At 39.8% G+C, this 72089-nt stretch overlaps 2 protein-coding genes across 4 annotated transcripts; one reads left to right on the forward strand and one right to left on the reverse strand.

Moving 5' to 3' along the window:
• The first annotated feature begins 1446 nt into the window (after positions 1–1446).
• On the forward strand, positions 1447–19772 carry unm_sa1614 (un-named sa1614). Of its 2 annotated transcripts, none has more exons than XM_085457343.1 (28): positions 1447–1593; positions 5147–5219; positions 5296–5441; positions 6043–6117; positions 6344–6393; positions 6512–6641; positions 6735–6820; positions 6910–6985; positions 7449–7529; positions 7622–7719; positions 8836–8905; positions 9029–9116; positions 9280–9328; positions 9712–9884; positions 11089–11222; positions 11977–12068; positions 12153–12339; positions 12516–12601; positions 12696–12811; positions 13366–13433; positions 14192–14299; positions 14702–14984; positions 15092–15259; positions 15338–15401; positions 16136–16179; positions 16805–16959; positions 17389–17514; positions 18134–19772. In XM_085457343.1, the coding sequence occupies exons 1-28, from the start codon at positions 1468–1470 to the stop codon at positions 18206–18208; spliced, it is 3027 nt and encodes a 1008-aa protein (XP_085313469.1). In that variant the 5' UTR covers positions 1447–1467; the 3' UTR covers positions 18209–19772. The 2 variants fall into 2 exon arrangements, with proteins under 2 accessions (XP_085313469.1, XP_085313470.1); XM_085457344.1 differs by having other exon boundaries at positions 15092–15250.
• A 136-nt stretch (positions 19773–19908) lies between these two features.
• Positions 19909–53674, reverse strand: st3gal8 (ST3 beta-galactoside alpha-2,3-sialyltransferase 8). Of its 2 annotated transcripts, none has more exons than XM_085457341.1 (9): positions 53583–53674; positions 33236–33575; positions 32981–33125; positions 32766–32904; positions 29647–29840; positions 29385–29564; positions 26828–26873; positions 26189–26308; positions 19909–25372 (listed from the first exon to the last, which is right to left on the reverse strand). In XM_085457341.1, the coding sequence occupies exons 2-9, from the start codon at positions 33384–33386 to the stop codon at positions 25142–25144; spliced, it is 1206 nt and encodes a 401-aa protein (XP_085313467.1). In that variant the 5' UTR covers positions 33387–33575; positions 53583–53674; the 3' UTR covers positions 19909–25141. The 2 variants fall into 2 exon arrangements, with proteins under 2 accessions (XP_085313467.1, XP_085313466.1); XM_085457340.1 differs by having other exon boundaries at positions 32981–33128.
• Between the last annotated feature and the right edge of the window lie 18415 nt (positions 53675–72089).

Below are 72089 nucleotides of genomic sequence, written 5' to 3' on the forward strand. Positions count from 1 at the left end.
AAGAGGCTCAGTCGATACGAATAATTGGTAGTTCACGTTAGTGAACTGAGGCGACCGTGTAAAGAGTGCACAACAAGAAAGACCGATAAAGTCAAACAGAAAACTTCAAGTTATTGCTGCTAAATTATGGGTCGTACTTAGTTTTTCACAGAACTGGAGCGACTTTTAACATGCCTGTATATACCCTATGGATCCACTAGTGCAACAGATCCAATATCAGCAGATACCAACATCTGTCTGATAACATTATATCAGCGAATAAGATGACATTTACTTACGTCATTAGACAACAACTGAACCGTGGTGTCGCATCGGTTTTTCACTGGCTAAATGCTCAAAAAACGTGAAGTTCTTCGAATTATTTTTAGAAAGATTTTTGGGTTGGTTTGCTAAAGAAGAAAATAAAAATAAAACTATCAACCCAGAATTAAATTAATATATATATATGCATGAAGTCTTTGGATAGGTATTAGCCGCTTACATGCTGGTCCTAATTAAGCCTGCCGGCTGAAACCAATTTAATTTATTTGTTTTTTTTTTTGAAAACGAGTCGAAAAAAGCATAAACAGGGATTTTCAGATTGTGGGGTCTTTGAGTAGCTAATCCTGTTTTCATGGTTCCTTTTCTTTTGAAACTAACTTTAAAATGGCCGTTTGTGGAAATGTAACTCCGGTTGAGTGATTTAAGCGAACAACGAGAGGACGCAGGTGTAACGAGCTGAGGTTTATTTGGAGGAGCGTGCGTTTCACACTCCTCCCGGTCAGCAGTGCGCGCGGCCGCGACAGAGGGCTCCGCCGCTGTACACCGTGAACGCGCCTCTCCATGCGGTTTAAATAAAGGAGCAAAAGCAGGAAAAGAAATATCTGTGACGAGAAGACATGAAGCTGCGGCTGAAGCCGACAGCAGAAGCCGCTTTTATTGTCTCATCTGAGCCCGGAACCGGTGCCCGGTGGGTCCGGTTCTCCTCTCCTCTCCTCCGCTCTTTGTCAGCGGGTTCACACACTGACCACACACGGGCGGGTTTGCTGGTTTTCTCTCAATGAAGACGCTCTATCGGAGACCGACTCGATCTTAGGACGTCAGTGAACCGGCGGCGTTTTAATCTTTTGGTTGTTTCGTGCAGAGAGGCTGGTGGGCTCTCATCTGCTGCTGGGTTTAACCACCTTTGTTTGGAGAAAAGAAGCTGATGCTGCGGTTCACTCACACTGACGGAGGAGGAATCACCCAGCAGGTCTTTAATTACCCATTTCTTTTTTTAAATCAGCCAGTTGATGCTAGTTTCTCTTACCGGGACTGTGGGAGTCTGGACGTACCACTGATGGGCTCGTTTCAGCTGTATTTTTAATTTTTGTGTGTTGTTGGTGACTCTACGTTGCGCTTGGTGTCCTCGGTCTTTTGTGTGGAACTGGTCTTTCAGCTCCGGACTGTCCTGGTTCTCTCCCGGTCCTTACCGGCCTCAGGAGCACAATGCCGGAGTGTGTGTCGGTATCAGAGTTCGTCCAGGAGGTTCAGGAGGACTGGAACTCTCCCACTACCTCCTCTTTCACCTCCAAGATGATCAGCTGCAGGAACACAGTCTACCTGCTGGAGGAGGTCAGTACTGACAGAGGAGGGGTAGCAGGTAGTGGTAGCAGTCTGAAGATGCTTATCGTGCAGATTCAACAGGACGGGTGTAGGCTACCTGATGAATGAGATTATCCGTACACAGTAAATTGATTATTTGGCTTCTAGCCTACATTCATGGCCGGACCTAAGTGCTCAGGGTCCCCGGGGAAAATGAGCAGCTGTGGCCCCCACTCAATCCTTCATACCAACCCCTCTTTGTGTGAAATGTACAGTTTTTCCTTTTAACCCTGTCTCCTACAAATGACAACATTTTTATATTATTTGCATGTGATTAACAAATCACAAAGGCCTTTGCACATTAATTGTTTATACATACTTACTATAGATGATAAATGCCTGCAAGCATGAAACAGTTTATTCCTTTTAAAATTCTTCTTGGTACAAAAAAAATGTAACCGATTTAAATTTGTCTCCTTGTGAAGCACAGCACAGCCTTTCTGCTGTGTTTAGATGGTTCCCTTTTAGTCCTGCTTTGACTAATGCATTTTAAAACCTCAAACTTGCAAAGAGAGCAAGTATCAACTTGTGTGTCAAAGTGTAACAGCCTTTATATCGACGATCATCGCTGTGAAGAGAGTTGGGTCAAAGAACTACGACACAGAGTGTGCGACCAGGAGTGTGCAGGTCAATTTCTTTGTGATTCATGAGGTTATGCACTATGAATTTATTGCCATTGACGGTTTCCATTAACTAACGATGACCCCTGGCGCTTAGCGTTGTTGGCTTTTCAGCTTGCTATTCACAATTTCATTTAAATGTCTGTGCTACTTATCCCAACCTTTTGACACAAACATAGACTCACCACACTCTTGTTAAACAGACTAATCCACATTATAACACACAGTTCTGATGGTTGGACTGTTTTACCTTGATATGTCTTTTAACATTTGTTTAGTCACAGGTCTGACGACATTATGGTTTATAAATATTATCCATTGAGCGGCTCCAGAACTCTCGCTGCTGTGTGGATGTTTCATTATTTTCACTAAATTTCAGAGCCATTTATGAAAGAAGTTGCAGAAAATGTTACCTCTATATAATGCTATTGCAAGAAGCTTTTGACTGTCATGACTGGGTTTCATGACATTGACTACCAGCTCAACACTTGGTTCTATAGGAGTACAATGCAGGCCTCATACAGTTTGTATGCCCACACCTCCTTCACCACCACCACTGCCTCCAGCTGTTTTCAAGGATCACACTGAAGCATTCCCAAACCAAATGAGATGCACAAATCTCCAGGAAGGCATCCTGGTCAAATTGCCCAAACCCCTTCAGCTGTTTTATTTTAACAGCAGTGTTTGAGCTTGTCGCCATTATATCGAGATCAAAGCCGCTGTAGACAAAAGCTGTGTAAACTGGGCAGTGTTTTGACAGGTGACAATCATTTTTACTAGTTCAGATATATTCTTAGTTACTGCGTACAGAAAAAGTAATGCATTCGTGTATTACTGTACTTTGAGGAAAGTATCAGATTCCTTATCAAAAAGCAATTCACTCAACTGTTTGCTAAATTCGTGCATTGTTTTTAATGACTATACTAGAGCTACATCTTCCATGTTTTACTTATTAATCAAAAACATGAATCTTCTTATTTACTGTCAATCGCCCTTCGAGCTATCATGCTTATTGGTGAAGAAATGTGATCATTTCTGTTAGACAAATGCTTCAGTCACTGAAGTCCAGCTTTTGTACTTCATTCACAATCAAAGTGTTGCTGTCACTTTGAGTTTTTGGAGGAAGACACAGAATCATGCTATGCAAAATTTGTCAAAACACAAGGGGTGCAAATGGTTCTTTAAATCAGCAGATTGGTAGCATGGCTAATTAGCACAAAGCTGTTCCTTAACTACTACTCATCTTATATTTGCAGACATGTTGTTTACAGCCTTTCAGAACACCCTTGAATTGAAACAAAAAGCAGACTGTATCTCACTACGAAGTTTGACTAAAATAACATTCTGCAGTAACAGCAGTTTCTTTTCCATTTGTCTGCCACGACTTTCATATCACCCTTATAGTTTGCAGTGTGCTTGCAGGATTTCAGAAGGAAACGCGGAACAAAATCATGAAATGTTTACATCCGAGTTTTGTCTAAACCTTCCTTTGCATGCAAATTTGCAAACATTTTGGACCCTTCATCCGAAGACTCAATGGACTGAAGCCCTTTAAATATTTACATATACAGAAGTAATTTCTTAATGTTAAAGTGATTAGGTCTAAAGTTAGAACATTTTATAATCTACTAAAGGTCTTAAACAGTTTGTAAATTTGCTCTGCTACTGTGTGAGGTCTGAGAGCTTGAATGGGGATGCCCCTCAAGCCAGCAGGCAGCGCAATTCCCTCAACAGTGGAGCTACTGACCCCGAGCCTGGCCTCAAAAACACTGCCCTTCTGCCCCAAACATGTACCCCCAACAGTGTTGGCATATGTTACCATGGCAACAGATTAATCATTCACAGCTATGGTTATTTGATGATAAGAGAAGGGGCCAGAGGGATAATTACGTAAAGGATGTTCTAGCTTGCACACTGGTACTGCATTCAAAGGAGGCTGAAAAACTGTAAATTACAGATTTAATTTTATAATTTCTAATTATTTATAAAAATTTTTTAGAATAAACACCCATATGGTGGCATACCACCTGTTTATAGTGACATTTATTTCATGTGTGCAAAGTTTTAAAGCCACGAATAATAAGCAACATATAGACAGTCCAAGCTTGTCCAAAGATAAATTCCCAACAGGCAAAGATAAATGTTATTTCACTGTTTGACAATAAAGTAGAGCATATTAATAATGCTATGAATACCCCAAAATCTGCTGCAGATAGGGTCATTTGTTTAGTTCCTGTCATATTTTTTTGCATAATTATCACTTTTCTTTAATTTTAATGGCATTTATGTCAACATCTAGGTCATAAGGACACCTTTGAAAGTTGAATGTGAAAAAATCAAGCAAACCCTGAAGCTGTTTAAATGTAATTAAATGATAAAATTTGAAATTTGTGGTGGTTTATTGACGTAACACAGTATTTTCAACCCTAACATTTCCAACTGCAATAATAACAACCATCAATCATCATTTCCACACTCAAGTTGTAGTGTCCAAAAAAAAAAGTACTTAATAATCAATAAGAAGCAGCAGCACATGAAAACTGGCAGCCTCCATTAGATATGTGGTCTGACACATTCAGAAATAATCATGTAGAAATAGTTATACAAACTATTAACCTGTTAATAACTGCTGAAGGTAAAAAATTAACATCTTCTCAGAATGGGGAGAAGAGCTTCACTGTGGAGTTTCATGTGGAGATTTTTAGTGATCAGACGATGGTTCTCACACAGGAACGTTGCTGCCATCAAGCGATGTCATCAAGTTTGTCCTCTGTGTGTATGTTGAGTCAGCAGGTGAATTACTACCACCTCCCCTTCATGCACATGTACACACACATGCACACACTGCAGGTCCACACACTCTTTATTAATGTGTGTATGGTTTGTTTTTTTGTTTTTTTCAGGTTCTGGACAGCGACAGGTTGGTGCTACAGAAGATGAAGAAAGCTGCAAAAGCCAAATACACATCAGGTCAAGGTACACACCCCAAAATATACACGCACACATGCACATCCCCGTATTGTTCCCTTTACTAACAGCATTTCTGTGTCAGAACACGTGTCTCATTTGGAGCAGTACATTAACGCGATGGAGAAGCTGTCGGTCAACTGTCACTCAAACGGAGAGACGGAGGTTGGCTCCGCCTTCTGCCGCCTGGCGGACTTTTCCAAAGAGCTCCTCTCTCCCATGAAAAACCTGGTGAGTGATAGCAACAAAACACCTCCTCCAGCTGATGAGTTTCTACTTAAAAATCTGTAACTTCAGTTTGAAAAAACCCTTAAAATGAGTCTTTGCTCTAGTTTGAAAATATCTGCCTCCTTCCTTTACAGAAAGCCCCATGTCGAGGAGCGCATAATGAGTTCATTTGCAAAATGACTGACTGACCAGCATCAGCTACATGATTAAATACAGACTTTTTGGTTCTATGTTATGACGAGTGCATTTTATTATCATTTATTGTCCAGTTATTCTGGGGTTTGAAAATGAGGTACTCATATTTTGATTGCTTTATTTAAATCCGCTGTGTTGGTGTACAGAAGCAACATTACTGTCACTGTCCGATTAAGGACCTAACTTAAGACCAAACTGTAGTTCTAATTACTATACATCTGGACGGCAGTAGACCGTAGTGAGCTCGTGACACAATCCTTGTGTCATATGGTTTTGTGCTCTCTGTCAAAGTCATAATCACCTAAACTGTCTTAATGTTTTTCATGTTAAGCAGTTCATAGTGTTACCCATGATGGCTTTGAGCAGTATGTGTTTTCCCTTTAGATAATTTATGTTTCTCTGTGTTCAGCTAAAGAGCATGCTCCACAACATCAACTTCTTCTTGGACTCTCTGGTTAAAGGAGACCTGAGGGAGGTGAAGGGGGTGAGGACATTCATCTTTGCTTAGTGCATTCATACCACCTAAATAACTCGTATGAACTATAACAGTCACGAGCCTCTGGCCAGTGTTTCTGTCAACATTTCACCAGAGTTCAGTCAAAAAAAATGAATCTTTGTAGTCTTTTTTTTACTGTTTAGCCTCAGGATGCTGCTGCTTGTGTTCAGTAAGGTAAATAATTCTAATTCCAGTTTCCTTCTGTGTCTCCTAGGATCTGAAAAAGCCTTTTGAAAGAGCGTGGAGGGATTATGAGAGCAGATTGTGAGTGACACTGAATTAACTTATGTTTATTTGCTAATATCTAAGACTGGAAACTTTAATACGTTTGTATTAGGGGCAGGAAGATTTTTAAATTAAAGTCTTGAAACTGTGTGTGCAGTAAACAGGTGGAGAAGGAGAAGAGGGAGTTAGCTCGGCAGTATGGGATGGTGAGGAGTGAGGTGAGCGGAGGAGAGATCGCGGAGGAGCTGGAGAAGGAGAGACGCTCCTTCCAACTGAGCATGTGTGAGGTCAGTGACTCTTCCCCTTCATTTCCATTCTTATTTATTTTATTTTTTAAATGTGCAGCTTTCCTTCAATCGCTTCTTGTCTTTTTCCCTCAGTATCTAATTAGGGTCAATGAGATAAAGACGAAGCGAGGAGTCGACCTTCTGCAGAACCTCATCAAACACTACCATAGCCACAACAAGTAGGAGCTCACACAAACACAGCTTTGGCAAAGCTACATACAGTAAACTGGAATGGTTCGATTTACTACATCTTTATGTTTGTGTTCAGTTTCCTGCAGGAGTGTGTTTCCACCACTCAGAGGCTGAAGCAGTACATGGATGAGCTCAACGGAGTCCTGACCACGGTACAGGAAGCGCTAACAGCAGCAACACTAGCAGCAGCCTTTAAGTGCGGCTGGCAGATTGTTAATGATTTGCACAGAGATTAAAATCAAGTCATTTACTTTAAAAAAAATTATTATTATGAAGAATACAACATACAGAATAGAGACATTACATGAAGTAAGAAATTAAGTGATTTACTCTCTTTTTGACTTTCCTTTTGGAGCCAGCCTTGAGGAACTATACTTTGCCGCTTGGTTGTGCCCTGTCTCTGCAGTCACATGATCAAAACTCATCCATTCATACAGTAACTGATCAGCTCCAGCTCTCTACATATGTAATATACCATGAGAAGTAAACTCGTGATGATTTACTCCAAAACTAAAAATGGAAATTTGCTGAGTGAGATTTGGACGGTGTAAGCGCGGCAGCAGCATGTGATCCTGGATTAGCTGAGCTCTGCAGGTGAGCTGTTTGTGTGTGCAGGTGAAGCAACGTCAGGATGAGGAGAAGAGACAGCTGTGCACACTCAGAGATCAGCTGAGGCCGGTCGTCCACACGGAGCAGGTCAGAGACACAGACACATGTGCGCTATTTTGCTGTTTGGGCATGCAAAATAATGAATGTGTGTCTGCACATGTGTGTGTGTGCGCGTGTAGGACTCTTTGCCTAAGCAGGTGTACAATATGCATCAGCTGCTGGGAGACAAACAGTACGGGACGGAGAGAACAGGATTCCTCTACAAGAAGAGTGACGGGTAAACACACAACATAAAATAACCTGCACGCCTTTTTAAACATTCACAAAGCAGTGCAATTAAGTTAAATGCCTCAATTACTCTTAATGTGCAAACTGCATTGGTAGTACTGATTTTTTTTCAATTGCAGTATTTTAAAGAAATCATTTAAATTTTAAAAACAAACGGTACCAAAGCGTTGATAAAATAGGGCAACTCATATAAACAATGTTAAATAGTTAAAAGTATCTTCACCTTGACCGACATTTGTTCCTCGACATTAATAACGCATTTAGAAAAATGTATCTGACTTGTGCTCTTAATGGAGTGTCCTTAAGCTTTTTGGTGCTACTGACTGTTTGAATTTGAATAGTTCTTGGACCACTTAACCAACATCAGCCTGCAGCCGTTGGTTTAATGTTGTTATATAATCATGGTCATTGCATCATCTCCTTTTAAAGGCTTGTGTCTCATAGCTTAAGGCACTCTTTTATTCTCACTGTTCTTTCTAATATTGTGGTGTCTTTACCCTACAAAATGAAGTGCCTTGAGGCAGCTGTTGTGAACTGGCGATATAGATATTGAACTGACAAGGAGCGACATTGCACATGTGCTGGATTCGTACTTATATTTGTGTGTGTGGATTATGGAATGGCAAGAAACCGGCCTTTGTAATTTGTTCCCTCCAGACTGGTCGATGTTTTCCAAAATATTTATGTTGGATGGGGGAAGATGCTGCATTTATTGTGAAAATCAGGGAACAGATCTCTCTGTGTGCACCTACAGACTGTATATAAAACATGGCTGTAGATTTCGGGTTTGAAAGGAGGTTTAAAGGGAGAGTACCTGAAACTTATGCTTTTCTAAGGCCTCAGTTACACATGTGACTGGTTGGCAACCCACTGGAGACCAAAGTATGCTAGGGAAAATGTGTATTCCCTGACAGTTACTAATTTGCTGTAGACAAGTATGTGTTTCAAGCAAATGAAGGGCTACTCTGGCAATCTGCTAATCACCAAAACTATAGGGTGGTCTTCCTTATTGATAAGTTGCTACAGAGCGAGGGCACTAAGACACTTGGTGATAGTCAGCGCTATTAGGATCACTAAAAGGACTAAAACTGTGTTTGTGTTACAGGTTGAGGAAAATGTGGCAGAAGAGGAAATGTTCAGTTCACAACTGTTACCTGACCATCGCGCATGCTACTGTGAGTGCATGTGTATAAATGTATAAAGAGATAAAAACATCAGGAAAAATCTGTTTGGCTTAGTTCTCTTTGCTGTCTATGTTTTAACTGAATCTTATCAGCAGCGTTCTTTCTGCTTTTCAGCCGAACAAACCTCCCACCAGACTCAACCTGCTCACATGTCAGGTTAAACCCAGCGTGGAGGATAAGAAATGCTTTGACCTTATCTCTCGTAAGTGTCACTAAATGCTATTCTACATGTACACTGAAGTCGTACATAATTTAACACAAGATAAAAACTGCATGCATCCAAATATAAATTTAAATGCATGTAATCAGTATTATGTACTGTATAAATACGTCTCTGTAAGCATAAGATACACCTTTTCCTGCAGATAATCGGACCTACCACTTCCTGGCTGAAGATGAAGCTGAGTGTGTGGCGTAAGTAAAACTTTCTTCGGGCAGGTTGTTAACGGGCCACTCTGCTAAGTTTACACGTACAGTATGAGTTATGTTTCTGCAGGTCTTGGGCAGTATGATTGCACATGTGACACTAGACACTAAACATTACAAGTCTGAAAATGTTTAGTTAGACAGAAGGGGAGTTTCCTTTGCTGCTCCACAAACTTTGCACCTAAAGAAGTGAGATGCATGTCTCTTGAAACGCTGTCTGAGAGAGGTTGGACTGAGATGTCAGCGGCCGTGTGTGTGTTTTTAATATAGTAATGGTGGTAAATTGTCGGACTACTCTTTTCTTGTGGTGCTCACATCATCTTGGGTCTAAAAATGAGAACACATTATTAAGAAGTGTTGTTTGTTTTCAGCTGGATGTCAGTGCTCACTAACAGCAAGCAGGAGGCTCTGAGTATGGCTCTGGACGGGGGGAGAAAAGGAGGAGGAGGGAGTGAGAGCAGCGTGGAGGATCTGACCCGAGCCATCACCGATGACATCAAACGGATGCCGGGAAACAACAGCTGCTGTGACTGTGGCGCACCAGGTAATCAAACCAATAAAGTACACTAGATGTTATGCCGAAGAGATTACTGATTTAATTGTGTCATATTTAATCAAGCAAATAATTGAAAGATTATTTTGTGGCAAATAAGACAGTTGAATGAATAGCTTAGTTTAATTCCAAGCGTGTATTTAATATTTATCTGCTAAATGTTATATAATTTCTTATTAGCAGTCTGTATTTCTACAATCAGGTGGTTTGTGCCAAGGTAGGCTTTTAATGTGGAAAAAATCTCTCTCGCTAAATGAAAATAAAACTGAAGTTGTCATTTTTGGCAGCTTTGTCAATAATCACATCGATGGCACTCTGGGCCCCCTTTCCTCCTCCTGTAAAACACATGTAAAAAACCTCGGTGTCTACATTGATGATTGTTTTAAATTGAATAAGCAGGTGAGTGCAGTAGTCCAGTCCTGCTTCTTTTTTTTTTTTTCCTGCTTCTTTCAGTTTAGACAGCTAGCCAAGGTAACACCATACCTCCCGGCTAATGTCTTTGAACGTGCCATTCACCGTTTCCTTGCTTGCAGATTGGACTACTGCAATTCATAGTATTTTGGTCTCGACCAGGCCTCCATTCATTGTCTTCAGATGGTCAAAAATGCAGCTGCTCGCCTGCTAACTGGTACCAACCGGAGAGAGCATATAACCCCAGTTTTAGCTTCTCTACACTGGCTTCCTGTCTCCTACAGGATCCAATTTAAACTTTTACTTTTTGTTTTTAAGTCACCTAATGCCCGAGCCCCTCCTTCTCTGTCTGAGCTCCTCTCTGCTTATGCTCCATGAAAAACCATGAGGTCAAGCTCAAAATTAATGCTGTCCATCCCACGGACTTATCTCAAATCTCATGGCGATAGAGCCTTCTCTGTGGCAGGTCCCAGACTCTGGAATAGTCTCCCCCTAAATATTAGATCTGCACAAACACTTGATCGATTTAAATCACTACTAAAGACACGTTTCTATGCCCTGGCTTTTAACACACTATGGCCCAAGCATTTTGGTCTTATTTCAAATAGTTTTAGTTATTATTTTAATTCTTTTATTGTCCTATTATTGTTATTATTGTATTACATTGTTGCTTTTTAATGCCATTTTTACATTGTTAAGCACTTTGTGCAGCATCTTCTATCTGGAAATGTGCTATATAAATAAATTTGACCTTGACCTTTGACCTTGACCTCTCTTACTGTAGATCCTGGGTGGCTGTCTACAAACCTGGGTATCCTGACCTGTATTGAGTGTTCAGGCATCCACAGGGAAATGGGGGTCCACGTCTCCAGGATCCAGTCTCTGAGCCTGGACAGTTTGGGAACCTCAGACCTGCTGGTAGGTCAGACCTGTTAGCTAATGAGCTTATCAGTCATGCTTTCCAGGTGTAACTGGGTTCACGTCTGAAATGCTACTGTGCAGGGCATTTACATGTGCTCAGCTGAGAACTGTCATTAGCATGTGTCATAGTTTCAGTTAGCTTTGTGAACAGTTATCAAAGACATTTGTAGAGATAAACTCTCAGGTAGTTTCAACGTTTAGAGTCTTTTTTTTCCTGCTGTGCATTTCCATTGCTTTGCAGCTGGATCTTTACTATTTCAGTGCAGTGTGGTTTATTCTGACATATGTAATGTTAGAAAATATTTAACTAAATGTCAAACTTGGTTATTTAATGTTAATTCAGAGAAGAGATTTATATCCATGCAAGACATAATAAGTTCCAATTCTCAGTCAGCAGTGACCTCTGACAAACTGAAAAAGATTGTAACGTTACATCTCGATGCATTCTCAATCATCCAGGTAAGTAAATCCCCAAAAGTTGATTCTGTTCATCTGGGCGTAGCGTTTTCAGTGGGAGAAACGTTTCGTCACTCATCCAAATTACTACTTCAGTCATGACTGAAACTAGCCATGAGTACCGTTCACACAGAGTTGGGAGAGAGTCCCCCAACTAATCCAATCTAGCTTATTCTGAGGTTAAAAATCATGATGATTCTTATTCTTGATACAATACCCACTGAATGGGTATTACATGGCCCTCATGTTGTTTGCCCTTGACTGTGAGCTCTCTCTCTCTCTCTGTATCTCCCAGTTGGCCAGGAATGTCGGTAATTCTGGTTTTAACGAAATACTGGAAGCCAACCTGCTGAGTCCGTCACTGAAGCCCTCTCAACACAGCCACATGTAAGAGACGAACACAGGTGCACACACTCAAAGGAAATATTTCACACTCTAACAAATCTGATGTTGTATATTTTTGACGTGCAGGCCGGAGCGTAAAGACTTCATCCTGTCAAAGTATCAAGATGTTAACTTTGTGAGGCGGAGTCATAGCTCTACTTCGGCGCTGCGACTTCGTCTGCAGGAGGCAACCAAGAGCTGCGATATCTACACTCTGATCCAGCTGTACGCTCAGAGGGCAGAGCTGAGCCAGCCACTGCACGCACACATACAGGTAGCTAAACATACTTGATACAGGCACACTGATGTGCATGTTGGATTGCACGCACACACATACAGATATAAAAAAACCCAGGTATAATCAGCTACACACGCACAGCTACATTAAGATGCATGGTATTAATAATCTGGGAACAACATAATCTCAAGAGATTGTTTTCTTGCCATCAGGAGAAAGGAGAGACAGCGCTCCATTTAGCTGTCCTACTGGCTGACAGGACATCACTGCACATCCTGGACTTCCTGGCTCAGAACTGGTCAGTCTGCTATGGAAACCTTTGTTACACCTCAGTGTGTGTGTGTGTGTACCTTTGTGTTTACCTGCATGTTTTTCTTTTTCTTTTTTGTCAGCTCTAATGTTGATACACAGACATCAGCGGGAAACACGGCGTTGCACTACAGCTGTCTACACAACAAGACCGACTGTGTGAAGCTGTTGCTGAGAGCCAGAGCCAACACACACATCAGTAATACACACACACACACACACACACACACACACACACACACACACACACACACTTGTATAATGTATCTGTCAGAGCTCTCATTTATCAGTTGAGCATCAACTGTGTGTAGAGGTTATTTAATGTCATTCTGATAAAGCATATGAGAAAAATGTCAGACTCTTCACATCCAAAATAATCCGAGTTCACCAGGATTACTGTCCCAAAGATAAAACACTCTTTATTTCAAACAACCACATCATCCAGAGGTTCACAGTAAGGATCGCAAAGACAAACTAAAGATAACCTGAAACAGAAGATCAGTGTCTGTAGAGTTGTAGGTCTTCAGCCTCACTCTCCATGTAGAGTCACCTGCCTTCTGCGCCCATGCCCATCGACTCCAGCCAATAGATGAGGCCCAATAAAAAAACAACAACACAGGAGGACTGTCAGACAATAAGTAAAACGCACAGTTTTTAGGTTTTTACATGTAGAATATTTTTGGTGACTTGGATAAACTGATGATATTTGGTAATTATTTCATTATTAATTAATATCTTAACCGTTTATTTCAGAGAACGAGTTAGGAGAAACCGCTCTGGATGTGAGCCGCAGGTTGAAGCACACCCATTGTGAGGCACTGGTGAGGTCATCGCTCTGATTACAGATTCACATCAGACTGTCTGATAAATCAGTAACCACCTGTTATACTGTGTTATCACCATATTTGACCAAGATGCCAGAGGACTAAATTACTAGTTTTTTAATTTTTAAAAAATGTATTTAGCAAGATAAATGATGGTCTGTTACTATAATTAACTGCACAGCAATGGATCTTATATCTTTAAAAAGGCATCAAACATGGTGAAAGCCCCAGTTTAGTGAGTCATATAAGTGGAGGTCAAAGCTAGCAGACTATCTTGTCTATAGTGAGCTTAAGTCACCTACCTGTTAATTTTAGTCTGTGTTTTAACTTGATTTTGTATTGCTGTTGTAGCACTTAATATTTTTACTCTGTTGCAGTGGTTTGTGACTGTTTGCCTGTGAAACGGTACTTACTTGCTTACCTGTTAACCAAAAGGCGTTGATAAAGTTTCACATTGAACACCTGTGTAGTTTTTATAAAAGAGCAAAACAGATACAGAGCTGAAACTAATTATTTTAGCAGGTTGTAAACAAGTGAATTTCTGTTGTAAAATCTGGCATTTTAAAGGCAGTCTATAGAGAGGCACCTAGTTTTTGGACCTATCCTCAACTGACCATCTTTTACTCTCAGCATAGATTGTTAAGCAGCATGCAGTCAAATACTGCTCAAACCTGATAGGTCAGTAGCTCCTAAAGCCTTGTCCCTTGTCTTTGAAGGTGATCCTCATTTACAAATATTTTACTGTGTGTGTGCAGTTGCAGAAAGCCCAGTCCAACCAGTTTGACCATCACGTCCATGTGGAGTACGAGTGGAGGATTCGTCATGACGACCTGTACGACAGTGATGATGACTTTGATGACAAGGTAACCATGGCAACTGACAGGCTGCTGAGTTGAGATTTTTACAAAAAAATGTCCTCAGAGTAATTTAAATGATGTCACTGCCTTTTCTTCATGTTCTGCTTTCATATATAAGGGGGATATGTTACTTGTATTTATGATTTACTCTACTCTGCTATCGGAGTTTTGCACAGTTCACAATTTGAAATAATCCTTATTTTATTGGGTTATGGTGCAGCCCATTGGTTTGTACTCTGTTTGAAATAAACATGTTTGGCTCCCTTCCTCGTTAGAGTAAAAGTCTTTGTGCATAAAATCTGCAGTTTAGTCATGATGCTCATAATGAGTTTTAAGCTATCGATCTTTATAAATTGTTCACTGCTTTCTCTCTGCTAACGTCTTCATGTGCTTCACCCTCTGTTTCAGAATGGTCCGTTGAAAAAGGAGCGCTCCACTTCCTCCTCATCCTCTTCTTTCACCCCCTCCTTCTCCTTCTCCTCCCGTCCCTTCAGCTTCAGTCAGTCCAACTCCTCCTGTGTCACGTTGTCCTCCTCTGGAACACCCGGAGGACCAGCTGGAGGCCTTCTCAGTGTGGGGAGGAGACTCGCCATGGCTATGGAGCTTCACAGCCATCCCGCTGGCTCCGTCCCCAGCCCACCACCTCCTCCTCCATCCTCTCCTGCGCCCCCGCTGCCTCCCAGGGTCAAAGGTCAGCTTATATAAACATTTTTTAAATGTTTTATCTGGTTCAACGTCTTTCTCTGGCTTTACCTGCTGCCTGAATGAAAAACCTCAATGCTCTCTTTTGGCTTTCAGCTCCCAATGTTCCTCCTCCTCCACCTCCGTCTGGAGGAGATGGTATGGGGGAGGAAGAAGAGGGAGAGGGTGAGGTATTCTTTCCCCTGACAGGAAATAGAAGGATTACCCCTCCCTCTCCGATCGCCGTCCGACACAAGCGGAGCTGCTCTGAGTCCAGTAAGCACGGTAATATCTGAGAAACACACTGTAATTAATCAGTCAGAAGGATACTGTGTTATTAACTGTGTGTGTGTGTGTGTGTAGATTATGGGTTGCCAGCCAGTCCCAGGATATACAGTGGTCCAGACTCCTCCTTCAGGAAGTGTGTGTGAGTATCCACAGCACTGCATCGAGCACATCCAGGAAAAATCTGGCTCATGACCAGTGTTGTGATCATCATTGGTGCAATAGCTGCTGCATTGATGATCACAACACCGGTTGTGTCTCTTTATTATTTTGTAAAAGTGTGTTGTTGTTTTTTTTGTTTTTTGTATGAATACAAACTCCAGGAGCACTACAGGAGTTTGTATGTACAGTCCAGTGTTCTAAAATGGTCCACTGAATTTTGTGTTTTTGTATCCTAGCTTTAAAAAAAAAAAAAAGAAGCTAAAATTTAACCTTTGCTGATGAAGCTTATAATTGGATGTGCGATGAAGGGATGTCTCACAGACCGAGGTGCTATTCTGCTCATGTTGTTGTTCAGAATTCAAACCCGTAGAACAAAGTTTTAAGCAAAATAGAAACAAATTAATTTTAGGAGAGATCCTAAAATTTGAATTTGTTCAAAATCTGTCAGAGTAAATTTATTGGGACAGACAGCAGATATGAATATTGTTGGTTTATTATTTCATACATTATTGTAAAAGAATTAAAGAGGACATAAAAGGTTAAAGCTGGAACTTTGTTCTTAAACAAAGTGAAGCAGTTTCTACCTAGATAAATTGAGGTTGTACTGACCTCTGGTGGATAGGAGGTGAAATACAGGTCAGTGTGATGAGCTTCAAAACACCACAGACAATAACACGGACTCCTTCTCTTCCCTGTCTGTCTCTGTTTTTCCAGTCCAGCTTCTCCTCTCAGCTCACTGACTGAACGATCTGACAGAGGTACTTCCTGTCCCAAAACGTCTTCTGAGACCTGAATCTGTTTTACGTATCAAGAGTCTGTTAAATCCATTATGCCTATCTGTGATAAATGTTTACAGACAGCGTGCACCTACAGTCTTTAACCAGAGAGCAGAAGAGCAGACAAAATCTGAGGATACATTTTGGCTTCTATGAGTTTACACTGACTTCTATGATGGTTTTTTTTTTTATTTATTTATTTATTTTTATTAAAACAAAATTTATCTGCAGTTTTAGTGAAAATTCCAAAATCTTATCTGAGGATTTGCTGCTTTTTCTTATTTACAGCACATGTGTTGCTTGTGACTGTTCCAAAAAAAATGGTTATTTTATCTGACAAAGAAGTGAATTGAATTTAGAGATTAATATTCACATTATTTAATATATGCAAACATGTATTACTTTACATGCACAAAAACGCATTATTTTTTTTAAAAATAATTTAATTTAGTCATTTCAGGTCATTTAAAACTTAATTATGACTAATTAATAATGCATTTTAATGATTATTTTTTCTCTATTATGAAATTGTAAAATATATATTTAATGTAATTATTGTCCCTGTATGAACGAGAATGTACTTAAAACCTGAATCTTTCTGTCTGAGGTTTTCGGAGGGCGGACAGTGAAAGTGGCTCCTCCCATTTCCAGATCCTCAACAGTAAGGCACCAATAAATGGCTCTCCATCCAATCAGCGCTCTCAGAGCTTTGAAAGTGAAAGCAGAGGCTCCGCCCCTCAACCACTTCCTCGTAGATCACTGGTGAGATTTTTGAAAATATTTAACGTCCCATCAACCTTGCAGTGTTTTAATGTGAGGAAGAAAACAAAATCACAATCCAGTTGCTTCCGCAACACGTTTGCCATCATCTTTCAATGCTGTGATTACAGCCATTGCCCAACTCTCTGTGAATAGTACTCATGGTCTTTGATCAGTGGTCATGACAATTTGCATAGTAATGATCAAGAAATCCTTAATAGTAAAGGGGTATAATTCAAATAATTTGTGTGCAGGTACAGTAGTTATGCAAGCAAAAGGTACAAAGAATGAGCATAAAATGAAAGAAGTGAATCGATATCATATTTGGACAACAGAGGAACAAATTCCAATTGGCAGTACAATGAAATTATAATTGCTACACTGTGATACATGAGCAATAATGTTACACCTGATTTGGTATGTATCAATTAGCCTCGAGGAGCATCCAGTCGTCGGGTTCAGGCGCTGTATGACTGCCAGGCCGACCACCATGACGAGCTGAGCTTTTCTGAGGGCCAGGTGCTGGTGGTCCTGGGACAGGAGGACAATGATTGGTGGGTAGGTATCAGTATCACCAACCCGACCTCTCATTAGAGCCTCGGCCGGCGGGTTGGAGAAAGTCTCACAGTGTGACCTCATCTGTCCTCTGAACTTAAGTCTGTACTTCAGCTGAAACATATGCCCAGAGGCCTGTTCTGGTAAGGAGAATTTAAAGCTTATAGGATAAACTTTGGGTTTAGCTGGATTTTCACTGCTAACAAAGGTGGTTCAGTTCTTGCTAGGATACTCTAACCTGTGCCAGAGCAGCTTATATTAGTCATCAGCATGTATGAAATCAAACTGCTATTAACTAATTCTCTGGAAAAAATGGCATCACCATTTGTGAAAGTGCTCTTGAACCTCAGTAGCTTTTATAGATCATCTTTCTATGATGAGCATTAAAAAGAAATATAGATTTTTTTAAAGTATACGTTTTACTGTTGATATTACCTTTGCTTAAAAAGTTACCAGGGCTCAAAATCAAATCTTTACCCCTCCTTTAGAATAAAAAAAAAAAGTACATAATACGAAGGCAAAATTTTGCAGTGATCCACTCAAGTGGCTCTCACTCTTCAAACCTCTGTTTGACTACATGTCCAGTGAACATTAAGGTAAACATCTCTCTCTCTCTGTGTAGCATGGTTACATAGAGGAAGAACCAGACCAGAGAGGGTTGTTTCCGTCCTCATTCGTCCAGCCGCTGTCTGACTGATGTGAAACCAGAACTGGGCTGACCTCAGACCAGCACAAATCCAGATCACCGCAGAGCTCTGGAGAACCAAACCACATCAGAACACCTGATCTGCAGATGGACCAGGTCAGATGTTCAGAGGCTTCAAATGTTCATGGTCCTGACACGGTTGTCACAGCAACCGGTGTTCCTCATGCCTTCAGTTACCATGGAAACATTATGGATGACCTTCAGTAAAGACAACACATTATTTTTATGTGGCTCCAGTTAGGTCAGGAAAAAAACAATGAGACAGCCTCGGACAGACCAAACAGCCAGCACTCGAGGCTGCTGTAGCCCGGACTTTATTTATTTACTCAAAAAGCAAAAAAATATTTAAGCACAAAGGGCAAATCACAAGAAACAGCAATCCCCTGGATTTTTATTCTGAAGGTAATCTGGGCCTCATTTTCTTTTGATTTTATTATAATTTATTTATGTTTTCTGAATTTGTGGCTAGCCAAAACACACAAGCTACTGCTGCCACATTTTAGGTTTCGATAGACCCGGACTCCGGCCATATTATTGATCAGATCTGTTGGTTACAGCTGCTTACCCGGATAGCACAAAACACTCTGCGATGCCAAGGACCAAAGCTCTAAAGTGAGATATGAAAGGTGGACTTCATGGGAGACTCGCATTTCCTTCCAGTTGCCTTCGATGTCCCAAGATATCACATCGCCTCAGTGAACACAGCAGTGTGTTGCTGCCACGTTTGCAAAATGAATTTACTCAGTGCTCAAGTCTCAAAACTTCTCATTATAATGAGTTACTTCTGTCGTGATTAAATAATTCTGTTTTAAGAAGAACCGTTGTATTAACATTATAACCAGGGATGGAAAGTTTTATAATTATTATTTTATTTGGCTATTTGAGAAAAATAAGACCTAAAATTCAATCTCAGTAAAAGTACTGAGTTATTTTAGACATAGTTAAACTTAAGCAACAATTAAAAAAAAAAAAAAAAGAAGCTTATGTAATATACATATATACTCAAGTAATGGCATCAAGCACAAAAGTAAAGCACAAAAATAGACAAACTTGGTACTTTAAGACAGTAGAATTTAATCATTGTGCATAACCTGCATGTGTTGGATATGACTTTAAGAGAAAACACAAATCTTCTTAATGTATGTTCAATAATAATAATAATAATAATAATAATAATTGGATAAGAGTTTTTAATGTTACATGTTTTATTTTCCCATTAATCATTTGTGTAATTCTTTTATTAGGTCCGTAATAGTGAGCTAAGCACCGGAACTTCATATAGCACATTTTGTATGATTTGTGTAAAACTTTTAGTAAAATATAGAATAAGTTCTACTGAGGCACCATGTTATGTGGTACATTTAATGAGGCAAAAACACAAAACAAAAAGGGAATTGTGTACTGGACATCCTAGCATAATGTAACTAACACCCATTCAGACTGAATTTAGAACAGCATTTTGCTTTTTAAGGCATTGTTTGTACTTTAGTGACCTGTGGCCACTCAACTTGACTACTTCCATTCCTGGTTACAACAACATATCAGCTTATAATAACCCCTGGAAAAAAGTTTGGAATTATTAAAAAGAGTTTAAAAAAAAAGTCTTCTGTCTAGCAAATGAACAAATTGTTTAATTGCTCTGGCTTTATGAAACATGCCTCAACCAAATGTAATACTTTTTTGATAAAGAAGATCAAAGTACCTCCCCTCAGGCTTATGCAATGGCCTGAGCACATGTACTGGAAGGGAAACTAGTTTTGACAAGGAGGCATTTTGCTCAACTCATTTTGCTATGTTATTAAAAAGAAACATCTAAAAAAAAAAAAAAAAAGTGTGTGTGTGTACACAAAACTTTAAAGAAAAACAAGCAACCGTATCCATAATTCTGGATGAATGACCTCTCCTTAGTTTCAAAGAAACACTAAGGAGAGTACTTCCACAAGTCCAACCTACACAGGCACATGTGCTCCTCCAAATGTCAAACTAGTTACTGCAGTTGTTACAGAGTCAATGAGCCGCTGTTAACTAAATAATTAACTTGAGCTGCAGTAAGTCGAGCATGATTCAAATTAAACACTGTTGAAAAATGTCAGAATTCAGCTGACCTTCGTGAATAGACCCCCAAAGCTCCCCCATGACATCAACACTGGGTTTCATCCATGGAAAAAAAAAAAAAAAAACATTCTCCATCAAGCTGATTCCAGCTTTCTTGTGTAACAGCTGACAGATGAGCTTTGCAGGTTGGAGAACTTTTTTTTTTTTTCTTCCCTAAAATAATTTTGTCAGGGGTTGTAAAAAGACCTTTCCTTATAGCATCTCTGTATAAACTTCTTGATTCTTTTTTCTAAAACATTTTCATGAAAGAAAACAGTTCTTGTTAAAACATCTTCATTTAAAGAAAAAGAAAAAAAGAATTTGGCATAGTGGCAGAAATTCATTGGCGTACGAATCAGCTTTTATAGACAAACTCCACAGACGATCAGTTCAGCTCTTACCTCCAGAGTACGGACAATTTTTCAAATAGAAAAACAAAAACCCATGAATTGTTTTTTAAAAAAAATGTTTTATTTCATTCAAAGTGACAGCGGTGGATTCAGGATTTTTATCTGTTGTTTCAATGCTTCTGTCAGTTTGGCCTCTATAAACGGACTGATAATCAGCAGGTTTGTTAAATGAAACTTGCATGACGAGCCGAATTAAAGCTATGGTACCACAGGCCGAACACGTTTGGTCACTTGTTGTCACTTTGTACTAAATCTACAGCTCATGTACAGATGTTTATAATGGAATTACGAGCAGCTGACTAAGTGGATTTATCTGCACCTAGCAATGGAAATAAAACTCTACATTTGAAGACTGCAGAGAGTCATTGAGCACAACTTTGGATTTAAAGTCACAACAAACTCCTTTGTTAAAGGTGAGAAAGTAAACTTGTTTACAACAATCCAGCTCAGGACTCAGAAGGGCTGCTGCTCTGTCGTTTTCTGGCATATTAAAGCATTCCTCATCTGTGTGTAAACTGGATAATTTCCCAGGTAATTTGGCAGGAAGTTTCCTTCCCTTCCTGGACAAGGCAACAAAGGTTTAGATCTCAGCAGTGAATGGAAAAAGTTTAGAGCAAGCAGCAGATGTTTCATATTAACATTAAGGCTTCTGGCGATGCAGCAGTTGGATTTACAAGACACTGACTTGTTCCAGACAGATAAGGGTAAACGCTTCACTCAAGCTAACACCAATGACAGAGCAACATCCTCCAAATGAAAATTCAGCATTTGAATTTTTTGAGAAGTCCTCAGCCTGCTTGTGATTCTCAAAGGGTTGTTTTTTTTTTATTCCTCCATTAATGGTATCTGACTTTTGTTTTCCTTTCAGACAATAAAATAAATAAATTTAAAAAAATATCCTACCAACCTTGTACAGTTATACTTGGTAAAGAGGAGTGTTGGACAACACATTGTATGAACATTTTTCTTTGGAGCAGATTGATCTTTTCACTGACCATCAGTCTCAGGGTGGTTTCACACTGGCTTATTTGTATATATATGTCTACATTGTCACCACAAATATGCACATTTTTGTTGCATTAAAACAACACGCCAACCTCATTACTACAGCAGGCTGTTTGTTTCTTATAACAGCCATTTTTTAAAGTACACATATGCACAGAATTACAAAGCAAACAGTTGCATTCATCAACTTGTGGTTTAAAAAGTACATCCAGTAGGGGGCAGATCAGAGACAAATTACAGACTCTTCATGACAACCTTAAAAAGTCCACTAAAAAAAATAAAAACAAGATAAAAATGTTTTTTTTAGTATTAAGATTTTTAGATAAAAATCTAATACTATATTTACCTCCTGCCCACATCGACGATGGCACATGTGACCCAACTGTGTGAAGCCCAAAAGTTATGATTCCTCAGACTTTATATAAAAGACATAATAGTTTCTGTGACATCACCCACTGGTTTCTGGACAGTGCATCACACTGCATCCATTAGTCACCATTTTGTCTTGGTTAAGAATCTGCCTTTGTCAACATACTTCAAAGCTGCCATGCTCCTTTCCCCCCCCCAATCTTTACAAAACCCACATGTTCTCAAGGAGAAACTACTCCTACTACTGTGATGACTGCTACTAATATAGAATTTCTTACTTAATGTCAAGAAGGAAACCCAAAGTAGAAATGCTTTTCTCTAAAGGCCACTTGAGGCTAGCTTCGAAATGAAATAAAATCACATGTAGGCAGCTGTAAGTGCCAAATTTGAATAACATGGCCTGATGTGCCTGATTGTACTATCAGGCAACCAAAAACGTCTGTGGTCCAATTTTGGTGAGCAAAAGTTTGAGAAACAAAAACCAAAAGCATGCAGTCTGTTGCTTAACACGAATCTAAAGTCTAGTTAGTAACCAGGCTTGCAAACATCAGCTGGTAACTGTCATGTAATTAATATATCCTTAGTATCCTTATTTTCTTATTATATTGTTTTATGTACTTTAATAATGAAGGTTTGTAGAGAAAAGGCCACTTTTGACTCAAACTAAGTGCTCAGCCAGACTGAAAACAGGAAGTGTAGAGCTGTACAGCGTATTAATAAATGCAGGAAGCCAGACAGAAAAGAGAAACTTTGCCATATAAGCAATGGTTGTATTGAAACTGTGACGTGTAAAGTACCAAAATAATACCTATATGAGACAAAGTTTATGATTCTAATGTTAATGATCCTGCAACTGGCGTTTTGGGCTGTGCAGGGGTCTCTCTCTCCAGGAAGATGATTTAATAAAAAGAAATATAAATGTTTTAACACACTCTGAGTCGGTTTGCTCTGTTTTATCATGGGGACAAAAGAATCGGGGTTAATATTTGGTGTTTCCGCCCGGTTCGTTTGTGTCCCAATTTGAATTTCTTCTTAACATCAGGAGAGTTGACATTGAGACCAGATCAGCGGCTGCCGCTCAGAGATGAATTCTTCTCAGGCAGCGGCCCCAGTGTGGACATGGACTATGAGATGTTACGCTGCAAGTTTTGATTTTCGGGAAAAGAGGTGCAAGCTGCTTCTTCATTGCATGTGTATTTTTATAGTCAGGTTTAATTCATGCATCCTTGCACTGAGCTGTGGATTCAAACTGTCTCACTTCTGATTCTTTCCAAAAATAATTTCACATGTAACAATTTGTGTATGTGTGTTTTCTATTCATTCACGTAATTGTTAGTTCATGTATTTATCTTTCTCTGTGGTGGACAATCCTAAACCTCCATGAGTTCAGCCTCCATTTTCAATCCAATTATATCCTGTACTCTCTCACTCGAACTCGTCCGGGCTTGACCTCTCACTGGTCCCTGTCCCTCTTCTCACAGTGTCCTGTGTGGCCTTCAAATCTCCAGCAAACACAGGCCCAACAGCTGTTTCTTCTTCTCTGTTAATCTTTCAGTCTTTTCTTGTAGGTTAACTCCCAGCATGGCAAATATCACGTCCAGTGCCTTCAAACAGTCATGTCACTTGTCAAGTTTGTGATTCAAAGCTCCATCAGTGGCATTCATACATGCTGCTGCTTGACCCTTCAGTGTTATAGGTCAGTTGCACTGACTTTTGCCTGCTGTTAACTCTTCAAGTTCACGGTGCTCAAACCCCAAAAAGAAGCACAGAGAACCATTGTTCCAGAAAATGTGTTTAGGAGATTAAAAGCTCGTAAGACATAGGTTAAATGTGAACATAAAAGATATGCACTACCTGTTAAAGGGGGCGAAGAAACCAGGCCTAAAGTTTAAAGATGAAACGGGTTAACTCTATAGAGGATGTTACCGAAGGTTGACAAAATAATCTAGGACCTTTTACCAGAAAAGCTAAATGTATCTGTTTGGAGTTTACAGTGTACACTGAGGGACGTCAGGAGTGGTTTTAAACTGGGATTGAAAGAACAATACAGTATCCACATCTGACCTGATATTACCTGTGATGTGCCAATATCAGCCCTTATATTTTCAATAACTAAGTTTAGGTTTCAAGTATCACCACATTTTGAGTATTTTTGTATTGACGTGCAACAGAAGGACTGGTTCTCCTGACTTTACTACTCCAATGAAGGTTGGATACAACAGGGGGTTATGTGCGTTGATTAGAAAACTAAAATCTCCCTATTTTGGATGAAATCAGCTGCAAACCTTGAGACTGCAGCAGACTGCTGAATCACACAGGCTGAGAACCAAGACAGGACAGGAAGTTCCAAGTATCATTGGCTTACATTCTGAAAATGCAGAAGTAACAAGGCTTAAAAAGTTTGTCATGATCTTCTAGGTCAGGACGGTTTGTGTTAAAATTAGGATCAAATAAAATGGAGGGATTATAAATGATATACAATGCAAGAAATCTTATGTGGCCAAGTGAACACTTCCTTCACTCGGCCTCTTTCCACCATTTCTTCTTAAGGAAAAAGTGCTTTTATTTAAAAAAAAAAAAAGACAGAAAAAAGGTTATCCCTGTGTACCTATAAAATCCAATAAAAACAAAGATAGGATAAAATAAAGTTTGTGGTTGTTTCCAGCTCACAGCAAAGGTCTTTGTGGTCTATCCCAGCAGTTGCACACGTCAGGAAAGTTGGTTTTAGGTCTAGAAAAACAGACTGATTTTTTTGAGTTGAGCTTTAACTTCTTTCAGCCAGCAAACGTTGAAAGAGGCAGGGGATCTCTAAATTAGATAAGCCTCACAGATGTGTCCACAGGTAATTCAGCTGTCTGAAAAAGCTTAACAACATTCATTCCAGCATTCCTGGATGTCTGACTCAAGGCAGTTGTGGTGACTGACAGAAAAAGTGCAGGAGTCTAATTTCTACCCAAAACAACAAATGTATGGTCTAAAAACTGGCTCAGATTTGGTTTGAGTGCCAGAGGACAGCCAGGTGTTTTGACGATCAGCCAGGTAGAGGTCAATTGAGTTTATGTGCCAGTCTGTCGTTGGTGCCTAGTTCTGTCTGCACGGATGTGGTTGTGTTGAGGTGTAGAGTGATCTTGCCTTCGTTGGCAAGGTGTTGGATGATCTGATTCTCAAAATCAGCGCTGTGGACGCCAGTCTTCTTGAAGGCTCCGGCAAACTGATTCTTCTCCCAGTAATGATGCCAGTTTCCTTGCTTGTCTGCACCATAACCAAACACTGACACCTGGACAGAGAGAAGGAAGCTATTTCATCAACCATGCATGACACACTGCTGACAGGTCATACTGATACTAAATACATCCCGCTTTTATACGCTTCATTTCATGTGTGACTTCTACCCTCACATATTAATTTTTGTGTGAATGCTGTAAGGCCCGGGTTCGAATCCCGCTTATGGCAACATTATATTCAGGTAACAGTTCAACTTTTTTAACTCTTTTCAACACAAACTTCAGCTTCTTCACCCATTTTCAGCAGAATTTTCAGCTTCTTCACCTCTTTTCACAACAAACTTCTGCTTCTTCACCTTTTTTCAGCACAATTCAGCTTCTTCTGCACAGTACACATTTTTTCTCTCATCACATCTTTGTTTGGGACCGGAACTGGTTTGGCTCAGTGGGATGAGCAGCCGCCGTGAGACCTGGTAGCAAAGGTTCGAATCCTACCTGTGGCGGTTGCCGCACATCTTCTCCCGTTTGCGTGCACTCTGCTTTCTTGACATTCTTCAGTCTACCCTTTCAAATACAACTGTCTTCAGCAGTTCAGCTTCTACACCTCTTTTCAGCAGATAATTCTGCTTCTTCAGCTGTTTTTTAGCAGATTCCACTACACGGCATTCAAACTGCATTTTCGCAGGAAATGCAACTTTTTCTAGTCTTGGTTGTATTGCCATGACTTGCTAGTCTGGACATGCTACAATATTGTTTGGACTAGTCTGTTTTTGGTTAGTAACACCATATTTTGTGAATATACAAAAAAAAAAAAAAGAAAGAACAAATGTGGTTTTTCTCTCTACACCCAGTCTTTACTTTCCTCTTACCTGGTCACAGACATGCAGAGCAAAGACGATGGCCAGCATGCCGGTGGACGGGTAGCGACCATGATGCTCGTTCCAACGTTCATGAACATACTTAAAGAACACTGGGTTCACCACAACAACCTACACACACACACACACACACACACACAGTTTGTTTAAAATGGATGTGTTTTACACAAGAGTAGGCTTGCATTGCCCACAGTTCCAAAATAAGCCCCGTGTACTTACAAAAAGACTCTTGTTGCAACCCCTGAGTTTATCAGGGTAGATATGACAGAAAATAAGGAAATGTATAACAGGTCATGTTTGAACATCAAATGTAGTGGGGCATCTGTGTCCAGATCAGACCAGAAGTGTGGATTTCATCATGTGTGGTTTCTGGTATAGACACTTCCTTCACTCTCACTTGTCTTAAAAAATAAAAATACTACAAAGATTTATTTGCTCATCTTTGTTCCCTTATTCTTTAGCAAATGCAATTTTTAAAATCTTGTAAATACTGGTAGATAAAACTAAGAACTAAAAATAGGAGCAGCAGCAGCAAAAAAAAAAAGAAAAAAAAAAGGGTGAAGCTGAAAGTAAAAATAGCAACAGAAAGCGCTGTAGAGAAAACTGAGATCAGTCGAGATCATAATTTACCTTGTCTTTATCAGCGTGCACTCTTGCTTTCACCCTCATGTAGGTCCTGAAAAAAAGACACACACAAAAAAAGGGGGGGGCGTTCGTTTTAGAGTAGCCTTATCACTTTAGGCGCTATGTCGGCTGCGTTTTGTTTACAGCACTTTATAGATGCCCCATCTATTGAGCTTTTAAATAGCTGTCACAAAAACGATTTGCTGCAAATTGGATCACTTTCAGATGCAGGTCTCAAAAAATCTCCGTAAGATGTGATTTGAAAGCTTTAGTAGTGGACAAGTTGGTGGAAGCTGGTGTGATTCAAGCGCCTGTTTTGCCTGTGGTCTCTGGTGTGCCAAGCCAAGCTGCCGTAGTTGAGGAGGGCCATAAGAATGGTTCTTGTGGGGATGGCGAGGGGGATGAGCGGGGAAAAACGCCACGCACGCTTCCTCGCTATGATCCATTCTCCTCTGGGAGTTCAGATGGCAGAGAAGGAGCTCGGCTGAAGGTGCGGCTGGCACGTCTCAAATTGGAGGCTGAGGAGAAGGCTCAGAACAGGCGGCCTCAGCTAGAGCTTGAAATAAGAAGGCTGGAGATAGAGGCAGACAAAGCCATTAGGCTGCGAAAGCTTGAGCTGGAGTCTCAGCCTCAAGCCTCATCTGTCTCTGCTGAAAATTCCGGCTCCACCTCCTCGTCCGCTTCTGCTTTTGATATCAGCAAGTGCATTTCTTTAGTGCCCACTTTTAGAGAAACTGAGGTTGATACATACTTTGCAGCATTTGAGAGTATCGCTGGCGCATTGCAGTGGCCTAGTGATATTTGGCCTCTTTTGTTGCAGTGCAAACTGTCCGGCAAAGCCCAAGACGTGGTGGCTGCGCTTTCTTTAAAGGACAGTTTAGACTACGCGTGTGTTAAAACAGCTGTTTTGCAGTCATATGAGTTAGTCCCTGAAGCCTATAGGCAGAGGTTTCGCCAAAGAAAATGCCGACCCAAACTTATGTGGAGTTTTCTAGAGAAAAGGGGATTCTCTTTGATAAGTGGTGCGTTGCTTCAAAAGTAGGTGACTATGACGCTCTGCGTGAGTTACTATTGTTGGAGGAGTTTAAGAAATATTTTCCTGAGCGTATTGTGCTATATTTAAATGTACAGAAAGCGACTTCTCTCGCATCTGCTGCTTCTTGCTGATAAGTTTGTGCTCCTTGCTGATGAGTTTGTGCTCACTCATAAAGCCTCGTTTACTGGCAGTGAGAAGCCACGGGTTAGCGCTGTGCAACAGCCCCACACGGCTAAAGTGTCTGGGTCCAGGGAAAACCGCGAATGTTTTTACTGTCATAAAACTGGACATGTGATTGCTGACTGTTTAGCCTTAAAACACAAAACATCAAATGCTCAGCAACCCAAAGGGGTGGGTTTTGTGAAAGCTGAGGCCTGTAATGAGGTGCCGGACCCCTGTTTTGAACCATTCATTTTTGATGGCTCAGTATCGCTAACCGACAATCCCTCCGATTTAAAACCTGTGCGTGTTTTAGGGACACTGGAGGTTCTCAGACTGTCATCCTCTCGAGTGTTTTACCTTTTTCTGCTGAAAGTGAATGTGGTTTTAATTCTGTTCTACGGGGGACTTGTTGATTTGACTAGACTGTGCAGACTGTCCCTCCTGCCTTTGCACCTTCGTTTTGAGTAGCTGCCGGTGAGATGTTTAGATGATTAGTGTTCTACTATTGCTATTAGCGTTATTTGAATATATGAGTTGTTTGTTATGTTTGTTTACATCACCCCATTGCGTAGTGAGTTGTTTGACTAACGGTTTTCAGTTGTGGTAACAAACCTTCTGTTTTTCTTTTTATCTAACCCTCTGGGCTCATATTTATATATAGCCAAACAGCCCCCTAGTTCTTGTTCTCTTGAAATTCTTTGTAGTCTATCACTCTTTTAACTCTCTCTCCCCATCAACCCTCTGCTTACTCTGCTCCACCACCACAACCATCTAGACCAGCGGTCTCCAACCCCCGGGCCGGTACCGGACTGTGAGTTGTTTGGTACCGGGCCACGAGAGTTGAGGCTCAGGTTTGAAATTGATGGTTTTCAGGGTTTTTATTGTTAACTCTGTTTCCCTGGGTATTTTTCCCATGTTGTAGTTGTGTGTCTTATTTTGAAAGAAATATTTATGCGTTACCATAGCAACCAGAGAGCATTAAGGGGCAGAGAGGAGGATGTTACTCTCAATGTTGTTGGCGCATTTCAGAAGGACGCTGCTAATAAAGTTACACAATTACACAGTGAATTTGCATTTATTATTATATTTACCAAATGCCACCGTTTTTTCTTGGTCATTTTATTTTGTTGTATATATCAGCGACACCTTAAAGGCCGGTCTGTGAAAATACTGACATTAAATCCGTGGCGCAAAAAAAAGTTGGGGACTGCTGGTCTAGACTCCAGGAGTTTAATTTTAGATTTTTTTTAAAATAAACTTTTCCCTCTTACATCAAATAATCTCTCCTGTCTGATATGTTTTTTGATGTCTTTTTGATGGATGCATGAGATAATGAGCATACTTGTTTTTTTATATATATCGTACATTTTGACTGTTCCGGTGGACAGCGCACTGGTCAGCCACTCCAGGTCTCTCAGTTTGAATGGCAGCAGGATGAGGCTGGTACCATTACTGATGTCCACTGCACTCTCTGGGTACAGGAAGTGATGCGTCGTCCGACGACCGACGTCTTCCTCAAACCCTTTAGTCACCGCCTTGTTCATCCTGAAGAAAAAAAAACATAAGGAGGGTGAGGGCTGTGTGCGCGCGATTGTGTGTGTGTGTGTGTGTGTGTGCGCGCATGTACCGGAACACGAAGCCATGAGAATCAATGAGTGCACCATGTCCAGAATGCCGTAAGTTGCCAGAGTTGCCAACCACTGCACAACTACGGCAACGTGAGGGCACGGGCTCCAAGTCTATAGAGGGTGGGGATATGACCTGGAACATCTTTGAGATCACTTCCTCCAAGGACTGATCGTTACCGGCCCGTTGAAGACTCTGTGGAAGAGCAGACAAACATTTTTTTTTTCTGTTTAACACACTTATACTCAAGTAAAACATTTGCATAATGAGTCACGTTAAAAATTCTTAAACTTCCAGTGTCAAAAGGCTTGTTATTGGTGCTTATCTCTGTCTTTCATGACAGTAAAATAATTTTTAGTTAAATAATTTCTTAATTTAAAAAAAAGAAGCAGGCGAAAGAGTACTGACACCCCTACCCCCACCCGCACACACACACAATCGCGCGCGCACGCACACACACACACACACACACACACACACACACAATCGCGCGCGCGCGCACACACACACACACACACACACACACACACACACACACACACACACACACACACACACACACACACACACTTTACTGCCTTCTGTGGCCCAGACTAATTATGTTAGCAGCATTACTGGCCTCCTCTTTTTAATCTACTAATGGTTTCTGCAGCAGGAGTTCACCTCTCTAAATGCAGGAAAAAGACTCAGACATTTGTCTTCTCATGCAAACTGCAGCCAGTCTCCACAAGGACAAATTCAGGCTTCTGAAAATACAAAACTTCATAACTGTTCTTGACTATTTACTGCAACATCATCCAGTATGTTACAAAATATCTGTTGGTCTTTCAATTTAAGACAATGCCCAGAGATTAAGCTTATTTGCTGTTGAGTCATTTCCCCTTTGAAGTAGGGCTGCTCGATTATGGCAAAAATGATAATCACGATTATTTTCACTGAAATTGAGATCACGATTATTTGACGATACTTATATTATTTTTTTTACATGTTGTAGTGCCATTTGTGGGAGCATTTCAAGTTGCTATACATCAATACAACTGTTATAGCCCATATTTTAATGATATGTATGTATTAAGTCCATAGTAACTACATTAATTGCAAAAAAGTGCAATAAACTACAAAAAAATTGGAAATCGTTTTTGTTTTTTATACATATATTTCTACTTGGAGAAATTTAAGAGGTTTATCCCTCAAAACTTTAAATACAAAAAAAGTTGCAAAAAATAGTTTACAACAACAGGAAATTTATTTTGAGTGTCTTCATAGTTTTATTTTGGAGATACAGCAATTTTTATATACTGCAGGAAAAACAAAAAAACAATCCTATGATGCAAATTTGCAAAGAAAACAGCATGTGCATCAAAATAAAATATTTCCAGCAGTGCAATTTGAGTTCTAAGCATCCCAGAAACTATTCAGAAAAGTCAAACATGACTTATAAAAACACCAGTATAGGCTTTTAAGGCCTACAAGTAAAAAACTACATTTTCCGCGAAAATGACGTCACTTCCGGTTTCGGGCAGGAAATGCGATAGTTCTCGTTGACGTCTTTTTCAATGTGGGAAGTGTTACGAACAGCTGATCGGATCGGCAAAGCGTGTTTCTGGAATATTATGTTTTTGTTCCTGCAAGCGCTTTTTATGCAATTTTTGCAAAGCTTTATGTGGAAGGAAACTGTGACCTAGGACAAGCTGATGGCATAAGATGTAAGTACAACTCCTCTGGTTTCATATGGAAAAAAATTTATTGCGCTAGCTTAGCGGTTCAGGTTCTACAGGAATTTAAAAATAGTTACACAAAACAGAGCATGCTGCTCTGACCGGCTTTAAAGGGTTAAGAATAACAATGTATTGAATAATGACTTTAAAAAATAATATAAAATAGTGTGCAAATACTGATAACAGTGCAAATGTTTGCAATAAGATAAGATAAGATAACCTTTATTAGTCCCACACGTGGGAAATTTGTTTATATAAATTTGTTTATATAAATATAAGAAATAAATGAAAAATGTAAACATCTATGTTTAGTGAACTTTGCAGTGTTGCTCTGTGGTGCAGCTACTACACTGTAGCAAAGTTTACACACTGTGTCTACTTGATCCACGTCTGACTCCGCAAACCCATAATGTTTCCACACCACTGAAGTTTTTTTTTTTACCTCTCTTTTCAACCAACGGCAGTCACTCTCCTCTCCAAATAACTTCTGCTTAGCTTTCCGAGCTTCCCTCAGGTCCTCTTAATCGCGTGTTCGAAATGCAGAGCAGTGCGCTCGATTTGCCACACGGAGCAGCGCGAGAGTAAAGCATGAGGGAGGGGCTAATAATCGGCTCAGTCATTTTTAATGATCGTTGAAAGCCCAGATCGTAATCGTGATTAAAATTCGATTAATTGAGCAGCCCTACTTTGAAGGCTGCAATGATTTCCTGTGAATCTTCTTTGTCCATAAACTAAAGCAAAGGAAATAAAGGGAAAACCTGTAAATGACTTGGTAATTATTTACTTACTTGCAATAAAAGCCATTTACTGTAAAAAAAACAAAAAAATCGCCTTGTTTATTTATTTATGTAGTTTAAAAAAAAAAAGCTTTACAAAAGTTGAATTAACAAATGATGCATTACTTTGAAGACAGTACAGTGGCTTAAGTAGACATTACTAATACTGCTGTACTATTTTAATAAAAAAACATTGATAATTCACGGTAAGTTTATAATTTGGACATTACATTACCATTTGCAAAAAACTCTTGTTTTATTCACTATTCACAGAAAGTGTTTTGGATTTAGAGTTTAAGTAAACAAAGCAGTCACTGCCACTGGAGTTAGTGACCCTGCTGGCCATTAAAAAGCCACAGTTCTGCTTTTCACATTTCCTGGTTAAAAAGGAACAATCATTCAAAAGAAAGGAAACTTAAAGGGAAAGGAGCTTAAACAGCTTGTTTCAGACCGACCTTCAGACCTTTGGGGGCTACACTAAGGTGGAGTATTGGATAAATAAGGATCATTTTTTAAAAGTGAATCTTGCAAAACTATCTAGTCCAAGAATAAAAATGTAGAGTTGGAAATAATGACAATAGGTCCCCTTTAATAAAATCTGAACTATCACTACATTTTGTCCTTACCAGCCACCATTGAAGTGCATCAGAGTCAAAATTATTGCCGGTCTCTTTGATGATGGGCTGCTGTTTAGCGTCGTAGCGCTGGCTGAACCATTTCGACCCATTGTTGTCTGAAATACAGGCATCAGAGCAGCCACACAGCCTGTAAGAGTACAAAACACAGGTGTAAGACCAGGGTATTAGTGGATATGCAGGGTTACAAGTGTTACATGTCATACTTAGCGTTTTTCATAAGCTGCTCCTGAATCACCATCTCTTCCTCCTCCTCGTCAATTTCTTCCTCAACCATCTCTTCCTCGGTGAGAATTTGTTCAGGTTTCAGGTAAGGAGGTGCCTGACCTGAAATTGGGCCTGTGAATTCAGCTGCTGGAAACAGAAAAAAGTTCAGGCCGTGTGGATCAATACTTAAAAAACAACAACAACAACAACAACAAAAAACAAACAAACATTCATTTCTCACACCCGCTCTTCACCTGTCATCCTGCCACTGGACGTGCTGTGGCCTCTGGGCGGAGCTGCAGGCTGCAACAGGAAATACCTCCTCTGAATGCTCTGGCTGGCAATCATGAGGAAGAGGATGGCAGCGATCACCAAGGCAACACAAGCCTTCCTCCTAACAATCATTGCTGCACTATCGGTGTTCAGCAGGAAGGGCGTGTTCTTGAGCTGTCAATTGACCAGCTATGTCAGCATAGTGGGAATGTGTCACCTGCTGTCATCTGGACTTTTTCCTTTGTTCCGTCACGACACCACTCAGCTTTTCCTCCATTAAGGCTGAGACCGGTGTTGCTTTCTGATTGGTAGATACAAGATCTATTGTTGGAGACACAGTGAATATTGCATCATTAATAATAAACTAAATATGTGAAACATGTATTTTCTTTTTTGCATTCTTTGCATTGCAACTCAGCAGTGTTTAAATACCTTAAAAACCACTGCAGAACTGATTAAAGATTACATAAAAATCTGATACTGACAAATCAGCCACTGGCAATCACACTCTCTGGGGCCCAGTATCAATCTATATTCAGATCATTTGAAAAACCTTAAGCAAACAAATCGCAGTGCATTTCTGTTTATTCATAAAAAGCCAAATATAGATTAAAAAAATATCATAAAACCAGGGGAATATCTGGAAACTGATCATCTGTGACATATTATAAAATTATTATTAGTTCATTCAAACCTTGGAAAAAAAGAAAGCATTCTGCTGCTCTCCCTCACTCTGATAACAGAGTCATGCTAATTCTTGTTTTGCTCTGCTGCCATGGTGAACTCGGCGTAAGCAGCACTTAAAACAAATTTTCCACCTGCCTCACCTTGCAATTCACTAAGGTGAAAGCTGCTGCCAAGAGGGAGGACCCTCTAGCGTTACAGCCCAAAAGAGCTGAGTACATCACCGATAGGAGAAGTTCCTCCCAGACCCCCCCAAAATGTAGTTTTGATGTCATCACTGATGCTGATAAAGGGGAAGGCGCAGCGCCACTCTCTTAAAAAAATACAGAAAGATTTTTACCGAATGGAGTCATCCTCTTACTCCCGCTCACCTCCACACCGCCCCTCTCCCCCTGAAGGAATGTATCCGTGCACACAGAACTCAGCCTGTGAATCCCAATCAGATCTGGATTCAGTACAGCTTCTCCTGTTTCAGCTCTCAATGTAAATCTCCCTCTCACTGTGTGTGTGTGTCTCTATGCACGAACACACTCAGTCTGACCTGTCAGCTAACCTGTGTCAGTGTGTGATTCTTCACTACTATTTATGTAAATCGGCTATCACACAGTTTTCTACACAGTATCCGTTTGATCTGGTTTAACACACATGTGCACTTTACAATCTTTGCTTCCATTTTTCTCATTTGATTTGTAAATTTTTTCCAACTGACATTCGTCAGTCCAATAAATGATGATAGGCGGTATATTGTCTCAGGTACTTTTTGATGGGCGAAGCAATGTAATCATGCACGGACTGACTTGCTTGTTTAGAATCTACAAGTTTTTTGGAGGGAATGTTTTACATTCTTTAGTTGTTTGTTTTAGAACAGCCTTTTTCCCGCAGCACGCCATGTTATAAATACCCACGAAGAAAACAGCGGCCGTTACAACCTATTTATAAAAATGTACAATTTCATGCATCGGTTAAAACACTGGACTCCAGGTACATGACGCCCAGCTGAAAACACTTCACGCCAGTCGAGCTGCCCGAGATTCACAGAATTTACAGAAAATGTTAAATTTTTGTGATTTATATCGTTGTCAGGACAATAAATGTCTTATATCGGGATATGAGATTTTGGTCATAGCGCCCTATATCCATATGATATATTCTGTATTTATACAGTGGCTTACAAAAGTAGTCGGCCCCCTTGAACTTTCCCACACTTTGTCACATTACAGCAACAAACATGAATCAATTTTATTGCAATTCCACGTGAAAGACCAATACAAAGTGGTGTACACATGAGAAGTGGAACGAAAATCATACATGATTCCAAACATTTTTTACAAATAAATAACTGCAAAGTGGGGTGTGCGTAATTATTCAGCCCCCTTTGGTCTGCGTGCAGTCAGTTGCCCTTAGAAATTTACTTGATGAGTTCTAATGACTAAATAGAGTGCACCTGTGTGTAATCTAATGTCAGTACAAATACAGCTGCTCTGTGACTGTCTAAGAGAATATTGGGAGCAACAACGCCATGAAGTCCAAAGAACACACCAGACAGGTCAGGGATAAAGTTATTGAGAAATTTAAAGCAGGCTTAGGCTACAAAAAGATTTCCCAAGCCTTGAACATCCCACGGAGCACTGTTCAAGCGATCATTCAGAAATGGAAGGAGTATGGCACAACTGTAAACCTACCAAGACAAGGCCGTCCACCTAAACTCACAGGCCGAACAAGGAGAGCGCTGATCAGAAATGCAGCCAAGAGGCGCATGGTGACTCTGGACGAGCTGCAGAGATCTACAGCTCAGGTGGGGGAATCTGTCCATAGGACAACTATTAGTCATGCACTGTACAAAGTTGGCCTTTATGGAAGAGTGGCAAGAAGAAAGCCATTGTTAACAGAAAACCATAAGAAGTTTGCAGTTTGCCACAAGCCATGTGGGGGACACAGCAAACATGTGGAGGAAGCTGCTCTGGTCAGATGAGACCAAAGTGGAACTTTTTGGCCAAAATGCAAAACGCTATGTGTGGCGGAAAACTAACACTGCACATCACTCTGAACACACCATCCCCACTGTCAAATATGGTGGTGGCAGCATCATGCTCTGGGGGTGCTTCTCTTCAGCGGGGACAGGGAAGCTGGTCAGAGTTGATGGGAAGATGGATGGAGCCAAATACAGGGCAACCTTGGAAGAAAACCTCTTGGAGTCTGCAAAAGACTTGAGACTGGGGCGGAGGTTCACCTTCCAGCAGGACAACGACCCTAAACATGAAGCCAGGGCAACAATGGAATGGTTTAAAACAAAACATATCTATGTGTTAGAATGGCCCAGTCAAAGTCCAGATCTAAATCCAATCGAGAATCTGTGGCAAGATCTGAAAACTGCTGTTCACAAACGCTGTCCATCTAATCTGACTGAGCTGGAGCTGTTTTGCAAAGATTTCAGTCTCTAGATGTGCAAAGCTGGTAGAGACAGACCCTAAAAGACTGGCAGCTGTAATTGCAGCAAAAGGTGGTTCTACAAAGTATTGACTCAAGGGGCTGAATAATTACGCACACCCAATTTGTAAAAAATGTTTGGAATCATGTATGATTTTCGTTCCACTTCTCACGTGTACACCACTTTGTATTGGTCTTTCACGTGGAATTCAATAAAATTGATTCATGTTTGTGGCTGTGATGTGACAAAATGTGGAAGTTCAAGGGCGCCGAATACTTTTGTAAGCCACTGTATATGTGTATGTGTGGTATATTTATGCGTATATCCTTACTCTCATTCCCTTTTATTGTATCTGGAATATGCAACTTCTGTCGGTGCTGTGCTACTGGAAACTGTGTTTCCTGGAGGAACCCACCCGAGGAATTAATAAAGTTTCATCTAATCTAAATCGCACAAAAGACTTAACATTAAAATCTAAGATTTTCACTGGAAAAAATTGCTTAGGAGTTTCTTCCCGTGTAGGATGAGAGGAAGCAGCTACTGTCAGTGGCTGTCTTATTCACAAGGGGTCACCACAGTGTGTAGTACCACTTGTTTGATTTGGTAAGTTTTTATGCTGGATGCCTTTCCTCATGTAAACCCAAATTGATGGTAAGTGAAACTGAAAAAAAAAAAAAAAAAGTTACACCTGTTACAACCTTTTCAGAACAAGACCAAAGAAGTCAGCCCCATGACGACTGATTATCAACATTGATACCTTTCTCTTAAAGTCATCCACTCCAGATGAGAAGAGTGGCACTCAAAGGACAAAGATTCTGACGCAAAGGCAACTTCCTGGATAAACATAACTGCACAGAGTTTAGGGCGAAGGCGAAGAAGAAGAAGAAGAAAAAGAAAAAAAAACTGGAATCAAAGAAAGTGATTTTCCACCACAAAGTATTTTCAAACTCTTGCAACATATTCCCCTAATATATGAATCTCTGAGCTTCTGTACTGATGTATCATTAAATGGTTGTAAAAAGCAACACAGTTGAACACTTGTGTCCTCAACCCAGTGGCTGCAGTACAAAGACCAAGGTTACAAAAATCAAGAGGTGATGAATGGTGCGGTTTGCCAGGCAGTGCACAGCGAGTATAATGGGGCCGTAACTGTATGCCAAGTTGGAATGTCCAAACTTGCTCCAGTACAAAGAGCTTTTAACACAGAGGCAGCTCAGAGCGGATATTATGATTGGCCCTGTAATTCCACACAGGAGGCAGCACACGGACCAACGTGTCTGCTAAAAATCCACCCTGAGAATTAGGAAATGCTTCAAACATCCTTGGGAACAAAAGGGGGGAAAGTTAATTCCAGCATAGTGGTCACAGTAGTAAAAAGTCTGGTGTATATTATTATATTTTTACAATATGCACTGCCCATATATTGGCTTCTCTTTGATGGCCTCCTGTTAAATCTGTTGAATTTAAAATATTTCCTCACACATACAAAGTCTTGAATAATCAGTCCCCATCTTACCCTAATGCTTTAAAGTAAAGTGCAGCAGCCAGTCTGAGACTCTGTGTTTTGTAGAAACTGCACAATAAATTTTTAAGTAAAAAAAAAAGAAAAGAAAGAAGAAGTGTGATGTAGCAAATTTGATACAAAATACAACTCGTACATGCAAATATTTTATATTCTTTTATTATTTTTGAATTTATTTTTTCCCCCATTTGATCAGGAGGTTTACTAAACACTCCATTTTCAATTCCATGTTATTAGCTTAACCTGCAAGTGCCTGGTTTTTCCAACAGAGCACTTGCCTCACAGATTAGGAACCACAAGCAAGTCTCCCGAGTCTGTAAAGGTAGAATGTGAGGCAGAGCCTTCAGCCATCACCTCCATCCCCTGTGAACCAGCTAGTTGAAAAGATCAGATATCTCTCAAAAACATCCTCCTGTTTTCTCTCCTGATGAGTCCATGTGTCCACGCAAGCCAAAAACCACATCTGTTACAACTGCCAGTTATATGTGGAGATGCGGGACGCAATTAAAGCAATGCAGATTTAATTAATTATGGTGCTCATAACAATATTAACTTGTGTGTATAGCTGGGGAAGAGACCTAAAAGTCACCTAGACTGGCAAGCGATCACTGATTGCTTTGACCACAGTCAATCTCCAAAATCATCATCTACTTCTACAGACCTATGGAGAGGTGATACATTGTTGTTATTGTTGGACAGCACTGAGCAGCTCTTTCTGTGGCGGGCTGCAGCACCCACAATGTGGGCAGAGGTCTTTCCTTCGAACTGCTGTCAGACTCCACAACAAAGACTGGAAATGACCACACACGCACAGACAGAAACACACATAACCAATAAACCATGGTAGCCTTCGCTAGTCTCGCTTATGTGCAGTGTAATCTTTCTGACAATTATTTTACATATTATTTTACTCTATTTCAGTCTTTCTCAAACTGTGTTACTTGGGCTCTCTCTGGTGATACACGGGAAATCTCTATGCAAAGATGACACAAGAGTTCCCGAAGCTCTTCTGGGAGCTGGAGTCAACCAGAAAACATTTCCTGGAGCATGAGTCCTCTATAAAGAGCAGCCTTTCCTTATCGCCAGCTACACAGCGCTGGCAGGCTCGTTTCCCTGGCCTTAAAACTGCAAAGGCGGCACGGCGCTGTCACGCTGATGGTACCACCTCATAAAATATATGGCTCTTGAAGTACCACCCTTATGAGCGACGTTAAAGTACAGTAGTATACGCTTAATTAACACCACAGAGTTTAGACAAGACAATTTTATTTTTTATATGAATGTTATGTATTGTAACTGTCATAAACAGGATGTGGTAATTGATAATAATAACAACCGTACTGCATTAAAACATTCACAGCGGGTGAGATATCTGGTCCCACCTGATGATCTACAAACCCTGCTTCTGGGTCAAAACTATTCCGCGTTTATCAAGGCAGTTGTGTTTGTAACATGTTTTAATGCTTTGTACTTTGTTCTATTTAATCTGAACAAGCCCCTAAAAAAGCAGTGATCACTGTCGGCCTCTCTCGGTTTTTATTACCACTGTTTATTTTAAAGCTCAGTTTTTAAAACCTTATGATGCAACTACAGCCCAGCCCATGTAGCAGTATATTAATTGCTAACCTTGTATTGTGGATGGATTGTCTCAGTATTTCTCCTGACTGAAGTTTGGTCTGTTTACATCAACCCGACATGTGATTGGATTTGTCCCTAAACATCGGGAACCCTCGCCTTAGCGTTCATACTCCAGACATTCCTGCAGTGTAACTAATGATGTGTGTTAACTGGCTTCATGTGTATAGGAATTTATTTTACTTATGTATTAATCACATTATTATATTGTATACTGCCTGGGTGCCACTGGATTTTAACAAGTCTCACACTCATACAGTAAGACAAATGGTGGGGGTCTAGTTAGGAAGTTGGGGGAAGCAGACAGCTCCACAGGAAGAATCTTTTGTCTCTTTGAGGACTCTGGGAGGTAGCAAGGGAGTGTGAATCTTAAGGTGTGAAACCGCTGTCTGCTGCCTTTTGTTCCTGGAGAAGGTATTTAACTGAGAGCCATGCTAGGCTCAGAGAGACTCTGCTGACCTGCCCCGCGGTCATGTAGGCTCTCCACAAGCTTGGTTGTCTGTTCTTTGTGTGTTTTGATTAAAGAATGTTAGCTACCGCTCACCGCTCGTCTGCAGGCTTTATTTAAATGGAAAACTTCCACAACACATGGATCGATAGATCTGGGTGTCATCTGCTTAGCAGTGAAAATCTATGCCATGACTTCTGATGATACTGCCTATACTGAAAACCTATACTGATGATACTGCCTATACTGAAAACACTGCATGTATAATGTGAACAGAATTGGTCCTAACACTGAACCCTGTTGAAGTCCATAATTAACCTTCCCAGTGCGGGTATATGTGTGTGTGCGTGTCTCACCCTGCCATAAATGGTATCAGCAATTGTCAGTTTTACAGAAGGAAGTGTAGACTATGGAGATGTTTGCCAACCCTAAAGTCATAAAAGTTAAGAAAAGCTCTGTGTGCAAGTTATGGTCATGCAAATGTGTCTGCCCGCCTTTCCATTTCGACAGCAAGCACGTCACTGGAAGCAGATGACATATGCAGCTGCTGAATGCCTATCGGTTGACAAATGGGACAAAATAGAGAAAAGAGCAACAGCGGAGTTCGTCCAGGAATGGGAGAAGAAAACAAACTTTAACCTCCTAAGACCCGAACTCTTTCATGGCATGCATTTTTAATTTCTCTTTATATTTGGGCAGATTGGGACCTGATGAATGTAAAAACAAAGAATTACGTGATTTTTTTTTTTTACCTGATTTTTGTTTAAGAAAAATAGGATCCAGTCTGTCTGTTGCAGGGCTAACGCACAGAGACAGGCAACCATTCGCACTCACATTCACTCCCGCATTCACACCTATGGGCAATTTAGATTGATAAATTAACCTAACCCCACAAACTGCATGTCTTTGGACTGTGGGATGGACAGTCATTCATTTCCTCTTCTGCTGGCTTCATGCCTGAAGTCTTTCATACATTCGTAAACCTGTTCAGAAAACCTGTTTCCCTTATTAACGAAGTAGGAAACATCCACTTAAGGCAGGGGTGTTAAACTCCAGGCCTCCAGGGCCGGTGTCCTGCAGGTTTTTGATGTGTCCTTGATCCAACACAGCTGACTTGAATGGCTAAAAGAGCTCCTCAAAATGTCTTGAAGTTCTCCAGAGGCCTGGTAATGAACTAATCATTAGATTTAGGTGTGTTGACCCAGGGTGAGATCTAAAACCTGCAGGACGCCGGCCCTCGAGGCCTGGGATTCGACCCCCCTGATTTAAGGCAATGTAAATATCCCAGAGAGTTGAGAGTTGAAAAGACAGTGGAGGGTCTTGATGTTGTTTTAGGGTTTTCAGGATGGGGAAAAGGGACATAATTTCCTGTCCCAAGAACACATTGCAACAACAGGGCTTCCTGTCTTGCTTCCTCCCCTTTTCTGTGAACTCTGACACCTCTTTTGAGAAGTCCCTTTTGCGTTTATTAATCCCAATATGCAGCACCAAAGGTCTCTTCAGCTGATGTGTAAAAACGTCCAGGCAACTGCGGACGTTCACTTTAACTGGGTTATAGTGGAGTCTAAAGCTCCCTGTTGATAAAGCAAATTAGTCAGCTGACAAAGCAACAACTGCTTGCTTTCTCAAATTTCTGTAAAAGGAACAAGGCCTCGTCGAGACCCATGGAAAGTAAGTACAGTCTACTTGATGCGATCAGACCGGGTCCTCTGATAGGGATGGGTATTGATAAGATTTTCACGATTCCAATTCCATTTTCGATTCTGTTTAACGATTCGATTCTTTATCGATTCTCTTATAGATTCTTTTTTTTTTTTTTTTTTTTTTAAAGGAGAACACTAAGGTCTAGGGCTGCACGATTTTGCATGAAATGAGAATCACGATTTTTTGGCTTAGAATTGAGATCACAATTCTCTCACGATTTTCTTTTCCAGTATAAATATTTATTGCACTTATTAACTGCACATCAACTTCGCAACAGTTAAGACTGAACATAAAAACAATAAATAAACATAAAAACAACAAATGTCTCGCGTTTTGCTGTTGCCGCAAAATGTACTGCTTGAAATTCCGTCTCCACCGTTGCTCGACACTGCGTGTATAGAGCAGGTAGTGCAACAATAGAAAAATAGTTGCGGGACGGCACTGTGTAGCGTTTGTCTAGGGTGTTGATCATTTTCCTAAATCCCTCGTTTTGCACAGTGTTGATGGGAGCCATACAGTGGGGCAAAAAAGTATTTAGTCAGCCACCGATTGTGCAAGTTCCCCCACCTAAAATGATGACAGAGGTCAGTAATTTGCACCAGAGGTACACTTCAACTGTGAGAGACAGAATGTGAATAAAAAATCCATGAATTCACATGGTAGGATTTGTAAAGAATTTATTCGTAAATCAGGGTGGAAAATAAGTATTTGGTCACCTCAAACAAGGAAAATCTCTGGCTCTCACAGACCTGTAACGTCTTCTGTAAGAAGCTTTTCTGTCCCCCACTCGTTACCTGTATGAATGGCACCTGTTTGAACTCATCATCTGTATAAAAGACACCTGTCCACAGCCTCAAACAGTCAGACTCCAAACGCTGCCATGGCCAAGACCAAAGAGCTTTCGAAGGACACCAGGAAAAGTATTGTAGACCTGCACCAGACTGGGAAGAGTGAATCTACAATAGGCAAGCAGCTTGGTGTGAAAAAATCAACTGTGGGAGCAATCATCAGAAAATGGAAGACATACAAGACCACTGATAATCTCCCTCGATCTGGGGCTCCACGCAAGATCTCATCCCGTGGGGTCAAAATGATCATGAGAACGGTGAGCTGGGCGATATGAGATTTTTTCATATCACGATATGTTTTTTTCATTTCAGGCGATAACGATATCTATCACGATATAAGCCAAATAACTATATTTGTAAGATTTAAATGTGCCGTTGCTCACAAGTAAAATGTGAAATAATCAGCAGCTTGTTTTGATTTAAATATTTATTTCTCATAATAAGTTCAACAGGGTAGATGTACTTAAGGAACATGAGACTTTTTCAGATAAATAAAGGCAAATATTGCAAACTACACAAAAGGCAGCCGCTAAAGCGTTTAAGTTTCAAAATAGAACAAACGAAACAGACTAAATTGTCAATTCCACTTAGAAACAAAATATTAATTCTAAAAATAAATCTTAGTTTGTTTTACAGAAGAACAGACAAAACTGACTAACTTTTGTCAGTATCAAATAAACTGAGAACTAAAAGGAAATTCTCAATCTCTCCTTGTTGTATAGCTTAGCTTTTCAAACAGTTTTAACAGTTACTTTAGTCTGACAAAAGCCGAATGACGAATTAGCGCTTCCAGTCAGAGACTGAGGCTACGTCCACACGTACACGGGTATTTTTGAAAACGGAGATTTTCCGTTTTCGTTTTAAAAAATAATCCCGTCCACACATAAAGGCAGAAATGAAGGAAAACGCTGCTATGAACATGCCAAAGCAGCAGGTGGCGCTAGATTCCTAACCGTGCAGAAATGTTGGCCAATCAGAAGTCTAGAAGCCTCGGTGGGAAAAAGTAAACAAAGCTGGGGCATAGAAGCAGAACCGAGTCGTATGTGTGGAGGGACAGTAACTGTGTGTATATGTAAGCATTTAAACACTGCAGAGAGTAGAATTAACAGTAACAGTATTGTAGAAATTCATTTCACCGAAACAATAACGTGGCGCACAGTGTGACGCATGCACCAGTTTATTGTATTTCCAGACTTGCTTTCGGCACAATTTACAGTGCACGCTACTCTGTTTTTTGTCAGACTTGAAATAGCCGAAATACCTTCACACTACGGAACTTCTTTGGCTCTTCTGTTTGACAATCTCTCCGGCATTGGAACCATCATCTGTTTTCTCTTCGGTCACGCTCGGTTGATTTTTCTAGTCGGCACACTCATTTCCTCCATTACCCGCTGGCTGCTTCCCAAACAAACACACGTGCGGCTTGGCACTTGTGCTGTATGTAACAAGTCACGCGATGTGACGCTGCGGCTGTGATTGGTTCGGCTCTGCGCTACTTAATTTGGAATGGCTGACCTTTTTTTTTTTTTTTTTTAAGAGGACAAGAGCGGCAAGGTCTATCGCGATAGCTTAATTTCTCTATTGAGTATAAGTTATATCGCGATACATATCGTTATCGTTCTATCGCCCAGCTCTATGAGAACGGTGGAAAGATCCCAGAACCACACGGGGGGACCTGGTGAATGACCTGCAGAGAGCTGGGACCAAAGTAACAAAGGTGTAGTGGCAATTCCTTTACTTTTGAATGATCAAACGTCCCACAACTTAAAGTCCACAAGCCACTGCTGCACTGAGGTAATATTTCGTACGCAGGCAAAAGAAGTCCATTGTCCAAACCTTTTAGTTGAGAGTTTTGGTTTTGGTTTATTTATCCATTTGGCAAGCAATAACAAGATCCTTCCTACTGCTTCTCCTGCTCTGGTAAAAAAAACCATAGGCCCACCCCAATGCATGCTGGTCCTATACCAGTCTCTTTATTTATAGAAACAAAATGGCCCTACAGCTCTTACTGACTAATTTAACAAAATAACAACAAACAAATCATTTAAAACAAAATATTAACCGACAAATAAACCCCAAAATATAAATAAACTAACAAACTTTAACTAATTTCAAAATAATAAAAAATAAAGAACAAATAGCTCCAACACTCCGGCCCCTAATTGTGCATACTATCACAATTACTTTAAAGTCCCAAAAGGAGGAGCTATTCCCTTAAACAAATCCTTAATTTTCATTGATGATTTTCTTCACGATGAGGCTTCCAGTAGCAAAATAAGTTTTGTCACTGGCCTTTCCAAAACACTGGTCCTTGTTTGTAGTCTCACAGAACGCACCAAGCCTTTTGCATCCTGGTTTACATTTAAGACTTTCGCCATCATCCATGATCCTCTTGGAGCTGTAGCGTCTGCAATTAAAACAACATCTCCAGGTATAAGACATCTTTTAGTCCTCATCCATTTTTGTCTTTCTTGCATCAGAGGTAGGTACTCAGAAAGCCATCTCTTCCAGAACAACTCTGCCATGTACTGTACCTGTTTCCACCTTTTCCTGACATGCAAATCACTTGGATGAAACAGTCCTGGTGGAAAAACTGGTTTATTTTTCAGCAACAACAAGTGATTGGGTGTCAGTGCTTCAAGATCATTTGAGTCATCTGAAACTTTAGTAATGGGTCTGTCGTTCATTATAGCTTCAACCTCACAGAAGACTGTGTGGAGTCCTTCATCATCCAGAACTTGCTCCTTAAGAACTGAGGCTAAAATATTCTTTATTGAACGAATGAGACGCTCCCACACACCACCTTGGTGAGAGGCTGCTGGAATGTTGAAGTTCCATTTCATGCCATCCTGAACAAAAGCCTTTTGAATTTTGGCATGGTCCAGCTCAGTCAAACTTTCTTTCAACTCTCGATTCGCCCCAACAAAATTTGTAGCATTATCAGATCTGATGGTCGAAACTGGGCCTCGTCTACAGATGAACCTCCTCACAGCATTTATACAAGAGTCTGTATCAAGTGTACATGCAATCTCCAGATGTACTGCACGACTGGTGAAACAAGTAAAAAGAACTCCATACCTTTTAAGGAGACTTCGTCCTCTTTTAACACTTATAGGTCCAAAATAGTCCACTCCAACCTTTGTGAATGGAGCTATGTCTGGCAGGACTCTCTCTTCAGGCAGATCCGCCATCTTTTGTTCAACAAACTTTCCTCTGTTGCGTCTACACGTGATACAACGAGAGATAATTTTCCTGGCAGCAGAATTTGCATTTAATATCCAGTAATTTTGTCTTAGTTTTGACAACATGTGTGCTCTTCCTGCATGTCCCAACCTTTGATGGATATGGCGTAAAATCAGTGTTGACACATGCATATCTTTTGTCAAAATTACAGGATGCTTTAATTCCATAGGCATGGCTGCTTTATTCAATCGGCCACCCACTCTGAGGATTCCTGCATCCAACACTGGATCAAGTTTGTAGAGACAATTTCCCTTAGAGACTCCTTTGAGGCCATTGCAGATTAAAGCCATTTCAGTCGTAAATTTTTATTGTCCTCTTGGATTATTTCAAACTTTATAAAGATGCACAGCACACTGAGAGTCCATAGCCTAAAGTACAAACATGACATCCATTTACCTGCCTTTTGCAGCGAACAAACATTTCCACAGAGGGCGTTGGCATGTTTCAATTAGCGATCCAATTTTGCACCAATTTAGTACGTCAAAACTCAGTTCATCAGTCTTTGTAGTGATATAATGTCTTTAAACTCCAATAGCTTCACCGTTTTCCTTTACGGCTTAAACAATATTATCACTCACCAGCTTTGATGAACGAGTGACATGTTGATCCAGGCCTCAACATCAAATCCGTCTGGATTACTCACCAGACGATCCAATAACTTTTATTCGAGTTCGACGGTGATCCTTGAAATCCTTATATCCATTAATGAAGGATTATTCCTTTGTCCACGGGAAGGTTTTTTACTTTGTGTAGTGGCAATTCCTTTACTTTTGAATGATCAAACGTCCCACAACTTAAAGTCCACAAGCCACTGCTGCACTGAGGTAATATTTCGTACGCAGGCAAAAGAAGTCCATTGTCCAAACCTTTTAGTTGAGAGTTTTGGTTTTGGTTTATTTATCCATTTGGCAAGCAATAACAAGATCCTTCCTACTGCTTCTCCTGCTCTGGTAAAAAACCATAGGCCCACCCCAATGCATGCTGGTCCTATACCAGTCTCTTTATTTATAGAAACAAAATGGCCCTACAGCTCTTACTGACTAATTTAACAAAATAACAACAAACAAAACAAATCATTTAAAACAAAATATTAACCGACAAATAAACCCCAAAATATAAATAAACTAACAAACTTTAACTAATTTCAAAATAATAAAAAATAAAGAACAAATAGCTCCAACAAAAGGTCACCATCAGTAACACACTACAACGGCAGGGAATCAAATCCCGCAGTGCCAGACGTGTTCCGCTGCTGAAGCCAGTGCATGTCCAGGCCCATCTGAAGTTTGCCAGAGAGCACATGGATGATACAGCAGAGGATTGGGAGAATGTCATGTGGTCAGATGAAACCAAAGTAGAACTTTTTGGTATAAACTCAACTCGTCGTGTTTGGAGGAAGAAGAATACTGAGTTGCATCCCAAGAACACCATACCTACTGTGAAGCATGGGGGTGGAAACATCATGCTATGGGGCTGTTTTTCTGCCAAGGGGACAGGACGACTGATCCGTGTTAAGGACAGAATGAATGGGGCCATGTATCGTGAGATTTTGAGCCAAAACCTCCTTCCATCAGTGAGAACTTTGAAGATGAAACGAGGCTGGGTCTTCCAACATGACAATGATCCAAAACACACCGCCCGGGCAACAAAGTCCTGGAGTGGCCTAGCCAGTCTCCAGACCTCAACCCCATAGAAAATCTGTGGCGGGAGTTGAAAGTCCGTGTTGCTCGGCGACAGCCCCAAAACATCACTGCTCTCGAGAAGATCTGCATGGAGGAATGGGCCAAAATACCAGCTACTGTGTGTGCAAACCTGGTAAAGACCTATAGTAAACGTTTGACCTCTGTTATTGCCAACAAAGGTTATGTTACAAAGTATTGAGTTGTATTTTTGTTATTGACCAAATACTTATTTTCCACCCTGATTTACGAATAAATTCTTTACAAATCCTACCATGTGGATTCATGGATTTTTTTTTTTTTTCACATTCTGTCTCTCACAGTTGAAGTGTACCTCTGGTGCAAATTACTGACCTCTGTCATTATTTTAGGTGGGGGAACTTGCACAATCGGTGGCTGACTAAATACTTTTTTGCCCCACTGTATCTTTGGTCAGGTGATAAGTAATAGCCTCCGTAATTTCTTTGTGCCTGCGGGAGTTCGACGTGAAGCGCTATATAAGGTTCCCGTTATTGATGTTTGGGTGGTTGACCGGGACGGATTTTCTCCTGTCACTTTCTCGTCATCCCTGACGTGCTCTCCGTTGTTTTTTCCCCTGCTAATTTTAGCAGCCAGCTTCTGTATCACGTGGTATAAGGCTCCACCCTTGTCATTTGTTGAGCAGGAAGAGTGAGCGCTTGTTTTCATGCAGATTACGTCCCGGATCAAAATGAGGTACAATCGTCATCTTTTTTTCTTTTTAAATCGTTGTCATTCGGAAATGAGATCGCACATAAGTATGAATCGAGATCGCGATTTTCTAACGATTAATCGTGCAGCCCTAGCGCACAGTAATGGCAGGTTTTGTAATAAGGCAGATCGCGCTAACATAATATGCACTGTTAGTTGATTATTTACCTGCCGCATTAACGGGAGAGGACGTGCAAATGTTACCGCTGCTGCTTGGTTGAGATTCACGAGTCAGGAGCGGAATTAAAAACACGACATTCATTTAAGGTTATCGTGTGTTTTGTGAGCAAATGCTTTTGCATATTCCTAGTGTTTCCTCCCTTAAATGAAATATCTACTTTGCAAGTATTGCAAGTTGCCCTGTTGTCTTCCGTTCTCGTAAAGTATAATCAAACTTTTTAGTGTTTGAGCCGCTTAGGCGCTGTGTTTCCTGCCAGGTAAATGACGCTCCGCAACGTGGTGACGTCATTCGGGGTGACTGGAATCGATAAGGGAATCGTTTGCAAAAATGGCAAACAATTCCAAGGAATTGAAACAGTGGGAACCGGTTCTCAACAAGAACCGGTTTTCGATACCCATCCCCATCCTCTGATGTAATAAACTCTTTGGCTCACAAAGGTTTCATTACACTTGCAGTAATGAGCTCAGCTGTTACAGACTCTGGGAAAGTTTCACTTTGTATATAATAAAGAACAGCTCTAATGACTGTTATACCATCAATATTACATTTTAGTTAGAGGGGAAAAAGCAAAACTACAAACACTTGTTTGTAGTTGCAAATTTAAGTTAAATTCTTGCACTCTTGAGCCCTGCACACAGCAGCTGTTGCCTTCCCCACCGTCTTTCATATCACTAACAATTCCCCCTCTCTTTTAGATTCTTGTTAAAACTGCAGAGCCTCATATGCTTCCTCTAATGTAAAAAAACAAGGTGAAAATACTAAGAAGAAAAATAAGTCAAATTAAGGTATTATTGATCATATCTGCTTTTCTTTATAAACTGTTTTATTTTTGGATGATTTCTTGTATTGTCAGTTTCTTCCTGTGATATAGCTAAATAAACTGCTTCACTTCAATACAAAACTGTTGACCAATAGTCTACTTATCCCAACAGATAAGATATTCAACAGTCCAAAGTTTTGTTTAACCTTCCTGTGTTCCTATATTTACACGCAAATTTACATGTTTCAGGAGAGACATCCGCCACGTCCAAATCTGGATCCACATACCGGTTTACTGCAGCAGTAATAATATGCTTACCATGAATTTACATTGATAAGGTTAGAATGACTTTTAATGCCATTATTGATTCATTTTAAAGGCCTAATTCTTTCTTGTTGAACTCACTGACTCCTGATCAATGTGTGAACTCCCATCTAAAATGAATATCGAGCACCTTGTTGATGCACAATGTTCATTCACAAAGGAACAAAGTAAACACTAAGCACAATCCTTTCTTAGATACCAGGACTGTAGGAGTATTTAAGTTGCCTTAAGTATAACAGAGACAGGACTTTATTTCTGCCATTTTCAGAAGTATTGCTGAACTGAAATAGGAAAGAAAGTGTGTCAAGCTCTTAAAAGTTTATGAAGGTAAAAGCCACATGTGCGTTTCTGAGCCTTTGAGAGGACAGTGACTGATATAAAATTCCTTGGGTCCAAGTCTGAACCCTTAAACATCTCTTTGAAGAAGGAAGGATCAGCCACGTTGTCCTAAAATTGCACTTTGTACAATCCTCGTGAATTACACACTACACCAACAGTCAGAAACGCATTCCCTAGTCTTTCATAAAACACGCCAACTCCAAATTCAAAACCTTGTATTTATCTTCAAACAGTCCCTACTGAGTAAAAAACATTCTGACTTTCAGAAATGTAACTTACAGCGTTCCTCACAAAGATAGACGATCGACTATACACACAGAACATTTTAACAGCAATACAGCACAGGAAGAAGAGGGGCTAAAAAAAAGCTTGCTCTCATATCCGGTACAGGAAGGCTTGACTCACAGGCATGATTTTTTTTGGGGTGGGATCTTTATTACATATTTTTACTGAACCTAAACGTGTCATTGTCCTGTTTCTCTACATAATGGCTGTCCTTGTAGTCTGACAGTCCATTTTATAAAAAGACAACATCTATTCAGCATTAAGTATTGCCACACAAAAATCCTCTGACTCTGAATGTTTGGTGAAGAAATGAAAATGGATTCAGGAAAATGAGCAGACAGTCTGTAAAAATCGACTTAGTCAGATTTAGTCAGGCCTCTATAATTACTTTAGCCCCAACCCAGTCTAAAAAAAACAAACAAAAAAAAACAAAACACTAAATGACCACACAACCTGCTCCACTGACCATCATTATATTACATTCAAGTGTACCATTTCAGTTGTCACATAAACATAAATATCACAGACAGTCCCAAACATAATTACAGAGTGAGTTTTACTGGTCTGGCACACCTATGATCAAAGTGGGCTGTAGCGGGTCCTCGATATAAAATGAACCACAATTCTGTCACTTCTTTGAAGTTTTGAACATAAATCACTGATTTTTTTTGTTCTACCATTTGACTATAAACAAGACAAAGCAGGGGAGCAATAATAACTGGGACTGTAAAATTAAATACAAGACAGTCAGTATCATAGACATGGCTATCTGTCCGTGCCCCTTCTTCTGGAAATCAACAGCTAGTTTACAAGAAATACATAATCGGTTATGGTAAAATGTTATGACTGTATGGAACACAGTGACCTTGAAAGTAATATATTCTGAGCCCTGTCAGTTCAAAATAATTTGTAGAAGTCTTGATGTGTTTGTCTCTTCACCCTCTGATTGCTTTCTTCTTCTTCTTTTAAATTCTCTCACCAGGTGGCAAATGGTCTCTCTCCCGTCAGCACTGGCCTTTCCCTTCAGTTACTTTTTGTAGTGTTGTTTAATTATTATTTAATTTAGAATTTATTGCAATACCTTTTTTCTGCTTACTGACATTAACTTAGAGGATAAGCCTGAATGACGGTTGGTTCCAGGCCTTTTCCCTCTTTTGTTTGATTTTGCCATTGTGCCATCTCCCTTATTTGTGTTTAAGTGTCTTGGGTTCCTTTAATCCATGAATTTAGAGACCACAACAAAAGGTACACGATGAAGCCACAAATACTACTTGCCAAAGACCTGCAGAGCAACCGAAAATAGGGACGCATCAGGTATCATACAGACTCCAGTAGCACAACTGGTATCTCTGACACTCTGCTGATCTAATTTAATTAAATGGAATTTAGGGTTATTATATGCACATCCATCTTGCATAGGCGGCGCCCGCTGCATTTCAAGAATTAGAGCCAACACAAAAACAACAAATAGTCAGCAGTCCAGGAGCATTTTACACTACCACGCCAAGGTCTGTTTATTTGTTTGCCATAGTTCATGACCTGATTGTGATGAGGCAAACAAACACTGGTCTAGTGAGCTGATGAGGAGGCACATCGCCCTAAAACTGACTGGAAAACTTCTATTGATCCTACAGTTTCATGATGAGATGTCAACAACAACTAAGTGATTAACTGCTATTACAGCGATACTGCAATACATAATATTGACAGCCAGGGGAAGATGACAAAAAATTATATTTAGCACAGTTGCTCTGTTGTGTGTGTTTTGCTGTAATGCTAAATGTCCTGAGGATTAATAATTAGATTTATGTTGATAAGGTGTCAGGGATAAAACTGCTGATTGTTTCCAGGATGTCAACAGGAAACGCTGTAATGAAGAAGTGCTACGCACAGACAATCGCAGGCTACCAGCAGACTAATATCACAGAGATGATAACAACCTGGAGTCAAAACAGGCCACACTGTCAACATCACAAATATTACAGCAGCTGCTCTATATAAACACTTGATGGTCTTTTACCAGTAACCCTAACGCTGAACTCTACAGTAGGGCAACAATACACCAAGAAAACCTCGACACATAATATAATATTGTTAAAGCACTAGCAGACAACAGGCCAACTCCACTCCAAGAACACATTAAATGCACACAAAGCAGCCGAGCACCACCAACTGTAATCTATAAAGACTCTCAGTAAGATAACTACAGACTAGCGATACACTGAAGTTAGATGTGGGAGGAAAATAACACAGTAGAGTGCAGCTACGTGTAAATACACCAAACTGAGCGCAGCATAATAGAGAAGTACTATTAAATATACATTTTATGTATGTATGACTGACATTTCTCCTTAACTTCCTATTCAAAGAAGTTCTTTTTTTCGATAGCGTGGTGTACAACAAGCTATAACTAGACTTTTTTTTACTTTTACATTCTTCGCTCCATGCTTATCAGTATTTATCCTCGGGGTTGTAAATAAGGACACCGGTTTACTTGTAAAACTATCATGCAAATACATTATTTTGCTTGACTAAGCATTATGAAGGCTAAGTAACTTGTACAGTTTTTGATGACGCTTCTGTATGGAACCAACTGAAGGCTTTACTGGATGTCCCACACTGTTACTGTTAGTGTAGTCTTTGAGGGGGCGGCATTACATGAACCTTCTGGTAAGGCCCTCATTTCCTCATAAATAGATGGGTGGGCGGACAGACTTCTGACAAACTAATGAATATTACAGGAGTAATATGAGCGATAAGTAAAGTCTATGAGGCAAGCTACAACACACAGGATCACAAGACTATAGACATACTGTAAACATCCATTAGGTAAAATATATTAAAAGTACAATAAAAACAATCAGTCCGTTTAAACAGATAAACTACAGCAATATTTCAGGAATACATGAAGCAGGCCATTATAGCTAAAGGTACATCAAATACTGCAGAAAGGCATAGAAGTTGACAAATGAGAATATTCTAACACCACCATGAAAATCGTTATTATTATGTAGGACAAGCAAAAATAAGCTAAAATATGATAGGGATGCAGATATAAAGACCAGAGCAAAGTTCTAAAATAATTTTAAGGAAGTACTTTGTAGTAAGTTGTGGTTCCTTAAAATTGGATATACAAAGAACTGCAACTGCATGTCCCCCAGCAGCAGACGGGCAGCTACAAAAATAGAAAAGTACAGACCTCAAGTCTGAAGGTATTTGTCCCCAACCCACCCCCAACGTTATCTGCCTCCTTCTAAAGTATCTCACGCCTTTTCCTTTCCTTTAGAAATCACAACACAAACAAGCAATCCACGTCAAGAGAAAAACAGCACAATCCGGAGTAAACCTGGCTTCAAAATGCGTTAAGTTTTGGTGGAAACTTTAAGAAGTTTCTAGCCCGAGTTACGAACACGCCGTTACTCAGAATGATTGATACACGGCTTTAGACACATAACGAGCCAGTAAACAGCCGGTAAAACCGCACAAAGCTCCGAGAAGAACAAACCGAAAAACACTTACACGAAGGAGCAGCAGCTGCAATAGACACCAGTTAGATTTTCTTCCTTTCTGTTAGAGGAGCAGCAGAGCTGAGGGCATGATGATGCAGAACAGAGACCCCACCCACCGGGAGGGGAGGGGCTTGGCGAAAGAGGAGATTTTTTTTACCACCCAAAAACATTTTTTCTTTCTAACGGTGCGGTTTTTTGGGTGTGTTTGTGTTACAGGCGTGTTGCAGTGTTGAATCTTTTTACAAAATGGATGCAAAGATTTTACAGATTTATCTGGTTAGGCCTTCTCGGCTTTGTTGAGAAAAAGCAAGGAGATAAAATCCAACAATAGGTTCAAGTTTAGGTTCTTAGATCAGGTTTGACTTGTGTTAATTAAACATGAGTTATGAGCTTATTAGGTTAATTTAGGTTATTTTTAGGTAACCTGTAGCTAGTTTTCAAGAATTAATACAAGTCAAAGTAATTTATCTATGAACTGAAATAAACTTGTGTGTATTTCCCCATAAAGAGAAGGAAGAGAGAAAAAAAGAAGCTTCAGTAATTTTATCTGTAGTTCAGTCAGCTGAAGTCTTAGAAACTTAATTGGGCTGTAATTAGCCCATATTTTAATGTCATACGTTTCATTCCAGTGGTTTTTGGCACTCACATTTATGAGTTTCTGTTCATTTTGTTTTTAAGCTGCAGATCAGGCTAGGCCATAAATTTAGCTAGCTAATATATTATCACTCTGTAAACAATTACCAATAATAGTGGGACAGAGTGTTCAGCAATGTTCACTGAAGGGCTGTACTTTAAATGCTTTTAAATGTAGATGTAATTTACAATGGCATTTGGGAACTATAGGAGCCTGTGATATACTACTACAATATTTCTCAGACTGCCCTGTAATTGTTCTAGAAATGAATTCTGTTTAAATATGTTACCAGATTACTTCAGTTTCTCCTTAACCAAACTCCATTCAAACCAAACTCCATTCAAATCAAATCAAATCACTTTTATTACTTTTATCACTTTTATTTTTATTTGCCTACTGGTGTTGGCCAGAGGGGCCGATGGCGCGATATGGCAGCCTCGCTTCTGTCAGTCTGCCCCAGGGCAGCTGTGGCTACAACCGTAGCTGCCTCCACCAGTGTGTGAATGCGAGAGTGAATGAATAGTGGCATTGTAAAGCGCTTTGGGTGCCTTGAAAAGCGCTATATAAATCCAATCCATAATAATAATAATAATAATTATAATAATAATAATTATTATTATTATTATTATCATATTATCATATATTATTATATAATAATAATTATTATTATTATTATTATCACATCACATGTGCATGTGCACTGGTACAGTACATGCGAGTGAAATTCTTGTGTGCGAGCTTCACAAGCAACAGAGGTGTGCAAAAAAAAATACAATAACATAAAACAAGCAAAATATAAGAATGGCTAAATCTGAGAGTAATAAATATATGTACAATATAAGAGTGTATGCATTACTGGGTGTGTATACTAAATAGGTTTTTCTACGTGTGTGTGTGTGTGCGCGTGTATATATATATATTTTACAAATTAAGTAGAGTAAACAATAAAATAAAATATATAAAATATACAGAGGTTGGTAGTTGAACATGTGCAAAACAAATGGCATTTATCTGAGAATGTCCAAATGTGACCACCACATTAAAACGAGATTAGACACTCTGACAAACACTGGAAGGAGACTGAGAAGCAAATGAGGTACTCTGCTGAAATAAATGAAAGTGATGACAAAGCAAGTAACATAAATAGATCACACAAAACAAATGACTACCAAAATAAAACAGGAACACCTGAACAGGGAATCACAGAACACAGAGATGACATTTTGATAACAAGATATAAACAAAAACTCTAGACACTAACACTAAGTTTGATTAAACCAGTCTGACATTAATCAAAAGGAGGAGATTTAAAAAAAAAAAAAGAAGAAAAAAAAAAAAGAGCATACACACTTACACCCCAAAAACATAGAAACCTAGATTACATGGACAAAAATATAAAAAAAAATCACCTTAAAAAAATGCACAGTGAGGACGTAGAAGAACAAAACTCAGTTATCGCTTCAAATTTTTTAAATTCCAGGGCCTCTTGCAAGAAGCTGCTGGGTGGGGCTTCTGCGCCCCCATTAAAAGCTGTGCGTCTGAGATAACTATAGTAGTGATCGTTGCTCTCTATGACATCACATATGGCTGAGAGTAAAAAAAAAAGACTCAAAGAGAGAGTTTATAGCGGTCTAAAACCTGAACCTTTGGTTTAAAGGGATTAATTGAACACCCACTGAACATTCTTTTTAATGTTGCCCATAATTAATATGAAAATCCGCTATTGCAAAATAATGTGATCAAAAACAAGGAAAACAGGCTCTTTTTAACCATAATGGCTGCTGGGGTTAATGACGAGGCTGATTGTATTTTAACGGTTAACGGGAGCGAAGCAGTAAATGTTTCCCCTTGAGGCCTCAGTAGGTTAATATAGCCATGTAGGCAGACAAAGCACTGCAGTGTTGTTTTGTTTGCCTAACATTTATATTTTTAACATTACAAACAGGTTTTGTGGAGAACTACCTGACCTTTTGTAAAATGTAAAACACATTCACATGGAGCTTTGTCTTAGGAGTAAATTAAAACTTTGACAGCAACACTTCCTCTGTCTCAGCCTTCACACTACAGACAAAAAGGACTGAAATACAAATAGAGAATCACATGAGAGATAGTTCATGGCGCCTTCTGCACACGTGTCTCTGTCTCACATGTGTGACTTCCTGTGAGATAACTATATCAACACTTAAAGGACTAGATGGCAGACACATCGTTATACGACAGGAAAAAGAAAACAAATGAGACAGGCTTCAGCATTTCCCTCCAGCTGATAAGGAATGCCTCCAGAAAAACAGCAGTTTAGCTGTTTTTTGTTTGTTTTTGAGGTGCTGTACTGCAGAAAAGGGCATCTCACAGTTGATCTGATGGTGATGTCTGCACAATGTCAGACTGCACAGAGACAAGGTTTAAGGATTTAATCCAAATGAATTAAAGTAAGTGACAGTGACAGATAAACGAGAGACAGCACAGCTTTCCACTTTTCGCTCCTCAGTTTTATTCCTTTTGCTAAACAACACAAACAACCGTAAACACTCGGAGATTTTCCCAGAGTCATTTCACACTTTTTGAGCAGAAATTACACAAAATAGTAAATTTTTTACAGATGGTATTTCACTTACTTACTTAAGGCAAGGCAAGGCAAGTTTATTTGTATAGCACAATTCAACAACAAGGTGATTCAAAGTGCTTTACAGAGACATTAGAAACAAAAACAAATAAAAAGCATGATTTAAAATTGATTCGTTTGTTTGTTTGCTTGTTTTAATTAACAAACAAACAAAACAGTATATAAAATCAAAACAGATAAAATCAGAACAGTAGATAAAATCAGTAGTTAACTGTAAGTTTTGAAATTTAAGCTTAAAAGTGTGGATTTGGTGCTTTATTCAAATGCAGCTGAGAACAGGTGAGTCTTCAACCTGGATTTAAATAAACTGAGTGTTTCAGCTGATCTGAGGCTTTCTGGGAGTTTGTTCCAGATATATGGAGCATAAAAGCTGAATGCAGTTTCTCCGTGTCTGGTTCTGACGCTGGGAACTGATAAAAGACCAGATCCAGATGACCTGAGGGATCTGGAAGGTTCATACTGGGTCAGGAGGTCACTGTTGTATTTTGGTCCTAAACCATTCAGAGCTTTATAGACCAGCATCAGAACTAAGTTTTTAGAACTTAAAACTTAGTTCCTCCTACGCTGGGCGGCACATGGGGTAGCTAGTGATCTCCATCGATGTCGGTCAGCAGTGACTGCTTGAGCTTCGTCCCAGGCAATGTCGACAGTTCTCAGATCGTCCATGAATGTTCGACGCCATGTGGTCTTTGGTCGGCCTTGCTTTCGCTTGCCAGTGCGTGGACACCATGTCATGGCAATCTTAGCTGGGCGATGAGGGGGTAGGCGTAAAATATGGCCCGCAAAGCGGAAGCGCCTTTCTGCAACAACATCGGCTAATGGGCGGGTGCCTGCTCTTCGTAGGACCTCCTCATTTGTTATTCGGTCCCGGTAGGAAATTTTCAGGATTCGTCGCAGGCCACGTTGTTGAAGCACGTTCAGGTGTTGAATAATTGCACTTGTTGAGCGCCAGGTTTCACTAGCGTAAAGGGCAGTAGGGAAGACGATAGAGTTCAGTAGTCTGATCTTGACCCTTACATTCTGGGAGGTCGAGTTCCAAATAGGTTGGAGACGTCGCAGGACACCAACTGCCTTCCCTACTCTGGCGTCGACATCCCGATCAGAGACCCCGTCATTCGAGATGATGCTGCCAAGATATGTAAAATTCTCCACCTCTTCAGCATGTTGTTGGTTGATCTTGAGAGGAATGCGGGCACGTGCATAGCCAACTCTGAGTAACTTGTTTTTTTTGGCGCCGATTCTTAGTCCAACTTTCGTCGCCTCCCTCTGCAGGGCCGCGGTCAACTTTTGGAGGTCTTCCTGAGTCGAGCCCAGCAGGGCGATGTCATCTGCGAAGTCCAAGTCAGTGAGATTACGCGCTTCGTGCCAGGGCACACCGATGCCAGCTTGGTCAACTGATCGTCGCATGATGAAGTCAATTACCAACAGGAAGAGGAAAGGGGATAGCACGCATCCTTGTCGGACGCCAGTATTGATCTTGAAGAAATCTGTGCAGCCGTCATCCGTCCGGGCGCAGCAACGGGGTTTCTTTTGGGTCGAAAATTGCTCGACGCATCGGGCAGTGGACGACCCGAGGGCTTTTCTCCACTGCCGTCATTAAGGGTTGCCGATCATCTTCGCCCTGATTCAGTCGATAATGAGATTCACTTGCTGTTTCCGTAGCAGTTGGAGTTTTTACAGGGTGGGGTTGCTAGCCCCACACCCAACCCTCCTCCTTTCTCATCCGGGCTTGGGACCGGCAATGGCAGAGTTGGTATTTCACTAATATTGAAATAGACTATAACAGACAATATGACCAAAAGTATTGGGTCACCTACAGCATCTATCCGTAAGCTTCCGCTTATCCTTTCCAGGGTCATTGGGGCCTATCTCAGCTGTCATAGGGCAAGAGGCAGGGTACACCCTGGACAGGTCGCCATTCTGTCGCAGGGCTAACGCAAAGAGACACAGACAATCATTCGCACTCACAGATTCACTTTAGGGCAATTTAGATTAATCAATTAACCTATCTCCACAAACTGCATGTCTTTGGACTGTGGGAGGAAGCCGGAGTACCTGGGAAGAACCCATGCAAACACGGGGAGTGCATGCAAACTCCACACAGAAAGACCCTGTGGTGGAATTGAACTCAGGGCCTTCTTGCTGTGCGGAAACAGTGCTAACCAACGTGCCACCATGCTGTACACCTACAGCAGTGGTTCCCAAAGTGGGGGGCACAGAGCCATTGCGGGTGATGAAGCATATCTTGCCTTTGGCTTCACCTACACAACGACAGTGCCAAGGAGGGCATTCCCGACAGAATTTGTTTCCCCTGTGTTGGTAGCACGCACTGGGCTGTCCAAATCACGGACAAACAGGATCCCACATTCTTGATTTTTAGTTCACAAAAACTTCTTATAATGAAATTTTGGCAATGTTAGCTCTTTATACAGTAAATAATATCAGGCTGATCCTTTCGCAATTTATTCCCCCGGTTCAAATCACAGAAAAACAGTATCCCGCAGTTGTTTATGTTTTTGAATCTATTTTGCATGGACACATTTTTTGAATAATGTATTGATAGCAATGTTGAATATTGTCACACAGTAAAAAACAAACAAACAAAAAACCAACTATATGTAAAAATAATTACACCATAAAGATGAATTGTTTAGTGGTTTATTTTATTGCAGCCTGTAATTTATTGCAGTTTACTTTTATTTGTTTAACTGTTTACAAAAGGTTTGAGGTGTGAATACACTGCAATGGAGACTGAAAACAAATATGTTTGTGCGTGTTTGGAGGATGTTTTTGTGCCAGGGGTGGGGTTCCTGTAAAAAAATAAGGGGGGGGGGGCTTAGCAAAAAAAGGTTTGGGAACCACTGACCTACAGGAACTTTAATCAGTGCCTATTCTAGATCCACAGGCACTAATTTGGAAATGGGTTGAAATTTTCAACCCTTCAGGGCTGTGTGTCTGCAAGTCAAGCTATCATAGCTTAACAGGCCTTGCTCTGTGCACTGGGAAAAGTCGTGCTCGAACAAAAAAGGGCCTTCTCCCAAACTGTTTCCAATAAAGTCAGAATCATGGAATTGTGCAAAATATCCAAAAGGTTTAAGAAACCCATTCCAGCCACAGAAACACAACCCCATACTATTGTTGAGTGCCTTGAAAATGATCTGTAACCCAATACTTTTTGTCTGTATTGTGCATCTCTGTGTTTTCTAAAATGTTATGTATTGGACCTCAGGGCCACTTTAAAGGGAGAACAGATGAAATCATCACCATCAGCAGCAACAACAGAAAGACTTCAGAAATTCTTAAACGAGGCAGAAAACACATGCGCTCGTCATCTCTTTTCGACATACATTTATTATCAGTCTTAAAAAGTCAGATTAGACGTTCATGTCCTTCTTCAACACATTATTTCTGAACATAATGTCCATGTTAACCCAAATATCCTCAGTCTCCTCTTTATTTATTTACCATAAAATATGCTCCCTTTAAAAAAAGGCGGGCTTGTCTTTACAAAATTGACTCAGCTCCTGTATAGTTAAAGAAAATAAGTATAGCTAGTGCCTTCTTCATGCTTCAAAAGAACAAAAATAATATATTATTTCTATTTTCTTAACCCTTTCACACATACTGGTCACTACAGTGGACAGCTATTCAAAGGCTGTTTTCTTGTATTTGTGTCAGTGCTGATGGTATACTTGCACATAAACCACTACATTGGACTACCACTACACTGACGTGTCACTCCATACCCTGCCATCCACTGGTCGTTTAAGGTTACTATAGATGTTTGACGTGTTTCGTTGTAATTATTGTTATTTAACCCTTTCATGCATGAATTATGACAACCTCCATCAGGATTTTTTTCATAAGTATTTTCATGCCTAAAGATGAATAAAAATACTTAAGAAAAAATCCTGATGGAGGTTGTCATAATTCATGCATGAAAGGGTTAAGTTGGCTGTCCAGGTTTTCAACCACACCTCATCTCCTGCAGTCGATGATAGAAAATACATTTACGGTACTCAAGCACCTACTTATGTAGCTGGATGTTACATTTACTGTTTCTGTTACTTAATACATTTACCTTGTGACCGCTCAGGAGGAAATGCTGCATACATTCCTTTGCAGATTCAGAGTACTAAGAAGAAACTTACAATTATTTTCATTATAAATAAATCTTTTTGTACTCAAATGCTTAACTGAATTTTAAGATGTATGATTTTATAGTGGGATATCACTTATCTTACCAGTAAGAAGTGAGTGGCATGTGTCACATAGCCCATTGGTAGGAAAAAGTAGAATACAGTGAAACCTGACAGCTCAACTCGTTGTTCACGCTGTACAAGACTGTTTTGGCCATTTTTAATGACAAAAGAACAAAAATAATATATTATTTATATTTTCAGCAACTGGCTGTACAGCTTTTCAACCACACTGCACCTCATCTCTTGCTGTCGATGTTAGAAAATAGATTTACTCAAGCACATACTTGTGTAGTTGGACTTGTTTTTTCAGTTTACATGTTACCTAACACATCTGCCCCGTGACAGTTTAGAATGAGATGGTGTTTCAGATTCCTTACACATGATAAATTACATTTATCATGTTTTACTGTTATATCTTATTAGTATTTTAAGTATTCTAAGTATTCTAAGTATTCTATCTATTTTCTATCTATCTATCTATTTTATTTATTGAATTTTATTGTTTTATTTATATTTTGATATTGCTAGGGATGATGCAATGATCGGGGACCATTCTTAATTTCGTTGTTCTCATGACAATGACAATAAATTTTCTGATTCTGATTCTGATTCTGATTTCCTTGACAGATTCAAAGTAGTAGGTAGAAACCTCTCACTGGCAACAGGTTTTCAATGACACCTCATCTCACCCAATCTCTTGAAATCAATTGTAAAAAAAAATGTAGTTGTTCAAACACATGCTTGTGTAGTACACTGCAATGCTAAACTGAATTTTAAGATTTATGGTCTAGCACCACTCTGACTTGATCATTCTACTGGCTTGCTTTTTTAGGATTTCAAATAGGATTTAAAGGTCTGCGGTTAATATAATGTTCAGACATCTGAATGCTGAAAGCTGAAACTTCATCCTTTTTTAAGCAAGCTTGGGGGAGACAATCAGAGGGGCAGTGTGATGATCTTAGTTTACTAACTACCGCAGTCAAGTCATTAAGGGAGACAGGATCAAACTGCTCTAAGACAGCTGAGCACATAGGAGAAAGACTCGGATAGGAGGTCATATGAATGTTGGGGTTTTTTCTCTTTATGTATTATTGTACGGTCTACCTTACAATATAAAGTGCCTTGAGGTGACTGTTGTTGTGATTTGGTGCTATATAAATTGAATTGAACTGAAAATTGCTATTAGCTTTTGGTCCAAAAGAAAAAAAATTTAATGAAGATGCACATCTATAAAACTGTAGACAAAACAACCTACATTGAAAACAAGATGCAGCATGCACATAATAAAAGATGCTACAGGTCAGATGCTACAATATTATCTATCCACCTTCTAATATTTAGAAGGCAGCACACAAGAGGAAGATTGAAGACCACTTCAACAACAATAACTCACGACCGGTATGGCATGGAGTTCGGCACTTAACCAACTACAAGCCTGGCAATACCATGTTGACTGAGGGCAACGCGGCGTTTCTGGAGGAACTGAAGCACTTCTTTGCACGCTTTGAGGTGAAGGGACCAGAGGCAGCCGCGGCTAAAACATCGGACGACAGCAGCAGCCCAAGCTTCATTGTGCAGGAATATGAGGTGAGGTGCACACTGAGGGCAGTGAACCCCAGGAAGGCCACCGGTCCAGATGGGTTGACCGGAAGGGTCCTAAAAAAAATGTGCAGACCAGAAGGTCACTAAGACCTTCAACGCTTCACTGTCCCAGTCCTGCATCCCGCTGTGCCTAAAGTCAGCCACAATTGTCCCACTGCCTAAGCGGACCATTAGCAGCCTCTGACCAATTGCTCTAACACCTGTTATCATCATGTTCTGCCTGCCACCCACACTTGACCAGGTCCATTTCACATACAGAGCTAACAGATCAACTGAAGACGCCATCATTACAACACTCCACACCGCCATCTCTCACCTGGAACAACAGGGGCGTTATCCCAGGTTGCTCTTTGTTGACTTTAGCTCTGCTTTTAATACGATACTCCTGGACAGACTAATAGTAAAACTGCTGGATATCGGAGCTCCTTCTACCACCTGCCACTGGATCAGAGACTTCCTCTCAGACTGTGTATAGAGAGTTCGAGTGGGGCCTGATCTTTTCCCAATCCTCAGCCTTAACACCGGCTCTCCACAAGGCTGTGTACTGAGTCCCCTACTGTACACTCTGTACACACATGACTGTGTTAGTACCCACCCTGACAACGCAGTAATTAAGTTCGCAAATGATACCAACGTTGTGTGGCTCATCTCTGGGGGAGACAAGACGGCATACAGAGCTGAGGTTCAGAGGCTGTCGGATTGGTGTGCAGACAAAAACCTGGACCTCAATATCACCAAGACAAAAGAGCTGGTAGTCAACTTCAAAAGGAGAAATTCTGAGCTGCAGCCTGTCAGCATCAACGGGGGAATGTGTTGAAAGGGTGTCCAGTTTCAAGTTCCTGGGTGTGCACATAGACACACACCTCGAATGGAGCTAAAACACCTCGGCGGTTTTAAAGGAGGCACAACAGCGTCTCCATTTTCTGAGAACACTCAGAAAAATGGACCTGAAGAAGGAGCTGCTGATCGTCTTCTACCGTTGCTCAAAAGTGTGCTGACATATTGCATCGGTGTATGGTTTTCCAGCTGCACCATGGCACACAAAAAGGCACTTCAGAGGATCATCATTATGACCAAAAAAGTCATTAGACATCCTCTTCCCTGCCTGAAGGACCTGTACAGCACTCCCTCTTTCAAGAAGGCATGCAAAATCCTACGGGATTGTACACACCCAGGACACCAGGTGTTTAAGCTTCTGCCGTCTAGCAGGAAATTCAGGCTGCTGAGGTGGCAGACAAACAGACTCAAGGACTGTCGGACGGGGTGGACATGACTTACTTACATAGTACTCCATTTAGAATAGCGCTGGATATGTTTGAATGTCTCGGTATCACAGTCACGCGTAAGGTGTCACAGCTTTTAAAGAAAAATTGGGATAGAAAAGTTAAACAATTGGAGAAGAATATTGAGTTCTGGGTCACATTGCCAATTTCCATGGTGGGGCGGATTAATGCCATCAAAATGGTAGTTTTGCCCAGATTTTTGTACATCTTTCAGTCAATTCCAGTGTGCGTTCCCCAGTCATATTTTAAGAAGTTGGAATCTATTGTATCCTCTTTTGTTTGGTCGGGTAAGGTTCCTAGAATTTCCAGAAAACATCTTGTTAAACATAAGACTTGTGGTGGCCTTGGACTCCCAAACTTTAGGTTATATTATATGGCTGCACACTTAAATGTTTTTTCTTTTTGGCGAAGGTGTGCTCCAGGTGCTAGTTTGGAAGGACAACCCGCATGGTTGATGATGGAACACCTATCTTGTAGACAAACTTGTCTCCCGGCCCTGCTTAATAGCCCGATAAAAGTGAAGAATACACTATATGGCAGAAATCCTGTGGTTCAAAATTCAATTAAGGTTTGGAACCAACTATTGGACACAGTAAAGGCTCTTAAAATGTATTTGGATGCTCCGCTATGTAACAACCATGCCTTCAGGCCTGGGCTGGAGGACAGCACGTTTGTGTCATGGCAGGGAAGAGGGATTTGTTCTCTCAAAGATATTTACATTAATGGATATTTTCCATCTTTTCAACAACTGAGGGTGAAATTTAATCTTCCTAATTCACATTTTTTCAGATTTTTACAGTTAAGACATTTCATCAAAGCATCTGTTCCACGATACGGTCTGATTCCTCGAAGCCCAGTGCTTGACAGCTTCATGTCGGTTGAGCCCTATACTAGAGGTGCTGTGTCCCGCTTTTACAGGGCCTTACTGGATATGTGCAGTCCTTCCTCTGATACTTTTAGGGAGCAGTGGCAGGAAGAACTGGGGGTGGATGTTCCTGATGATCTTTGGCAAGAGTGCATTAAGAATGTATATTGTAGTTCTGTAAATGCTAGACACTGTTTGATCCAATTTAAGGTTGTGCATAGGTTGCACTTCTCTCCCACTAAACTGGAAAAGATATATAAGAACGTCTCAGCCCTCTGTGTTAAGTGTTCAAGTGGTCGAGGAACTTTATCTCACCTTTTCTTTCAATGCCAAAGGCTGCGGCCTTTTTGGAATCATCTGTTTGATTTTTTGTCCAAAGCCATTGGCAGGGTGGTCCCATGTACCCCCTTTGCAGCGTTGTTCGGGGTGTGTGAACTGGGATGGGCAAGGGACAAGACGGAGATGCAGGTTGTGTCAATGACCACACTTGTGGCTAGAAAGCTGATACTTCTCTGCTGGAAGTCTGATAAACCCCCTACCTTCGAAATGTGGTTGAGAGCATTTGGAAATGTACTCCATCTGGAAAAAATCAGGTTTACCCTGTCTAACCGAGAGAGTGTGTTTGATAAGATTTGGCAACCGGTCGTTAGCCTGATGGACAGCCTTAATTGAAGTATACTCTGTCTTGACATTTATGTATGATGTATCACCACCTTGTTGACTTGCCGTTCACCTTCTATTGTGTTCTTTTTGAAGGTGATTGTTGTATGCTACTCAATTATAAAATCAATAAAAATATATTAAAAAAACAAAAAAAAACAAAACAGACTCAAGGACAGCTTTTGCAACAGGGCAATAGTCCTAATCAATGATAACACCTGACCTGATTGGCTACCTCCCTGAACTTTTTTAGGGGGCAATAACAGTAACAATAATAACTAGAAAAATTTGCATTTCCTGCGAAAATGCAGTGTGGATGCTTTAAAGCTGAAGCTGTCTGCAAAAACTAGCTGGAAAAGTTGCAGAAATTGTAAAAACTTTGCAGAAGCAAAGGAACTTTGCTAAAATGTAATAACTTAGCAGAACTGCAATACCTTAGTGGAAACATAATACTTGGCAGAAATACAATAGCATAGCAGAACTTAGCAGAAATATTGTAACTTACCAGAAACATGATAACTTCACAAAAATACAATAATTTAGGAGAAATAGTATAAGATAACAGAAAGAATATATTTAGCCAGAAATACTTAAATATTACGGAAACACTATGATTTAGAAAAATAGTACAACATAGCAGAAATACTGTGATTTACCAGAGACACTGTGATGAACTATGAATATTGTAATTTTAAATTAATACTATGTTTTAGCACAAATACTATAATTTGACAGAAATACTATCATTTGGCAGAAATACTATATTAAGCACAAATCCTATAAAAAGCAGAAATACTATATTAAGCACAAAGCCTATAAAAAGCAGAAATACTATTTTAAGCAATATAAATATCCTATAAAAATCCTATAAAAAGCAAAAATACTGTACTATGATTTGGTAGAAAAACTATAATTAATCAGAAATACTATATTTAGCACAAATCTTATAAAATAGCAGAAATAGTATGATTTAGCACAATAGTAATAACTTAAACAGAAAAATTGGAAAAGCAAAATGGACAGCTGAAAAAATGCTGAACATGCTGAGGGTCCCTCAAATATACTTGTTAAATGAAAAAAATCAGCAAAAAAATATATAACAGCCATACAATCACAAATATGTACACATATGGAAACACACATGCACAAGGAGAAACACACACAAGATCCAATTCAGTCAACCAGTCTAAATATATTGAATTTGAATCTTACAATGAGATCATCCCATAAAAAGGCTCTCTCTCTCTCTGTCACACACACACACACACACACACACACACACACACACACACACACACACACACACACACACACACACACACACACACACACACACACACACAGGGAGAAAGAAGTAAATTTCTAGCTCAGTCAAGCAGCCTGGGAGCTGCTGAATTTGAATCCACCAATCAGAGAGGCTGTGCACTTTTTCCTGCCAAAACAGGTGCACGCAGCACAGAGAGACACAGGATTTATGCAGTCTATTTCTCATAGTGACGACTTCCCTCAAACAAATGACCATAATTTCCTAACCGTAGGGGCTAGAGCGGTCATTCTTACACCGTTTTGTTCAGAAAAGATGGGGGAATCTTCCAGTGTTGACAATTTATCATTAAAATATGAATTATTAAAGATATTTGACTTGTAATGCACCATAACTGAGTAGAGCAAAGCAAAAACTGCCTTGACTTGCCCTCAAACAACGGTTTGTAACTCTAAATCTATTTGGAGTATCGATATCATTCTTTCACCGTAAGAGACAGCAGGCTTTGGTGAACAGTCATGGAAATTTTCAGGTCTCTGTGGAAATCCAACAAAAAGTTATGACGAGAGAAAAAAGTGGTTCATTTCCAGAGTTTGAAATCTGAAGAAATCTGAGCGAAGGACGAATTTCCTACCCTCAAACAAGTCCAACTCATTTCAGAATGGTAATAGGTGAGAAAATAATTTTTGAATTGTGAGCGTCAGGAGTGTCTGAAGATATACTGGGACAAGCCTTATGTCTTAACTTTGCTTCGTTAAGGAGATATGACGATTCGAATATGCCTCTCATTACAGAAATCAAGCGGTGCTTTTGAACAAGCTCTCCATTGACTTTCTATGGAGAGTTTTGCGACTTTGTGTTGGTCTGAGGAGATTTGCCAAAATTCTATAAATCCCACAACAATGATAGTGACATTTTCGGAAAGCCAGCAAAAATACCTACGTTTTGATGTATAATTTGTGGGAGTTGAGTGAAAATTGAGCAAGTAGCAAGAAGTTGTTCGGACATGAAGAGAAGACTGCAAAACCTTCAGTGGCACACTGGAAGCCAAGTGCATAGCAACCATAACAACGCATGTATTTTGTGAAAAATCACAATTTTGCAACTGAAAACTTTAAGAGGCATAAAAGTAAAACGGTAAAAGATTTGAAAAAGCTGATTTATACCTGAATAGCCCAATAATTTGAAAACATTTTAAAGTTTGAATGGTTGTTCTACGTGAAAATATGAGGAAGTAGTTAAGTTTCAAAAACAAGCAAATTTTAGCAGAATTGCAGAAGTTTCCAATTCATTTCAATGGGACAAATTAAGCTTAATATTTTAAAAAGTATAATAGTGAAAAATACCAAAAGACATAGCCATCATTAGCAGAAATAGCAGAATAGTTTAAAATTTGAACGGTGAAAATCGGCTGAAAATTGTGGAAGTAGTTAAGTGCCAAGAAGTGTACGGAAGTCCCAAGAGGAACTCAATAGTGTGGATGCTTAAAGCATCCACACAACAATGTGCAATAAACATACATTTATTAAGCCATTCCTTTGTTCATACCTTCCTTGCAACCTATAAATCCACTTTAAGTTAAGTTACTGTGTTGTGTTGTGCATGGAGCCGACAAGGGAGTTTCCAATTCCGTTGTACTAGTGTACTGTGCAATGACAGTGAAGACTTATCTTATCTTTATAAAGTTCAGTTCCACCAGAGGCGAGGTGCATCTTGCCTCTTGCAAGATGATAAGAACTGCTGCCTGTTGTCTTGCAAGAAGCAGATTACACCCTGGACAGGTCTGCAGTCTATCACAGGATTCAAAGAGCATCCAATTCAAATAATAATGGCTTGCATGCAGAGGTGTATATTAGCTTTGGAAGGTCTGTGTGAGTTGAGCTGCTTCATTTTTAAAGTAAAGTTTAGGAGGCTTTGCAGTGAGTCTGAGCTCATTATGTGCTAATATTGTGTTTTCAATACAGTTTAACAAATGGCTAAAAAAGTTGGGTGTTTGCTCATTGTAAGAAAGCTGAGGAAAGATTTTATTGTCTTTATGTTTTAATGTTTCTCATGCCCCAGAAGACTATTGATATGTATAACTGTGCTTTTCATGTTTTTGTGTTCGAGGTGCTGTGGGTTTATTCCCCTTTGTTTTTTTTCTTATAGGTGCAGCAGTTGGCAGTGACACGTATTTCTTTGGCAACTGAACAAAACTTGGATTAGTCAGTTTGTAGTTCTTTGTATGGAATGAACAATGTCATTGTTTAAATAACTTCTTAGTACCAGGCACCTACCTCAAACATGTTACTGTCATTACTAATCAGTTACTTGTAGAAAAAAATATATACATATAGTTTTAACACATTTTTTAGTAGATGAACCTATGGTATCAATTCAAAATCCTACGTCATCTCATTCTCGAGTTGTCACATTCACAAGCTTTTCAGCAGAACCTTTGACCTTAGGTTTTCAATTACACCTAATTGACTGTCTATTTCTGTTACGCATTCTCTTTAGGTCATAACCACTGGGCCCTTTTCCTTTCTTCCTTCTCTCAGAATGCATTTAAATACTGGGCAGACTGTCAGAAAAACAAATGAACAGAGGGCAAATATAGAAACTTTTCAAGCTTTTCAAGCTGACCTTTATAGTGATCATAGTTTATTTTAGAGGCATTAGATGTTTAGCATAAACCACAGAATACATTATTTAAAAGACAAAGTATGAAGAGGCTTCAATAAATGTAAAAAAAGAAGAAAAAAAATTCCAGTCACACCTACATTAAAATTGTGGAGTTTCAAAGAAATTGTCACAGATAGTAATTCACTCATTCACGGAAGACGATGTTTTCCAGTGTCAAAATTAACTTTGACACCGATTTGTCAACGCCAAACTCAAGGGCGTAGATTTGGTTTTGGCATTGGTGCGGACGGATGATTCAACCACCAAACCCTGCCCTGTTTCTTTTTTTTTCCTTTTAGTCTTTGCTTCTTGGTTAAAAAAAAAGAGGAGAAATATACTTGCCTACATATGCTATTCTACATGCTTTTAAACCATTTAAAATTACAATTCACAGTTTTACATGTGAATTATATATTGTTAAATTACTATTAAACAAATGACTGACTAAGTATTTTAGACTTTAGTTTACTTCAGCCATATTCCTTATAAATCAGGTGTCATACAATAATAAAAATAGCTTCAAGTACAGTCATGACAATAAAAGAATATGACTTTAAGGACTTAACAACATTACTTCAGTTATAGTACACCAACATCTCTTACACATTAGCACTAAGGGGACACTGAATCACCTGGTGGTTTTTGTCCATAAAACTACTCATCTAAGATTACCACAAAGTAAAAGATCTCTCAGCAAAATTATGCAACCTTTTAGGTACACTATACAAACATTGCTGATGAGTCACTCATCAGTAATGTTTGCAGGGTGAGTGTATTTTTTTTTTTTTTAAATTGTGCAAACTGCACTACAAGGTGGAATATTTGCAAAATCATGACTTAATCCTCTCCTCTCTGTTATAATATAAACTGCTCAAAAATTGAAGATTGCAATTGGCCGACATTTTTTGGCACAAGAGAAGAAAACAATTAACCTAGATAGCATTTTTTTTTTAAAACAAATGTTTAAAAGTTGTTTGTTTTTTTCACACAGGGTCAGGTAGGTTTGGATAGCTTTTTCCCTTAATAAATGAAATCATCATCTATGGGATCAATTATCTACAGCAGGGGAGGGCAATTAATTTTCCCAAAGGGGCATATCAGAACGCTGAGCTGTTTCAGAGGGCCGAACCAACAATAACCTGAACTTAACTATGTTCAGTATTATGTCACTAATTAAAAGACTAAGGATATTCTATTACAATAAAGATATAAAATTGTGGAGTAAGCCAAAAATACAAGTTATAAACAGGAAAACAACAGATAGGATCAAGGTCTGATCAGCAGGATGGTGATATAGCAGGTTGCTGGATTGTTGTCAGCACTGACTTTTTGTGCATGTTTCAGTACACGTAGGCGTTGCCTTTCCTCTTGCAGTTCACCTTGTTTACATGTTTTGTTTAAGACAAAGACACATACACAGACACAGACACTCTCTCACACACACATGTGCACACACTCATACCAAGTTGACTTTTGATTTATATATCTGTGCATTTTCATATTTTTTGTTCCAGGTGTTGTATGCACCCCCCCTTTTTTTGTTACAGGTGCAGCAATTGGCAACACATTATCCTTTTCTATTTGTGCCTGTGGCAAAGTGGCTAGGACTGAATTCATTTACCATTTGTCACTTGCATATATTGTTATTTTGTGTTCTGTTATCTTATAGTCTATCATAATGCTTTAATGTAAACACAGCACATGTAACCTTGGCTCTACATACTATCCCAGGTCTGTTTGTGGTGGCATCGGTTATATTCATTTCATCTGAGCAAATTTTCTTAAAACTGAATGTCACTTCATCATTAATTGATTTGAATCTTTCATTTGTTTATGTAGTTTGGTTATACTTACCATTGTGTGTTCCTGTGACTGCCAGGTTCTTATGTTCTGTGAAACAACTGTTGAAAGGCAACACCAGAAAATAAAGAACACTTAAAAGAAACTTGAACAGTCTGCAGATGCTGTCTTCCTACCACTTTCCATGCTGCTTATGTTATGCTATCTCACAGTGCTCTGTCCTTTTATTGGTCCTGCTTTCTCCCCAATTCTTGTTTTTCCTGTCTGTCAGCTTAGACACTGTCATACTATACATACAATGTAATAAATGAAATAACACTGATAGAAATGAACAAATACACAGATAAAAAATAAACAAACACATGAACAAGAAGTTTAATTTCTAAACTTTATTTTTTCATACAGTTTACATTTTTTATATTTTCAAACTTTCATATATATTTTAAGTGAGCATCTGTAACTAAACAGTTTCCTTAGAGCGAAACTCTACTGCCAGCTAGTGTTTTGAGGGTAAAATTGCAGAACAACACAGGCACAAAGGTACAAACACTGGCGACGATGCTGGTTTCTTGAATAGGCTATGCATTAGGCTCTAGATGGCCTCAACACAGAAGTCTAAATTAAGCTTTATGAAGCACATTTTCTCTACCAGTAAAACTAAAGATAATTGTATTTCAGCTTTAATGTATTACTTTTCAACTAGATTTATATTTTGATGAGACAAGGATATCAGAAGATGCCTTTTTAGTTTTCTCTTGGGCTGTGTGTTGGTCTACCTGCTGCAGAATCCTGGAGGTTTGATGTTCTTTTAACAAATGCTCAGAGGCCTGTGAGATTTCTGGGTACTTTGCAGTTTTTACTGTTAGCAATTTAGACTCACAGCATGTAATTTTCATCTTTATCAACTAGAGGGCGTCAGA

This window comes from Copadichromis virginalis, linkage group LG5, assembly GCF_057382275.1.
Source record: "Copadichromis virginalis isolate Kocher_CV1m ecotype Utaka linkage group LG5, C_Virginalis_male_GT1.1, whole genome shotgun sequence".
In the NCBI taxonomy this organism is placed as follows: Eukaryota; Metazoa; Chordata; class Actinopteri; order Cichliformes; family Cichlidae; genus Copadichromis; species Copadichromis virginalis.

Bases quoted from the DNA above. Each gene is read 5' to 3' on its own strand.
- unm_sa1614 (XM_085457343.1), top strand. From the start codon at position 1,468: ATGCCGGAGTGTGTGTCGGTATCAGAGTTCGTCCAGGAGGTTCAGGAG. The intron at 6,821-6,909 runs GTAGGAGCTCAC...GTTTGTGTTCAG, and splicing joins CACTACCATAGCCACAACAA to TTTCCTGCAGGAGTGTGTTT. The intron at 7,720-8,835 runs GTAAACACACAA...TTTGTGTTACAG, and splicing joins CTCTACAAGAAGAGTGACGG to GTTGAGGAAAATGTGGCAGA.
- st3gal8 (XM_085457340.1), bottom strand. From the start codon at position 33,386: ATGATTGTTAGGAGGAAGGCTTGTGTTGCCTTGGTGATCGCTGCCATC. The intron at 33,129-33,235 runs GTGAAGAGCGGG...TTCTGTTTCCAG, and splicing joins GTCCAGTGGCAGGATGACAG to CAGCTGAATTCACAGGCCCA. The intron at 26,309-26,827 runs GTAAATTATGAT...GTGTGTGTGTAG, and splicing joins TGCACGCTGATAAAGACAAG to GTTGTTGTGGTGAACCCAGT.